At 44.1% G+C, this 70,634-nt stretch overlaps 8 protein-coding genes across 13 annotated transcripts in view; 1 reads left to right on the forward strand and 7 right to left on the reverse strand.

Annotated features, from left to right (window-relative positions):
* Positions 1-3,365: 3,365 nt before the first annotated feature.
* On the reverse strand, positions 3,366-5,798 carry slc10a3 (solute carrier family 10 member 3). Its single transcript, XM_079743866.1, has one exon. It carries the CDS (start codon positions 5,392-5,394, stop codon positions 3,979-3,981), a length of 1,416 nt encoding a protein of 471 aa, XP_079599992.1. The 5' UTR covers positions 5,395-5,798; the 3' UTR covers positions 3,366-3,978.
* Positions 5,799-6,828: 1,030 nt separating this feature from the next.
* On the reverse strand, positions 6,829-13,324 carry chmp1a (charged multivesicular body protein 1A; the record flags this gene model as incomplete). Of its 2 annotated transcripts, XM_079743366.1 has the most annotated exons (7): positions 6,829-8,628; positions 9,819-10,012; positions 10,412-10,540; positions 11,556-11,702; positions 12,607-12,684; positions 12,777-12,796; positions 13,206-13,324. In XM_079743366.1, the coding sequence occupies 7 exons, from the start codon at positions 13,210-13,212 to the stop codon at positions 8,607-8,609; spliced, it is 597 nt and encodes a 198-aa protein (XP_079599492.1). In that variant the 3' UTR covers positions 6,829-8,606. The 2 variants fall into 2 exon arrangements, with proteins under 2 accessions (XP_079599492.1, XP_079599493.1); XM_079743367.1 differs by lacking the exons at positions 12,777-12,796; positions 13,206-13,324 and having other exon boundaries at positions 12,607-12,711.
* A 1,822-nt stretch (positions 13,325-15,146) lies between these two features.
* cdk10 (cyclin dependent kinase 10) lies at positions 15,147-19,888 on the forward strand. Its single transcript, XM_079742894.1, has 13 exons — positions 15,147-15,327; positions 15,852-15,924; positions 16,163-16,234; positions 16,435-16,537; positions 16,762-16,843; positions 17,192-17,259; positions 17,395-17,447; positions 17,658-17,727; positions 18,036-18,095; positions 18,421-18,544; positions 18,647-18,786; positions 18,985-19,037; positions 19,117-19,888. Exons 1-13 carry the CDS (start codon positions 15,238-15,240, stop codon positions 19,209-19,211), a joined length of 1,083 nt encoding a protein of 360 aa, XP_079599020.1. The 5' UTR covers positions 15,147-15,237; the 3' UTR covers positions 19,212-19,888.
* A 69-nt stretch (positions 19,889-19,957) lies between these two features.
* On the reverse strand, positions 19,958-26,078 carry vps4a (vacuolar protein sorting 4 homolog A). Its single transcript, XM_079742720.1, has 11 exons — positions 25,941-26,078; positions 25,200-25,311; positions 24,874-25,018; positions 24,712-24,773; positions 24,391-24,510; positions 23,875-24,031; positions 23,522-23,670; positions 23,188-23,269; positions 22,789-23,008; positions 21,779-21,919; positions 19,958-21,421 (listed from the first exon to the last, which is right to left on the reverse strand). The coding sequence occupies exons 1-11, from the start codon at positions 25,959-25,961 to the stop codon at positions 21,320-21,322; spliced, it is 1,311 nt and encodes a 436-aa protein (XP_079598846.1). The 5' UTR covers positions 25,962-26,078; the 3' UTR covers positions 19,958-21,319.
* Positions 26,079-28,442: 2,364 nt separating this feature from the next.
* Positions 28,443-42,296, reverse strand: sntb2 (syntrophin, beta 2). The gene is made up of 7 exons (XM_079743126.1): positions 41,463-42,296; positions 33,712-33,931; positions 32,780-32,993; positions 31,655-31,797; positions 30,766-30,962; positions 28,990-29,180; positions 28,443-28,634 (listed from the first exon to the last, which is right to left on the reverse strand). The coding sequence occupies exons 1-7, from the start codon at positions 42,163-42,165 to the stop codon at positions 28,542-28,544; spliced, it is 1,761 nt and encodes a 586-aa protein (XP_079599252.1). The 5' UTR covers positions 42,166-42,296; the 3' UTR covers positions 28,443-28,541.
* A 1,451-nt stretch (positions 42,297-43,747) lies between these two features.
* spire2 (spire-type actin nucleation factor 2) lies at positions 43,748-57,569 on the reverse strand (the record flags this gene model as incomplete). Its single annotated transcript, XM_079744092.1, has 15 exons — positions 43,748-44,072; positions 45,691-45,788; positions 46,436-46,463; positions 46,617-46,684; positions 46,807-46,944; positions 47,117-47,235; positions 49,551-49,779; positions 50,876-51,042; positions 51,750-51,867; positions 52,234-52,320; positions 52,695-52,859; positions 53,347-53,427; positions 53,673-54,122; positions 54,762-54,805; positions 57,272-57,569. The coding sequence occupies 15 exons, from the start codon at positions 57,567-57,569 to the stop codon at positions 43,748-43,750; spliced, it is 2,415 nt and encodes an 804-aa protein (XP_079600218.1).
* Positions 57,570-64,110: 6,541 nt separating this feature from the next.
* chst6 (carbohydrate sulfotransferase 6) lies at positions 64,111-68,526 on the reverse strand. 5 transcript variants are annotated; one of them, XM_079742946.1, is made up of 2 exons: positions 68,385-68,526; positions 64,111-66,913 (listed from the first exon to the last, which is right to left on the reverse strand). In XM_079742946.1, the coding sequence occupies exon 2, from the start codon at positions 66,747-66,749 to the stop codon at positions 65,556-65,558; it is 1,194 nt and encodes a 397-aa protein (XP_079599072.1). In that variant the 5' UTR covers positions 66,750-66,913; positions 68,385-68,526; the 3' UTR covers positions 64,111-65,555. The 5 variants fall into 5 exon arrangements, with proteins under 5 accessions (XP_079599072.1, XP_079599071.1, XP_079599075.1 ...); XM_079742945.1 differs by having other exon boundaries at positions 64,111-66,916; XM_079742949.1 differs by having other exon boundaries at positions 64,111-66,694; positions 68,385-68,502.
* A 2,045-nt stretch (positions 68,527-70,571) lies between these two features.
* tmem231 (transmembrane protein 231) overlaps positions 70,572-70,634 on the reverse strand; it is a 31,822-nt gene continuing 31,759 nt past the window's right edge. The window contains exon 7 of the mRNA XM_079743089.1: positions 70,572-70,634. This exon is cut by the window's right edge and continues 260 nt beyond it. The gene's annotated coding sequence lies outside the window, so the exon portion shown is untranslated.

Below are 70,634 nucleotides of genomic sequence, written 5' to 3' on the forward strand. Positions count from 1 at the left end.
CAAACATGACAATACAACCCAGAAATTACAAGAATCTTGCAATTGTTAAAAAAAGCAGAGACATTCTTTTATTCATTTTATTTCAATTCAAATGTTTCCTTTATGAGCCAAGATGCAGTGAAAAAGATATGTTTTAGTCTGCAACAGAAGATGTTAGGGTTTCTGCTATCCTGATGTCAGTGGCAACAATAAGCCAACAATCAGGATTTTGTTGGGCAGCATCTGGGGACCACTCACAGCAAGCCGGTTGTAAGGACGGGCCTGAGCCAAACTGCACTACTGTAGGCAAGTACCAGTGACATGAATCGGATTCAAGCATCCAAAAGGTAGCCGGTGCAGAGTGCGTTGGCGCGGTGTTGCATGAGAACTTAGGTAGGTTGACAGGCCACATTGCTGCCTTCTGGATGCGCTACAGACGTTGAATGATACATGCTGACAGACCAGCCAGATGGGGGTTGCAGTAGTCTATTTGCAAAATGACATGATGACACACAAATGACAAACCTGCGTGGCCTTCTGATTGAGAAACGCATGTATCCTGCTGATGTTGTGGAGCATGCATATGCAGGAGTTCCTTCCCCTTTGAGCCGTAGACACCACAGAGTTCTCAACATTGATGGAGAGATTGTGGATGATTTATTCCATGGAAGGAAGAGCAGCACAGTCTTGTTCAGATTGTGCTTTGGTGGTGCATATAAGGAGACTGAAAAAGAGGAGAGGAGAGTGCACCGAATCTATCAACCACAGAGCTGGAAGAGGCAAGATAGAGGGGGACAGGGTGCAAAGGTTTGTGGTGGCTAGGCACAGTATGTGTAGAAGGAGGTGTGTCAGTTTGAAAGAGGGGAAGAGAGTAAGATAAGAAAGAGTGGTGAGGGACAGGAAGAAGTGTTACAGAAAGGTCGGTGGTGGAGCAGTTCTTGATGAATATAAGGTCGAGTTGGTTACCACCTTTGTGAGTGGGGGGGGGGGGGGAGTCAGCGAGGGATTGGGGGAGCCCTCTTCCGGGCTGTCCGAAAGGGGGATGTCCAATGCCTCCATAATCCTCCAAGAAGACCTGGTAGGCGGTACAGTACAGCAACGTTTAATTGTGACAGAGACAAGTTACAGACATAGTGTGAAATTTGAAAGAAAATGGAGGGAAGTTTGGAAGGGGGCAAAGGGTAAATTTTCATTTAGGGGTGATTCAGAAACCAGTGCCCCCCTGTTGCTCTATGCCCACAACTGCTATATGCTAAAATATCCCCAAGTTGAGGGCCTAGCAATATAAACCCGTTCTCACACATAGCTCAACAAACAAATAACAAATTTCCCACCTCAAGCAGGTAAAATGATCTCCTAAAGTAAGCGTACGTTCTTTAACTTTATCCTAGACTGTGTGTAAAAATACCCTACAATGGTTTTAAGATTAGTTCACCACAACCCTATGTGCAAGTAACCCTAGGTTGCACAACTGTAAGCCACAACAGAACATGTTGGAAGATAAGAAAAGGCTAACTCACTATTCCCTGAAACAGCCTGATTACTAATAATAATGGTTAAATCCTAGTGACCGAAGGATACTACACTAGATTACAGAGTATTAACATCACAAAAACAATACACAATTATATTAAGTCTACAAACACCACCACAACAATGTCCAATCAGATTATGTCTACTTAAACCACTGAAGCAGCACACTATAGACAAAAATGTATTAACATTGCACTGTCAAGTAAAAATGCCCGCAGCGCTACACATCCAACCTGTATGAATTTAAAGTGATACACAACGGATCGGTTATGTTACATCATGAGCAGACAAGCAATGGCTTGTTAACATATGCGTCTATGAAGTTTTATTGACGAAATGTTGATTTTCATTGGCTTAAATCAAAGGTTTCAAAAACGTATCTTCATGTTCTTGAAATAAGTGATCCTCCCTATGAAGTGATTATAACCTGTCTCAAACAATGAAAACATCTTCCCCCGACAAAGCTTTATGATCTAGGAAGCTACGTTTTGGCTCAGAGCTGCACCTCTACGCTTCTCTAACTCCAAAATGTGTGTGAATTTACTTTAATCCTTTCCAACACATTGATGCCTATCTCAATGAAATTGTTAGTGCAGCAGCTGACATCCAGTACCCGATGCATTTAGCATGAATAACACTACCCAAAAATAATTTCACATTCCTACAGTCTCACTGCAATTCAAATTTCTGGTGAGCAGAGGACAGGATGGTAGAACACTGTTGGCAATTGGACAATGACGCTTGTATAAGCTGCTTCAAACTGGGCCAAGCTTTGTTGCTCACAGGCAGCAAAAGTTAGTGTATGCACCCAGCACCCTGAACTGAACTGGGGCGAAGGTTATGTGTTGCGCTACAGCATGCAATACCAAAATCTACGAGAGGAAAACATTACTCACCAGCAGCTCCTTTCAACATTGTAATCAAGGTGAAACAGGAGTCTTAAAATAATCTGAATGACTGACTTCAAAGCACCAACAAAGGATAGCAAAGTAAAGGATTATTATTAAGCGTAAATTCTTACAATGAGTAATGTAATGGGATAGCTTTGTTGCTGTAACTAGGAATCTTGATGTTTAGATTACCAATTTGTCTACTTCCGATATTGTGTTTGTGTGTATTATGTCTCCCAACGATTATAGCCAACTCACAGACACACTGACATTGCATCAGCACTTCCAACCGACAGGGTGTTGAATCAGCAACCTGGTATACTGTACTATGTAAAACATAGGCCATTATGCTGTTTAGAATTAGATTCTTCTTTAGCAATCCATCACCAGGTCATCTTTAGAGGCATTGTTATCACCCACTGTAGGGATAAACTGTTGTGGCACCTTGATGAAAGCTATAAAAAGGTACCAAATTTCACTGCAAAACCAACAACCTTCAGTCAGGCAGGTTTTGGGTTCCGCCCCGCGCCAAAGGGGAAAACAACCCTGTTTGAACACTTTTCTTTTCCACTACAAAAGCTTAGTGTGAAGAATTAGTGCCAGTGCCCACCACTAAGGGAGAAAAAAAAAAGGTGAAAAGTAAATAAATGGTCCCTGTAAAGAAATATGCTCCCTGGTTAAGGCCTCTGGCCAGACAAAAGAATGTGTGTCCAGTCTTGTTAATTGTGTGCACACAATCTTACTAGTTCAGCTTTGGTATTTGTAAAAGTTGAAAGCATTCAGGGAATAGTGACAGAAAATGACTAACAAGAATGATGATTACCAACAAGGCTTTGTGAAGATCTTGGTGTGAAGCCGCCAACTAACCACGATAGCGAGGCGGAAAGAGTTTAGTTTGCATTAATTTCAATATCCCAGTGACATAGGCTACTGTAAACTGCTTTTCTCAATGCATTTATTTTTCATTTATTTTCTTGCAATATTCAAGTACAAGATTTCCTGTATCCAGAAAACACAATCAATAGCAGATACTTTGAAACATCCATTATATTTCCCCGTCCTTAAAAAACAACAACAGATTATCCTTTTTTCAAATTCGCATTCCTAAGACACTTGGACCACTTGTAAACATGATACAAATCAATGTTTTTTAGTTGTTTTTTAAACCTTTTTAAAATAAAAAAAAACATTTGTAGAAAAATATCTTCTTTATAAGTATTTTTCTTCACATGTGTATCAACACATCAAGTACCTCACAGTACAATCTTGTTTAAAAAGCACATACTGGAAAATAACACAAAACAGCTCGGAGGGTAAAAGGCCTTTGGTTTTACATGAAAACACTGAAAAAGAACCCTCCAAAATAAAGCCCAGCCGCCACTATGTGCAGAACGCTGACCGATGGAGAGTTGATTGTTAAATGAATGTCGCCTCGCGCAGCTGGACGGTCGCCCCAAACATGGGGCGCCCACATCCATACACAGGTTATCGGGGTTGGGAGGTGTCGGGGGAATAGGGGACAGAGGGGGAGAGGGGAGGGGGGGGGGGGGGGGGGGCAGCACCCACTAGGCTACAATCAGGTGACAGTCCTGGGGGTGGCCGTCCCGCAGAACCTCCGGTGCACAAAGTGTCCCAGGACGATGAGGAGCATCTCCGAGGTGCTGCTGAGCGCCACGATGAAGGGCGCCTGCGACGCAAAGTCCGCCTCGGCCCGCTGGAAGGACAGCTGCATGACGGCGAGGGCCAGCAGGCTGTTCTGGACGCCCACCTCGATGCTCACCGTCTTCCTCTGTGGCAACGCCAGCGCCGCCGTCCTCGCCAGGGCCGCCCCGACCAGCAGGCCGAACATGGGCACGGTCACCCCGGCCGCCACTATCTGGGGCCGGACGTTGGCCAGGATGGAGGCGCCCATCTGGTAGGCCATGAAGATGCCGCCCACGATGAGCACAAAGCTGAAGGGCCGGATGAGCGCCAGCAGGACTCTGGTGAGTCCCGGCAGCCGCAGCTTCACCAGCATGCCCAGCGAGATGGGGATGGCGATGAAGAGCAGGGTGCCCAGGATCTTGATGAAGGGCACGTGCAGGGCGGCGTGCACGCCCAGCAGCCAGCCGTACAGTGCCGACGACAGGGGCATGGCCGCCGCCGCCACCACCGTGGACACCAGCGTCATGGAGATGGCAAGGGTCACGTCGCCGCCTAGCAACAGGCTGTAGAGGTAACCCCCACCGCCCCCCGGGGCAGAGCAGGTGATCACCAGGCCTAGAGAGAGTGCCTTGGGCAGGGAGGCCAGTTCGGACAAGCAATATGCATACAAAGGCATCACCAGAAACTGTCCCACCACCCCAAGTAGCAACGGAGCAGGCCTCCTCAGGAGACCCTTGAGCACCTCCACCTCCACTTTGCACCCAAAGGCACACTTGTTGATGAAGATGAGGGGCAGCAAGGCAAACAGCACGGGGTTCTCTGAGAAGTGGGAAAAGCCCCCGGGCTGAATGAGCAGGGTGGCTGCATCCTCACTTCCTGGCGTTGACACCCTGATGGAGTAGTCTGTCCTCTCTTCAACCAGGACTGACATGGCGTCGTCCTGATCTAGGTCCAGGAGCTGGATCTGCAACTGTGCTGTGCCTGGCAAACCAGACCTTATTGTGATAATATAACTTTTAACTGGCCCCGCACGTCCACCGTCTGTCACATTCAGGATTGATAAAACCTCCGGGTCCAACGAGTGAACGCTCAGCGTCTGCTTCCAGCTCTCGCGCCCCTTCCTGCTCGCGTTGGTGCTCCGGTACTGACTGGAGATAACAATCACGCCGTTGGTGTTTTCGGGAAATTCAAATTCGTGCGATGATCCGTCGCCGATTCTAATATACCTTCTGTCGCTATCGGCCGTCACGTTCGTATTGTCGCTGTTGCTTGGGGACTTGCCCGTCGTCACCTGGTCCGCTCCTCCGGCAATCAGGAAGAGACAACAAAATGCAAATAGCGTCCTCATCGTATTGACGGACTGGGGGCAGAGGGGATCCGCATAGATCCGCTATTTCCAGTCGCCCCTCTAGATTGTCTTCTTAGACCGCAGTCCGGCTATAAAAAGCGGCTAAACTCCTCATTTCCTCGGGTACAAAATAACTGCGTTTGTAGCCGGTGCCACATTTCTCCGAATGACTATTTTCTATCTTGCTTTATACCGGAACCTAAACATCACCCCGCCCCATCCAATGGCAACCCCCGTTAGAACAAGACACATCCATGCCACACGATATGGAGGCTTTCTATTTATCTTCGGGAAACGAAATTGTGTCCGTCTTGGTAAGAGGGAGCATCACATTTTTGTATTTGTTGTATCCTACCTCGGTGACAGCTATAAGCATCCCACTATAGCCCTTTCCTCTTCGGCAGCTTGTTGTTTCTACCCTCCCTCTCTGACTGACTCAGTAAGACGCTTTCACAACCAATAGGAGCCGCCCAAAGTCCACGTCCATACGCGAATATGGAAAGATACGTCACACGAGAGAAACTCTAGGGGGAGGTTTCAGGGGGTCGTCCGTGGGAAACACCGCTTTACCAAGGAACTTGCTATCTATCTGTCAATCCATCTATCTTTCTGTGTGTCTCTCTGTACCAATCTACCTCTGTGTGTGCTTAGTTTGTATGCTTAGTGTGTGTTTGCTTAGTGCGTGTATGTGGATCTAACTACATCTGTATGTCTGTCTGCATGATGCCAAAAGGCCAAACTGTTGAATATGTTCATAATACAGCAACAATAACACACAACTAGGTAAACAGTTTGTTAACTTTAATTCAACTTTATATCCTTGTTTATCAAGGTGGTTTCCGATGGCTCACCTTAAACGACTGTGACTGGTCACTCAAGTCGCACCATGTCACAGTCAAAGTCACACTCCCTCAGGGTATCCAGTTCCACCGGGCTTCAGAGCATGCTAATGTTTTTTTTTGTAATACCACAAACACTACAGTGAAACCTGGCACCAGACTACTACTCCCAGAGGGCTTCCCGTTTTGTAGTAGGCAGCGATTTGCTTGGCTGGCTCAATGCGTTTGCAAACGTAGGGGTGCCTGATCCTATCATATATACAATCTACTATGCCTCCCACCGTATATTCAGACCCCTTCTAGCTGTCAGCATCTATGAGAGTTAAGAAGTGAGCAAATATTTACCTATGTGGTATAAAATTATATGTGTATATATATATAGATACACATATGCATATCTATATCTATATCTATATCTATATATACACACACACATACACACACAAATAAGTAAACTCCGCCCTTGAGTGAAAAGGGTGCTTATTAAAGTCAAGTGTGGATGGGGATGTGCAGTTATGGTTAAAACATGGTGCCACATATTCATCTTCATAGACACTTAAAAAACAGCAATGGAAGCAAAAACCGAAGACTTGCATCTGAGGGAAATTGATTTTATTTAGCAAGATAAATATATAAAACAAATGCACCGGGAGGTCTGTAATGGTGAGTATAAATAACCCTTCCTATATTCAAAGCAAAGGATATACGCCAAAGGTGATCTGTGTTCTCTGTTATGTCTCTCTGCCAGCGAGGTTAATGTCCCCAAACAGAGAACAAACCTGTGGAAAGGTCCTGGTCAAAATACAATCAACACTAACCCAGCTAAAATTGAATACACTCTGCATCTTGATTTCTGTTGTTTAGTGGTACACATTCAATGACATATATTCCTCAACATGTTTGGAATAGATGTGCCAACTGCTAAGATGAGATACAGCAAATATAATCAACAGAAAATAACATGTGGAGACTGGGGCTGGTTTCCAAGAAATAGCTTTGAGAGATGTTATTCAAGGATTCTAAGATCTTTAAGCAAAACCGATGTCCTCAGAACAAAAACAAAAAGATGTCCACGCAAAAGTCTCCTTTGGCCTGTGACACTTAGCCTATACCTTCGCTTGTACAGAGAATTTACTTTAAAATCAGAATTGGCCTTACATTTGTCCCAATGCATTTGAACCCTCTTGACAGCGACATGCGGCAGTGTGATAAACGGCAGTCAACAGCATTCAAGGCTTCAGCCAACTATTGGCAGCCTCCTTAAAGACTGCTCTTCAGGCACAGAAGGACAAAGGGCCGATGCAAACACCTGTACCCTGAGCAAGGCATGCCACGTGGACAGCAGGAAAAACATAGACGTATGAAAACAAAGGAGAAAATATACAGAGAGAAACCCACAACAAACCATGAAAATAAGACACAAAAGAAGAAGAAAGAAAAAAATACCACTAAGGTATTAGCTGTCCTTGTTATATTGGTTTGAGGCTTACACACCTAGAATTAATATTTGTATTATTTGTTTTATACGCACCTTATTTATTTTTAATTCCTCACCGGTCTTGTCAACACTTAAAGAACAGTTTGATAGACAGAATGAGAGTGGCCCTCTTCATACCCTCTCCCAATACAGGCAGACATCTGTCAAACCGCAGGTTGACAGAAGACCAAAACACATCAAGGGGGGCAAACATACATATTTAACTTCAAACCATATGCACCCAAGTATAGTATAGCCTGTAACCTCCCTATCTATATATATATATATACTACATCTACTCGCATTCTCATCCCGTATTGTAAGGAGGTTGTTAAGCAAACGCCCAAAAACATAGTTGTGATTGTTTGCAAGGGCGTGTGCTAGTCTTCTCTATGCATGTTTCGTGTGTGTGTGTACATTTCTGGGTGAATGTAGTGTGACTGGGAGGAGATGAGCGCCAGTAGAATTGAGGAAGACAAACAATAGAAGGCCTCTCTTTCAGCCAAAAGGTAAAAGGAGAGCAAAGGGGAAATTAGAAAAGGTGCCAAACAGAGAAGAGATGGATTGAATTGCAAATGGGCCCTCGTGAGAGACAGAGAGAGTGGGAAACTGCTGGGAGTTGTGCCTTCTCAGGTGTTATTCCTGGCCAGTGTGTGGAAGTGTATTTATAGACCAAGGGGAAGGTAATCAATAGGCTCATTAAGTACCAACAGTTATAACACCTCAACAAATTCACCCATGCACACAAACACACACGCACACACATTCACTCACGCACGCTCACTCACTCACTCACGCACACAAACACACAATGTATTTGTTCAGTGCTGCCTTTAATTTGGTCTGTCTCCCACGGTGACCATTTATAGCCCAACCGCTATTTCTGTTACATCTTCTCAGTTCCGAAGTGCAGCCAACCTAAAGATACAGATGAAACAGAGTGAGTAAAACATTTTAAATGTTTAAAACAAAATTGTGTGAAGCGCAAGGGAAAGACATGCACTGGAAGAGCACAATAGCCAAAACGTAAACTAAAGCTTTGTGAACCGAGAGGGGAATTAGAGCTCTGTCGACGCCTTGAGCAGGAATGACAATTACACTGCCTACTGGTTTTCTTTTCGGCAATGGGTACCATACATTTGGCGTTAGAATAAATAAATTGTTTGATTTCTTCTGCAAAGATCAACCAGGGGGCAAAATATATAGTTTGAAAGAAATGTTCAGATTAAATGTCCTGTATTCATGTTTCCTAATTCAATAATACATGGGACACATCTGAAAGTGACACGTTTAAGTGCCGAGTCATTCTTCTAGAACAGTGGTATTCACTATTTTTTTCAGGAGAGCCGCACTGACAGGACGACGTCAACAGGAGAGCCATTTTTACCGCAAAGTATCAAAAGCTATAAATCCAGTCATAAATAAGTATGCCTGCTTAATAATATGTCCTCCCTGAAGCAGTGTTTCCCACAGAATTTTGTGAAACTGTGGAGGGAACCCGGTCCTTAGCGGGGTCCGGGGGCATGCTCCCCCGGAAGAAAATTGGTACCTTTTAACCTGGAATGCATCAATCTGGTGCACTTTGAGAGGAAAATTAAGACTTGTGTGACTGTGTGCTATTTTCTGGAATAATGTGGAGACACTGGGTCACATAACATGGAAGCTATTGAAGAATAAGTTTATAAGAATAAGTCCATCCAAAGAGCACATTCTCTCTTGTTATGCAGGAAAACCGCCAATCTGGCAACCCCGCTGTCAGCGTAGAGCCGAGCAAGTTTAAAAATATTTTCTAGACAAGGCTATATTTCCACCTTTTAATGCCGCTGTTGATTTATTTTTTAAATAATTGTTTGTATTGTTTTTTTAAATATCTGTATTCACTGCATGATCATATCACTGTATATTTTTACCGCCATGCGAGCCGCAAATAGAGGCTTGGCGAGCCGCATGTGGCTTGCGAGCCGCGCAATGAGTAATACTGTTCTGGAACAACGTTCTCCACGGGAAGACGACGCCAACCACAATCTCGGCATCATTTCACTTTAGCCCACAGCCTTTACTACAACACCCCATTCAACACAATGCTCCCACCACAATGGGGTACGCACCGTCGGGAGAGCTGGTCCTCCTTGTCCTGTTTGCTCGAGGTCTCCCCACTCAGGGACGCTGCCCCGGCCGGCAGCTGGCTCAGCTGGTCCATGACCTCCAGGCCGCTCTCCTCCGCTATCTGGTGGATAAGGCTGTCCACCTGTTCCTGGGGCGTGGTCAGCGTGGTGGCCGAGCTCATGGCGTCGTCCATCACCTGGTGGGGTGCATGAGAGGAGCTCCCATTAAGAAAGGTGTGCAAACTCCAGATGAGCTGGGAGATGTCTTCCACTCAGGACATCCACAGACACCCATCGTGTTTGAAATGGAAATGTGGTTGTGAGCCTTTGGTTCGATTTGAGCGGTTTATCTTTATCAAACGACCCATGCTATTTAGACCTCAACAGTGGTGCGAAAGCATTATATGTACAATGACATTAAAGTTTAACTTACATTCAAGTTTTAAAATGGAGTGAGTGGTTTATTGAAAACAAGTATGCAGGAACACACACACACACACACACACACACACACACACACACACACACACACACACACACACACACACACACACACACACACACACACACACACACACACACACACACACACTGACCGAGGTGTGAACATCCAGGTTCTGGACTTGGGTTTCAAACTTATCCATGACAGCTGAAACCTTCTGCAAGTCCATGGAGCCCAGAGCTTTGTCCAGAGCTTTTGTAACCTGGGCCATGTTCTTAGTCACCTGATAGATAATACAAAGCAGGAGATTAGTCCACCTTATCAACAAGGTGCCCTTATATTGCCTTCATAGCAAGCATTCACTTGTGACTCTCTTTAGCTGTTAAGGATCGTGTTCCCTACTCCCTACCCTATCACCTATATGAAGACTTAACGTTAGGTATTCAGGTTCAATTGAATCAGCTAAAATATTACATATGATGAAACGGAAGTACTGGAACATTTATTCTCCTTTGTGACTCAAAGATCTTAGGGGGAGGGCTAATTTGGCAAGCATTTGAAAGAGTTATTAGGCATACAATACTCTGTCCAATAACGGTGCGGTGTGGTACAGTGTGCAGCATTAAGTCCACTGGTGATGTAACCAACTGAATACCCCCTGCCCTCTAACCCCTCCCTTTTCGACTGGGATCCAGTTGGAAAGTACCAGTTTCAAGTGATGAGATTCCTTGATACAAATAAAATGTATTTAGATATTAAGTCTGTAAAACTATAGGTCACAGGCTTACAACTTAAGTAAGACTGTAATTCTGCATCCCTTGCATAATGTTAATTATTACAAAGATTTTGAGCTGTTTGATTATCTGACCACTGCCACTGACTCTAATTGACACGAGAAGTGCGTTTAAAAGTGTTTCGCAGCATATCAATAAAATACCTGTGCGTTTTTCATAAGGCCACATAATGTAAATCATCTAATACAACATTGTACATTTGTTCTGAAGACTTTGTTTCATCGCAGCGATCCGGTACAGCATCAGAATGACCCTGTCACATAGTATGTTCTTACAGCGTGCAGGTGCTCTTATGTGACTAGTCTAGGCCTAGATGAACATACAATCGGGCCATGTTCTTCTATCTTGTATAGTGGCTATCATTTAGTCACATTCAAAACTTGGCCTATCTCAAAAAATAATGTTAACATATAAACTGCCCTGGTCCCAGTGCCCGAATCAATGTGAAGTGGCCTGTTCTTTATGAGGCATGCTTAGCAGACAAATGAAAACGGCAGAACTCACCCCCTTCATAGTGATTGCTGTTTGAACTTTAGAGGCAACAGCATCCACGCGGGAAGCCATACGCAGCCAATTAAGCCCCTCATTTTTCTTCCGTATGGCGTTCTCAGCATAGACTCTGGCACATTCCACATTCTTCTGTTGAAGAGCCTGGTGACAGCAGAAACATGCACACAGAGACACACACATAAACATGTGAAAATAATTGTAATGGGAAAATGAATCAATTGATTACACTACTGGCCACCTATCCCTCCATAAACAAATGTATAGTGCCCTCTTGTGGATTTCAGAATATATCTGAACTCCATGCAACAGGACCATTACAGATATTATTCATTTAACATTTATTTTGGTAAGAGTACTACTACATCCCACAGCCTTAAAAAAACTGCTTAGAAGATATTGATGCATACCTAATTTTTTATCATGAAATATAATGGCTTTTCGCAAAACTTACAATATCCCATATTGAGCTGAACCTTTGCAGAACCTACGCTGAGACTTTTGCATGAATACTGAAATCATCTGAGTGTTTATTATTTATTATTTAATGTTAAGTGAGATAATTGCCAATATTAACCCAAAGCGGCAAAGCATGGGCAAAGCTTTAACACTACTACCTTAAACCCATCTGACTGATAGCTGAGATGATTAACGGAAATGAGTTGGGGATGGGAGAACCAAATACATTTCTGCTGTCTTCTGAGGAAGTTACTGTATTCAGATATTTTTCATTGATAATCTTCAATTCTATGTCAAATTTCCACCATTTAATATCTGTCATGTTTAATGTTAACCATTAGGACCATTAAAGTCCATTGCATTGAGTGGAGTCCAAATTAAGAACAACCACATACACGAAATTCTCAGTTTTATGAATGTGAATGAATACTTGAGATTACTCGTAATAATGAATGGAAGACTATGTTCTTACATGAAAAAAAGTCGAATATCTTGACATTTTGAGTGTGAGCAAAAGAAAAGCCATGCTCTTAGAGCTCTATCCAACATGAGGATTAATTTGACTGGTAGACTATGTACATCTTCTTACCTTCTTGACCTTGGCTTGTTCCTTCTCCGAATCCTTTTCTGCCTTCTTGGCTAGTTTCTCGAGTTGTTTAGCTGTGAACTGTAAACCAAAAAGAAAGAAAAACATCATTAACATCATTTGTATATCTGTTATAGTCAACAGATTAAGACTTGTATTTTGTTGGTACATACCTTTAGTTGGAAGAGCGTGTCTGGGGAGAGGTGCGAAAATAGATATGACTAAGTTAAACGGCGTAAGTTTAGAGCGATTGGTGACACCTCAGCTGCTGTTTTTCAGGTTTACATTGCATTTCCGTTTAGGCCTTTTCGTACCATGGCGAACATGACCCATTAATTTCCATAAATGCTCGATTACTTAACCAATCTAAGACAGCACATTTTAACCAAACTATAACAGCGATCGTGGTAAATTATTTTTTAGCAATGTTGATTCATCAATCACCTAGAAACATGCATTGTTTCGCGATATTTGTGCGAGACAAATATAATTCACACTAAGAATGTTAGCGGTTACAATGCTATCAATCCGTCGTTGTCATGGTTGGTATCTCAAATAGCTCCAGGACAGATCCAGTGAGGGAGTTGTATAGCAATTCTTACCATCCATCTTAAATATGGTAACGATTCCAGACAATACAAGAAAAACAGGATTACTCTTTGGTTAGCCTTAGCTTGTGGATTTGTTTTGATTTTCCACCACTTCACTTCCTGGTTATGAGATATCACGTGGTATAAGGGCGGATGACAACAAAGCGCATGCCCGAACTGATCGGTCCATTTCTTACATTGAACAGATATCTGTGTGTGTGTGTGTGTGCGTGTGTGTGTGTGTGTGTGTGTGTGTGTGTGTGTGTGTGTGTGTGTGTGTGTGTGTGTGTGCGCGCGCGCGTATGTTTTTGCGTGTGTGTGCGTTCGTGCGTGTGTAGACGTGTAAACGCGCGATTGCGTGTGTCATTGTGCATGTTTCTTGTTACTCTCTTTTCAGGAGTTCAATTACAGGTGTATAGCCTCCATAATACAGACGTTAGTGTTGCATTTCTTTCTCTGTTTGTTGTGTGTTAAGGTAACGTTGTTTAATAATAAACTCGTGGACAATACCGTGAAAAAGTTTCAAATAAGACAAATTTGGCAGTGTAAAAACGCTTAGTAATAGAGCTTATTTAAAATAAGGGGTGGCGGGGCGGGGCCCTGATAACATCCATTACATAGGCAGCGCCGCAGATGCTTAATCACTGAGTCGAGCTGCCTACTTAACGCTGCTCAAGCTACGGAGAACCAATCCTTTATTTCGACTGCTTATTCTTATTATTAAAGGTCTATATACATGTTCAATGGGTTCTGGTTCAAGTCAATGCGAAGAAAAAGGTAACACATTTTACTTCGGTGTGTTTCTAAGTGTGGGTCAGCTATATCGTGGAGTCTATGCTTTTGGGCTGCGATAATGGTTTTCTCACCATGCATTTTATTATTTTTGTTATGGTCAGACCTATACTCCCAGACTATACAATGCCGTGATTGAATGCAGTATGTGTTGTTAAGAGCAACCCCTTAATTGTCTTGGAGCGGGGCGTCCTTGTATTGTACCTTTTTTTTTTTACTGAACCTATGTGTTTGAAATAAAGTAACATTTAATTTAATTGTACATCTGGAAAAGGAAAGAAAGAAAGAATAATAATGGATGACTATTTTTATTTTGACTTCTATCTAGCCTGGTTAAATCTGCTTGAAAACCTCTTAGCAAACGAACCTTATCATTGTTATACTCTTTTGTAACCACTATATTTGATCATGCAGCTCTCCACTCTATCATGCTACCAGCGTGTAACCCCAGGAGTTCAATAGATAGGGTATTGCACAAAACCACCATGTCTTCATAACATATTGTGTGTAGAAAACCATACAACCTTACCCTATTTCTGCAAAATGTACATTACAGATGTGTCATCACAGAACAACATTGAGACTTCAGGTTCTCCCCCTGTCATCGTTATCACGGCCCCTTCCCGAGAGGACCTCTACGCTTCGCCATCCACCATGACCATAGCCGATGCCATCAAAGAAAGGAGGCCGACTTCAACCCCGATTTTTGTTGGACGCAAACCAATAAATAGCAACAAAACGTGATTCTGATGGAACTGTATTATCTGCAAGATCACCAAGAACAGTAAAACCCTTCCATTTTTCTAAAGAAAATCCCACTCTGATGATGATGTACACGCAGCTTGTGGTCCTGCTGGTTGTGGATCCCAGATGACACACAGGTGACACAAGGATACACATGTTATATCAATATAGTGCCTCACTTATGAATTCATTATTTATGTTGGTATATCTTGTTTGCTTATTATGCAAATGATATGTGATACATGCTCCAAATACAATACAATAGTGTGACAAGCTACAATCTATGTATATAATGTATATGGTTATTGTTATACAGTTTATGAATAATGTTTTCGTTTCTTGGTGTCATGATTGCATAGATGACGCTGCTGAACTCCGGAAAAGCTCATGGTTGTTCAGTTTAAAAGCGATGCAAAACAATGGCGGCACACGCTCCCTAGTTGTTTGGGATTTGTAGATACATACTCATTCTACTTTTGCTTAACTGTATGCTGTTTCAATTGACAAGATGGATAATGTCGGAGATGATGAACCGGATCCCATTAGGCTCAAATCGATCAAGAACAATAAAACATTTACCGTGCCACAAAGTGATAGGGTAAGGAATAACCAACTAGCTATAGTTATACCAGTTATTGTGAAAGCAACATGTTATAGTCGGGTTACTACCGAACTTGACAATGTGAACGTGCGATTGGAGTTCATGCACACATTACATACTTGGCCCTACAACAGCCCTGTGCAGACCATGTTATTCGTGGCTAACTGTTTAGGTTAAAGCAATCAGGGACATTGTCAGCTTATCCTTTCCATTGATCCTTCCTTTCTAATTCAACTAAGGCCCTCACATATGACCTTTATGATGTAATTACAGTTGATTGCTGCACTCAAACATCAAGGGTCAGTTAGATATGACTGGCCCATGTCATTCAGGGACACGTTTCAGAAGCTGCTACATGGGCAGTAAGAGGTTAATGGGTTTCGTCCCTAACGTCAGAGATAATTGCTGGCAATCTTAGTAGGCTCTTCATTACCTTAAAGAGTACGGGTTTATCACTCATCCAAGACGATCTGTAATACTTTTTGCCTTCCCTCTCTTTATTCCCCCCCTTTCTTTACCAGTTTGGGACCTGCCGAAGTGTCAAAGAGTTTGAGAAATTCAACCGAATTGGGGAAGGGACCTATGGTATTGTGTGTAAGTATCCATACTAGGTATCCATGCAGAAGTGGACGGTTGGTACTCTATCTGGCTCTCGGTTGTTTTGGACATAAACTTGTGAAAACGCAAATGAAAACCCATCCCTTTCTTTGATTCTTCCTGGACTATGTGATTGCTTTCCCCCCCACTTAGCAGTTGCTCAAATAGGATGTTATTCCACTATGTCAGCATTGCTAAATCTATAAATGTCCACCCTTTATTTACCCCAATGTAGACCGAGCGCGAGACACCAGGTCTGATGAGATTGTGGCGTTGAAGAAGGTCCGCATGGACAAAGAGAAAGATGGTGAGTCTGTGTCGGACTATTGAAATGTACTCATACAGTTCCGCAGATTTGAATTAATAGCCCAGCGTGTATATCGATGAATGACTAAGATGGCCACCATTAGTAAAGTCCATTGACCGTTGTCAAAGCAGCTTTGACGCGTATGCTCTTGTTTCCATGTATTGCGTGTAATGTGTATATAACAGTATGGATTCACACAGGCATTCCCATCAGCAGCCTCCGTGAGATCACCTTACTGCTGAGACTGAGGCATGTCAACATCGTGGAGCTGAAGGAGGTGGTCGTGGGGAGTCAGTTGGAGAGGTACCAGGCTCACACGCATACACAGCAAACCAAGGGTTTAAACTGACGGGCACTTGAATGTCAACGTCAGGGTCAGATATACAAATATTCTTGTGTTAATTGTTGTTGAGTATTTGTTATTTTATGTTCTATAAGAAGTAAAGAATTACAATGAAGCCAGACCTGCATTTGGACTGCTTCCGTTTGCATTTACCTGCATTCAATCTGTAATATTTCCACTGCAGCCTGTTCCTGGTGATGAGTTACTGTGAGCAGGACCTGGCCAGTTTACTTGAGAACATGCAGACACCCTTCTCAGAGGCCCAGGTACCGCACAGACCCATCTCCCCTCACACCACCCCCCCCTTCTTTTCTGGCTGCCATCTGACTTAATTAGCTAATGTCTGCAGTCCTGAGCTGAACTAGAAGTTAAGTGATCTACCACATGAAGTGATCTTGTCTGAGAAGGCCTCTAGATTCAGTCTTAATATTTACAAACAGATTTATATATATATATATGTGCGTGTGTGTGTGTGTGTGTGTGTTTGTGTGTGTGTGTGTGTGTGTGTGTGTGTGTGTGTGTGAAACCAAATTGGAAGAAGCTGAACCACACACAAACCATATCCATTTTCTGTACTGTAGTTATGAAGGGATCTCACTCTCTCTCTCTCCTAGGTGAAGTGTATAGTGCTTCAGTTGCTACGAGGCCTGGAGTATCTTCACCATAACTTCATGTTGCACAGGTCGGTCCTGACCAACACAATGTTGCAATAGATATATAGTTAGCATCTCTGAATGTATTTATAAATGGCAAAATATTACATTTATTGTTCATGGAACTAATTTCCTATCTGGTGATGATCCTTTTGCACAACCAGGGACCTGAAGGTTTCTAATTTACTGATGACCGACAAGGGCTGCGTTAAGATAGGTAAATTGCCAATGTTACTATGCCTCCCCCCCACCCCCCTCCTATCATAATCCTATTGGAACTGTCCAAGAACACACACAGTAGCCAGGCACCTGGGGATTATTCTGTTAACTAATAGCATTACGTCCTAGCTACATCATTGATAGGATAAGTCTGCTGTGTTCTAAAAAATATTGCTCCAAATAAGAATTAAAAAAGAACTTTCTGCAGCTGATTTTGGTTTGGCCCGTGTGTACGGTATCCCTGTACAGCCGATGACCCCCAGAGTGGTGACACTATGGTGAGTAGTGTGTGCGTTTACTATGTCCTTGTGCTGGCACAATGGAAACTCATCCCTGTAATCCCTCCTTGCTAATCCCTTCTCCTTAGATCCACTCTGTCTTACCGCCTCTCTGACCTCTACCTCACCAACCTGCTTGCATGACTGGCAGTCTGTGTCTGTGTCTACCTAAGGATATTTCCCCAGTTGAAGGGTCTAGCGCATGTCATCGGTTTTATTTAATATATCTGATTTGCTTCACGGGTCGTTAAATTGTATACTTTTATTCTGCCCAACACTTGACCACCTCTCTGTCTCTGTCTCTGAAGGTATAGAGCCCCAGAGCTGCTTCTCGGGACAAAAACACAGACAACTGCACTAGATATGTGGTGGGTTTCAATTGTAACGTGATGACAATTTGCCTGGAAAGGTCAATGAAGCTGTTGAACTGTATGGGAATGTACTTGCCAAAGTATGCAATTATACCACGACACGCAATACATGGTGAACAGAACCACTAATATAAAATTGAGCGGGTCCAGTCAATTCCTGATGACAATTTTTCCCTTTTGACCTCATGCTTCTTAAACTGCATTAAGTATTTGAATGTTCAAACAATCATGAAAAAGCATGCTGCAGTAAGGTACATTGATGAAGTCTATAGCAACGACACAGGTGAAGTGAGCGTCACCTCATGTCGCGGTTTCTCTGCAGGGCAGTGGGCTGTATCGTTGCTGAGCTGCTGGCCCACAAGCCCCTGCTGCCTGGAGGCTCGGAGATCCAGCAGGTGGACCTCATCGTCCAGCTACTGGGAACGCCCAATGATAACATCTGGCCTGTAAGAACGTCCGACTCACCATGTACATGGCATGGAACAAACATGTTTTTTCTTGTTATTTTGGCCGCTTAAAGTTAACCCGCATGTCTGTGTCTGTGCCAGGGTTTCTCCCGGCTTCCTCTGGTTGGTCAGTACAGTCTGAGGAAGCAGCCCTACAACAACCTGAAAAACAAATTCACCTGGCTTTCGGAAGCCGGCCACAGACTGCTCAACCTGCTCTTCATGTACAATCCCCAGCGCAGGTACGGCCTGCACTCCCATATGATACACACATGCTGCATACATAAACCCCTAGGATCTACACACCGCATACTGTGTACATGTGCTACATAAATACATGCATGGGCCCATACATGTGCACACACACAGTAATGCACCCCTGATTATTAAAAGGTTAACCACTTGAAGTCAAAGACAATTTTCAAACATTTGAATTTCAGAGCAACTGCCAAAGATTGCCTGGATAGTTCCTATTTTAAGGAGAAACCTCTACGTGAGTATATCGGCCATATATATATAAAATTGCGTGTGTGTAATGTTTTTGTGCATTAATCGGTCTCACTGAACCCCAGCATGTGAACCCGAACTGATGCCAACATTCCCACACCACCGCAACAAGCGTGCGGCACCTCGTGTAGAGAGCCATCCCAAACGAAGCAAGGTGTGATGGGACGAAAGATGTGGACAAGACCCCCCCCCCCTCACAGCACAACGACAGCATCCAATTCCACACTAACAATGATCTGTCAAATATCAGAAGGCTCCTCTGTTCACCTCCAAACGTCTCTCCCTCTCCTCTGAATACAAGAAACCCTTCGCTTTTGCTGGCTACTCGTGTACATGTTGATCACATGCATGTTAAAAAAAATATGTAAGTACAGACCTTTCCAATAAGACATTTTTTTATGAAATGTTCTGCCTTTTGTAGGATTGGCATTTGCAGGTGGGCCTTTACAGATGACCACAGGTAGAGGATATTTAAGGTAGTTTCTTAAGGTTTCAGCACCATCGTGGAGAGGAGACTGAAGTAGTACGTACAAGTGGACTCAAAGTGCTGCTCCGAAATGAGTGAAAAATAGATCAAGCCCACACAACTTGTTGTATTCTACCATGATTCTACTATGACTGTATATGAACACAAACCATTGTGGACAACCAAACTTGATTTTTTTTGTCCTTTGATAATAAAAGAATCAGATATATTTTATCTGAAGTATACGATGACTGTGTAGTATAGAAAAATCAAACCTGTGATACATGCATCTGTATATCTTGATCCTTTTTTTATATATATGTTATCGACTTTTCGCTTTGCTGTAAATGCCGTCAATCTTGCTGGAACAAATAAACATTCATTTAAAAGTTGAAATGTAGACATTTTATTTCCTTCAGATTATTCAAGTAGTTATAACATTTTATGACTAGTAGTATGTTAGTTTATTATAAACTGACTTTGCAATTGAACCATATGGTGTACCTTCAAATACGCATAGATAGCAGCAATATTGCTCAGTCAAACATCTCTGAACAATTGATTTCTGAAGTATCATTGTAAGTATCATTGTTACGATTAGTTGTGGGGAGGGGAGGGTAGGAGGCCAACACTGAAATAACCGCACAACCTCCTGATGATAAAGTTACTGGGTACAATGATGCTAACAAACAGAATTGAAACATACATAGATCCGGCATCACAATTGAGAAAATACTGGGGAAAGATGTCAATATCTGTTGCGTACTAAACAGCATTCACACAGTTAAATGACTTAAATACTGAGCTGCATAAATTAAATACGTCTGAAAAAGTGCTTTAAAACAAGGTTTGCAAAGAAGCACCGGTAAACCAACCAAGAACATAACTGTAGTACTTCAAAAACCCTTGAGAAGACCTACAAGTCAGTGATTTTCCGATTTTCAAACATTTTGAAAAGTGAATCCTCGACACTTTTGCGATTTCTTTCATTGTGAGCAATACTCTACTTCCGCTATTATGAGTCCAACAATTTTTCAGCTGGCAGCAACAAGGAAATCTTGGTGCGAGTAAAGCAATGGTTTACGGAATCAGCCAGTGATGTATGTCAATCACTATTGGATTGACATACATCATCAAAAAAGAAAAAGTAAAAAAAAAACAGACAAAGCCAACCTTAAATGTGTAAAAACATTAACACAAATAAATTAACAATAACAAATGAAAAGACAGCAGATGCACACAAACATCCACGTGCCTGGCACAATTAACTACAAACTTATTTGTTGTTTGTTCCTTAAAGCTTACATCAAGCTAATATGCAGAACATTCGGTAAATCCTTTTAAAAGACTCTAGTCTAGGCGGTAGACTCTGAAAAGGGACGAACTAAACGGAATCCGTGTTCTGCGTCAGGTTACATGTAGAATAAAAAAGGTACTAGGTAGCGTCTAAGACCGGACAGGAAACACAGGCTGTTGTCCACTCTGTCTTTCAGACTATTTTTCTCTTTTCCTCATCCAAAGATTCAAAAACAGTGCATGGACCAGATTCGAGAAAACAAAAAGACAACTCTCGCCCCATCAGCTTTTTTTGTTATTTTTCAGGCACCATCTGTTTTTACGTAAAAATCCATGAAAGGCAGTGACTCACGTACATCCAATGAGAAAAGACGCAGGGGAGAGGGAGAGAGAGGGAGTGAGAATAAGTACAGTAGCTGGGCTTAACTTGAGGGGAACTTAGTACAAGGGAGCCAGTGAGAGGAGATGTAGCCTTCGGGGAGACGGGAAGGGGCTTTGTCTCACATTCAGCCCTCCATTCCAAAGTCCTCGGTGAACTTCGTGACCTTCAGCAGGTCCTCAGAGTTGACGGTGGGACGCGTGGTGGACAGAGAGCGCAACATGTCCGACTGGAAGAGACAAGAGGCTGTGTTCAATTTGGCTTGCTTTTTCCCTCATTCCCTATTCCATATATAGTGAACCCCAAATAGGATAGAGATAAGTATATGGGGAATTCTGAAACTAATTATGTGCCGGAAATCCATCACGACGTGACGTGTATTGGTCACACAAACAAGCTGACGTGCTAATTTGCGTACCATTTTTTGAAGTTTTCAAACTTCTTTGTCCCCATTTAAGCATACAGACTTCTATCCTGAGGAATGTGTTTGCCAAACCAAAGGGTTTGGCAAACACTGGCCATTTAAATGTGTTATTACACTGTGTGTGTGTGTGTGTGTGTGTGCTTGGGTGGCTGTGTGTCTCACCATGCATACTATGGGCTCCAGCAGCTTGTCACTAGGCACGTCCATCCAGGTCAACTCTATGGCATCAGGGTCCCCCGGGGAACAGGGGGTCAAGAGGTCATCTACCATAAGCTGAGTGTTGCTACGTGACGGACCATGCACCTGCAATGCAACAAGGTGACGCAGAGCCGAATCATATATTTAACACTAAATGAGTTTGAAAAATTCCTTAGCTTGTGGATAGGAAGAACTCGTTCTGGACAGCCGTTGGTTTTGATGATCGTGTCAGAGAGAGGGTTGGGCTTCTCAGTACAACAGTACGGTGTGTGGCCAGTTCATACGGAACATCGCTGATTACAACGCTCATACACAACAACGGGACTAAAGCAGTACCACAAGGTTGCCGTGGGTCATAACAGGCCCCCTCCTTCCTAAAACGCCATGCCCAAAACAATGATATAGGCCCAGCTGAAACAGTGGGGTCACTTATACTTTAACAACAGACCTGTGGACGAGCCCATTCACGACGAGTACTTATTTTTGTCAATTGGAGATTTCTGAAACTGTTTTTCAATTTGTTTTTAAAGTTGTATACATTGATTTTGTATAGTTATTTTTGCTGGCTGCAGTACTAGAGATTTCTGAAACGGTGTGTTTACTTCTTATATTTTATGTTCATATAATTATTTTGTTTATTGGCAACACTATTGAATAATTCTGAAACTTGAAACAGTGTTTTTTACTTTAATAGTAATTAAGCTATTATTATATATATATATATATATATATATATATATATATATATATATATATATATATATATATATATATATATATATATATATAGTATCAAATTAATATTTCATTAAATTTGGAGCTTAAGCCCAAGCGATCTTGCCTTTGCATTTGCAGGGCACCCCAAAAAATTCATCAAATCATATATGGGGCCAAGCACGCGACAGGACTCAATTTAAAAACAATATTTCGCACAATATCAGCAGACAAACCCTGAGACAGAAAGACCAGCCAACCTTTTTGAAGTGGGTGGCCGACTGGACCTTCCTGACGGGCTGCATGAGGGCGTCCCTCACGATGACGCTGATGTCCGCCCCGGAGTAGCCCTCCGTCTTGTGGGCCAGCTGCCGCAGGTCGGGCTCCGTCAGGCTGTGGGGCGTGTTGCCCAGGTGGAGGCGGAACATCTGGGACCGGGCCGGCTCCTCCGGCAGGGGGATATAGATGCGCTTCTCGAACCTGGGGGCCGGAGACGAAAAGCCGGCGCTCTATCAGACGACTGTATTAGCTGGGAAAAGACAAGGACGATGCAAAAAGGACACCGCGGGAAAGAAGCCTGGGGGGGGATTGTTCTAGTTGGCTCTGGTGGTCATCGGGGCGGGGACGCCAGCTCTGAGCCCTTCCAGGCGGCCACTGACCTTCTGCGGATGGCGGCGTCCAGCACCCAGGGTATGTTGGTGGCACCAAGCACCAGGATCCCATCGTTGTTGTTCCCAACCCCTGGGAACAAACACAACACCCCGCCCCTTTGGGTTGACGGGACCTCCACATGCACGCCTCCTTTCTCTGAGATGTGCCGTTAATTATCGTCTGCTGGTGGTTCTGTATGTGTGGTGTGGAGGGTGTGTGTGTGTGTGTGTGTGTGTGTGTGTGTGTGTGTGTGTGTGTGTGTGTGTGTGTGTGTGTGTGTGTGTGTGTGTGTGTGTGTGTGTGTGTGTGTGTGTGTAGGGTGGTGACTTGGAGTTCACCCACCTTGCATCTGAACCAGGAACTCTGTCTTGATTCGCCGGGCGGCTTCACTTTCATTCTCGTTCCTGGAGCCACACAGTGAGTCCACCTCGTCGATGAAGATGATGGATGGCTTGTGCGTGCGGGCCAGGTCAAACAGATTCTTCACCAGTCTGCAGAGGAGAGGAGAGAGGGAACAGGACTGAAGACCCCATGAATGAGAAACTTTTCGGTCCAATTGAGTTTCTTCAAGACCCCTCGAGGAGTCTTTCAGACCTTTTGATTAGCCTACATAATATCCCAAAATATCTCCTTAAAATAACTGTCTTTTTTGTATTTCTAAGATAAGCGAACACGACGGACAAAGCTGGCCCTACTTCTCGCTCTCTCCCAGCCACTTGGACATGAGGTCGGAGGAGGAGACGGAGAAGAAGGTTGAGTTGTTGGCCTCAGTGGCCACGGCCTTGGCCAGGTAGGACTTTCCCGTTCCTGGGGGCCCAAACAGCAGGATGCCCCTCCATGGGGTCCGCTTGCCTGACAGACATGAAGCCACACAAGCAGAATAGTAAACAGCATGACCACACAGAAATGTTCCAGCAAATTCGACACACATTCAATTCCCCTGGGGATGTAAGTTTTGGACTCTGCAGTTAAAATACATCAGACAACAACTCTCATCGGCCACAACAACCACAAGCAAAACACAGTGAAAAACTAAATCTAAAAAATATCCAGGATAAGTCATTTCACAGCCTCAGCATGATGGGGTGATATTGCCAAATTAACCCCAAGGAGAGTCAGGTCAGTCTCTGACCCTCTGGGTGTATTCATATGGCTGAGATCCAGTGATGAATGTTGGGAAGGAGAGAGTGCGGTTTAGGCCTCTGATTCACCTGTGAAGAGGTGAGGGAATTTGATGGGCAGGATGACGGCTTCCTTCAGTGCTTCCTTGGCGCACTCCAGGCCAGCGACGTCATTCCACCGGACGTTTGGCTTCTCCATGACGATGGCGCCTGTGCACAGGGATAGCTCGGTGTTCCACAGGTAGACACCCTCAGCACAAATATGAATGAAAGACTATTCATGATGTCAATAAAGATATTTTTTAACCGTGACATTAAATGTATATGCTACAACTGGTTTAATCCATACAAGTGAGTGAACAGATCATTTTATGGCAGACATCGGCTTGATGACATGACGCATAATCTCACCCATGAGCTGCTCCTGCAGTTTCTTCTTCTCAGGATTCTCCCCCTCACTGTCACTGTCACTCCTAGTGCACACGCACATACACAAACACAAATACATAATGAGAACTAAACTTCATACAGTCCAGTGTGGTGTGCAACTATGAATCTGGAGAGACTGCCTACTTGTCATTGCTTTGAGCCTCCTTGACCGGTTTCTTGCCCTGCTTGTCCTTGTTCTTCAGGTAGTCTTTGAGCTTCTCTGCGCGGTCCAGGTACTGCATGCATTTCCCTCGAATGCTCTCCTTGGCCTTGTCACTATGGGCCTCGTCTGAAGGAGAGGCAGAGCCCAACATAAAATCGGAACAGAGCAGACAGACCATTTATTTGTTTTGTTAGAGTCACACAATCTTTTTATGTAAAGGTAGTACTTGTCTGCTAAATTTGATATCAATAACACTGAATAAAAAGTATGAGTAAACATATTTAGGCTATAAGCTTACAGTACTCACATTTAATGGCATGCAAGAAGTACTCCACTGCATGCTGGTACAGGCGCAGGGCCTCTTCATAATTCTTTGCCTTGTCCTCTTCTGTGGCTTTGGTCACGAGGTCAATTGCTTTCTGCCATCAGCATTGAAATGGAAAATGCATTGGTTGACAAATAGTGTTTCAAAGTAGGATTATGGGACAGTGGTGGAGGGGGCATACACAATAGCTACATTAATTCATTATGTATCACTTTCCAAAAATGCATTCATTATTTTTATTATGGTCTATTGAAATAGTAGCTGACAATAAAAATGAGGGTAGTACCAGATATTGCAAGTTCTTGTAATAGTTATTGTAATATCGATTATTATCGATTATTTACCGAAAAGCAGTATACTAACAGATCTCAAGGACCAAATTATTTGTTTTATAGATAGTCCGGTCAACTTACTATTTTAGACTAGGAGGCAGCCAATACCTCCTGCCTTGTCGATGTATAAATACATCAATACAAGTGCTAGCATGATAACATTAAAAACATTGCTTTAAACACGCAAACCTCCCAAACCTATGTATGACCTGTTCATGTTGACATGTGCTGGATGAGGGTTCCACGATGGCTTATTTTAAAACCACGGTGAAGACAGGGAAAGACAGTAGTCTACACACTGCTAGCCTGACTCGTCAATGTAACGCTAGCCTGTCTTCTATAATCTATCGTTGTACCGTGCAGTCTCTATGCTAGCGTATTTGTGACGGACCTGTAGCGTTGACGTTGTCATTTCATCTCACTGTTCTTCTATCCAAGCGTGTATGCCCTCTGATTACACCTGAAATCCGCCTGTTAACTTGTCTGGATGCTAAAAGGGCAGTCGGCTCTTGACATGACAACAAGTGCACACAACGATGAAAGCCTCCCTTTGCTCAGCAGCAGCGGGTCGTCTGGGAAAGGCAACAACACTGCGTCGCTTTACGGTTTGGACATAGATATCAAACGGGTGCTGCCACCCAGCGGACACGTTATGTTTTCATATTAGATGAAACTTTTCTTAAATTCAAAATATAAATGTATACTATACATCTGGAATAAAAACAATCACTGATCTTTTTGTTATCGTTTTATTAGTATCTATGTATCTACATTTGAAGTTGTAACAATTATATCATACATTCCATACTGGTTGTCAGAAAAGATGGTACTTCTTTCAAAAATAAGTCTACGTTGCATAATAAAGAGATTTGCAGCAGCACACATTTAGCTTCTGGCGCTTACTGCAAGGTGATTGTGTTGCACGCAACAACTTTGGTTTGGATGCCATTATCTGAAGCATTGCTTTGCATTTAGAAAGGATCATTGGAAAATCATATATAGTCATCAGTTTAAATTAATTGATTGGCTTGGGTTTCAAATCAAACACAAGTGAAAGCCTTAGACTTACCAGGTGTTTTACCAGGTGCAGAGGAAGATGTTAATGTCCTGATTCTAATATAAATGTTATCTCTGAGTTAAGTACAAGTGACCTACAATCACTGCAGTGTAGAGTTCCGTGTACATTTCAGAAAAAAATATATAACATAATTGGTGGCAGTAATGTAGATCTAAGATGCCTTAAATATGTGAGATTATGTCGAGCATTTTAGAATTTACTTAAGATTATTGTATGTGATGGACTAGCCATGTATGGCCAGATAAAATTGGACATATTATTATTGTACCTTTGCATGAAATATGAAGGACACAGAATGCCTACAAAGAAGATAATGATGTTAGGACAATAGGAAACATTAACTGAGGGTCAATTTGGGAGCAATGGGTTGAGTTTATCTACATTCAAGCTGAGTTCCACTTCACAATTCAGGTCTTGTAACAGACAACAAAATAGGAGAATTCAAAGAAGGTACACGTTATCAAATAATATCAAAATGGAATAAAATAAATACAGTTATATGCCGTTCAGGGGCAAGGTATGCCTTTTCGAAACAAAGAGGAATGATAATTGCTTCTGAGAAATACTTCTCTTGGAGAAGTCTTATTTGCTTAATTATAATCTATAAATAGTTGTAGGGTGAGGCTGCGTTCTGCATTGGATTGTCATGCAATAGAAATAAATGTGTAAATTAGCATTGACAATAAATGTTTAACTGCAAATATCCTTAAGCATCTTTGTTTAGCATTTTCTACAGCCTAAGCAAGATTACCCTTGAAATGCGATTGACAAAATATATATTCTTTATGAAATACTGTGCTTAAGGTTTAAAGGAATTATAATCTCAGCAGAGTTCATTTTAAGTAAGATATCATGAAGTCATGCTTACATATGGCATACATTTGTACATATAAAAGAAACATACACAATTAAAACCAAGATACATATGTACATAGTGAGACTTATACGATTGCTGTGTTGCATGTCAAAAGCGTGTATAGTTGCGTCAAATTGATGGTAAAAACAAAGGAATTCTTAAAAATGATCAAAATTGACTTAATGGAAAAAGGCACTGTTGGCAATCCAAATTACACCAGTAGTTTAGGATAATGTGATAACACATTGAGTGTTTAACAACCCATGCACAGAAGTATTAAAATGCTTTCACGCAAGTAAAAGTGCCAATGTAAAAAACACTCACTCAAAATATCAGCAATCTGCATGCAAAATCTATAAAAGCAAACATACAATATACACAAACCTTTTTTTTCTCACTCTCTCTCTCTCATGGTACACATAGTCTAGCAGAGACAGAAACGGTGTACTGAGAAACTGCCCGCTATCAAAGGCTTTACTGGAATTCTAGGCATAAATGAAACATTAACAAACCATTCAAAACCGGTTCCATATCAAAATTATCTGACATAGTCCTTTTCCTGCATAATTTTGAGTGGTGCTGAACACATTTTTAAACTATGCTGTGCACATTTGTTTCCTAATATTACCTCAAAGGCTTTACGGAACATTTTCTGAACAGCTCTTTAGTTTCTACCACCATTTGGTTCCTACTCCCTACATAATGTCATCATAGGTGAAACAGATCTATAAAAACATGAACTTGTTCCTGTCTGGAGTGCCCAAGCAGCACTCAACCCTACAAGTATCACTTATGGTTCCCTGACCTTGCCAGCGACAGTTTACCAGCAGTTCAAAGCCAAGGGATGGAAGAGAAGGCACTTTTTTTTCTCTTTAGACAAACATTGACTCATAGATCGGCAATTCACACAAACTTAGCGTCACCAATGCCTCTTCCGATGCCTCTGTACACTATGTAGGTTTAAAAAAATATTTATATATAATATTTCATTTGTTTTGGGGCGGGGAGGGGGGGTCACTACCCCACGATGGTTGTCGGCTGACCTGGTCGGGGCTAGCTTACGTCAGCAGGCCCATGCGCGTCAGCTTGGCCGATAGGAATGAGTGGAGGACAAACACGACTGGCTTCGGCCCGGAGTGGAGGTCAAACACCTGAAGGGTGAAACAGAAGGAAGAGGGGGTGGGATTCAATGGGTTGCAAGATGGAAAGACAAGGATGAACAGGGTACGGGGTTATGTGGGGTATTGGTAATGTCAACATCATACAGACTGCAACACTATGGGACTTTATCAACAACTTCAAGTTGTAAATGTTATATAATGTTGCTGCCGAGTCTTTTGTTTTTTTAAAGCCATGTTCTCCTTGCTTGTTGTCATCCTCCATGGATTTCACCTTGTGTTCTAATGTTTTATTTACCAAGTTCAATAAAAAAATGCAAGCTGTTGGGGAAGCAGAGCATTCCCCTATAGCAGTGAAAAGATAAGCCTGGTTCCGAGTTAGACGTACCATTTCTCCCTCCGGACCCCCAAAGTCCAGGTAAAGGTTGCGGACCCCGTCGTCAGCCGACATCCTGAGCTTCTCAAAGGGGTACCTGTACAGCACCGCACCCCCGCCAGGGTCCGATGGCTCCCGCATCACCGTGAACCCCTTCTCGTAGTGCAGGGTCAGACGCACGTCTTGGCTGCTCAGGGTGCAACCTGAGTGGGGAACGAGACAGAAGAGTTTTAAAATAGTGTACGGCGGCAGCTGGTAAAAAAAAAAAAAGAAGGTTGGTGTGCTTATGGTTTGGCTTAAAAGAAAGAGAAAGAGAAAGACAGAGAGAAACCAGTCACAAAAAAACAACTGTGATTGCAGAACAGGCTGACTGCATTTACAGTAAGTCTGAATTCTCCTCTCCTCCCACTGTGTTTAGAGGTAATGAGAGGGAAGTGGTTAAAAAACAAGAAAGAGAACCAAATCTTTTGGACTATTGTTTTCTCTGCAGTACAACCATTGTGTAGGAAGATTATCTGGCCCCGGGGCGCTTCTTATTGTTGCCAATTATATTTCAGCACTTTTCTGAGTCATGACAAAACAACCCATGGGGAGAGTTTGCAGCAGTACACATGACTGATATTAACCAGTTCAAACCAAAAAAATAAACCTAATAGACCAAAATATGAAGTTATGGATTCTTTCCAAATATAACATACAAATTTCTTGTGAGAGCATAATGTAGTTTCCCTTAAGTTAAAAACAGACTATTAAAGCCTTTCTTATCTATGATTCAATATGATTTGCAAACATGACACAACAAGAGTTTAGTTTCCATCTGTTTAGTTTCCAAGAGTTTAGTTTCCATCGGTTTAGTTTCCAAGAGTTTAGTTTCCATCTGCTATGAAGCCCTTATTGATGTAGAAAGCTAGCACAGCAATGTAGTTCAACTCCCATTGAACAGCTTATGTTTATTGCAAATATGATCTAAATCAGAGATCTCCTATTAATAATCTAAGCAGTATGTATCTAGCTCAGTGCAAACACAAACAGTGGAGATAACCCTGTGAGTGTGCACACATACGGTTCCACCAATCTACAACTTTTTCAACAACACATTTTAAATCTGTATACATATATAACCCTCCGTACACACAAACAACCCCATTTCCTATCCTCTGCATACAAGCACAGAGATATAACAGTACTTAGCCACTAAAATAATGCGCACACACACACACACACACACACACACACACACACACACACACACACAAACAGCAAATGAGGGGACACACATGCAGAAGCACAGCTGCAGCCAGGAGGCCTTAGTGACAGAAAAGGGATATTTTCCACTAACAAAACATTAACCACCCAACCAAACGTAGCACTGGTTATTCAGCTAGCACAATGCAGTCATATTTGTAATTTTTTTTGTTGAGTTTTGAGTGTCCCATGTTATGTGGTTTAATTTAAAACATCCTATGTTAGGCAGTCCTCTTTGTTTCTATTGATAATGGATTTTGACCCGGATGCATTAACAGACCACATTACAGTGTCAGCACATGCACCCCCCCCCCCCCCCCCCAGAGGAAAGCATAGGCAATGAGATGGACTAGAGGCTTCATCAGAAGGCATAAAAGCCAGAGGATGCTGTTCACTTCATGAAAGGTGGGTGTGGACTGGAACATAACAGCTTCTATTTTTATACACACACACACACACACACACACACACACACACACACACGTAGCCTATTGCATAGCACCACGACACAAACATGCAAATGCACACACAGGTTGTGCTCACCAATGGACACTTCCTTGATGAGCTCAGCAGCGGCGTGGCCCCCCTGCACCAGGGCCCGTGTCCATGACGAAAGGTCCCAGTGGGTCTCCACCCGGAAGAGGTGGGACTCGATGCCCCGGCCGGTGCCTGTCCGCGTGGCAAACACCAGGTCAGCCCCCTGGGCGGGGGAGCTCCGGGCACTGCCTGAATGGACCAGCCTGAAGAGAGAGGGGGGAGAGAGAGAGAGAAAAGAGACAAGAGAGATAAAGAGCAGAGACGAGAGAGAGAGAGATATAGGGAGAGAGAGATACAGAGAGAGAGAGAGAGAGATATAGAGAGAGAGAGAGATATATAGAGAGAGATATAGAGAGAGAGATAAAGAGCAGACGAGACAGACAGACAGACAGACAGACAGACAGACAGACAGACAGACAGACAGACAGACAGACAGACAGACAGACAGACAGACAGACAGACAGACAGACAGACAGACAGACAGACAGACAGACAGACAGACAGACAGACAGACAGACAGACAGACAGACAGACAGACAGACAGACAGACAGACAGACAGACAGACAGACAGACAGACAGAGATAAAGAGCAGGGACCAAAGAGGGAGTGAGTGAGTGAGAGAGGAAGAGGGATATTTGTTTTTCAGATTCCACTGTGAAGGGCAGGAAAGTGAGGCCAGGGAAATATAACACGAGGGGGCAGGAACAGAGAAACACTCAAATGATTTTGAGCATTTCTCTGCTGCTATCCTAAATAGATATTCCATTATTAATGTCAATTCATGATCAATCTATTGTCACATAACAACAATAACAGTCTCGTGATTTCTTCATCCAGAATCGGTTGGTTTACGTCTCGTCCATTCATAAGTCAGCGGGCAGCGAGGGTCTTCACCTCGTGGCCAGCAGTGGGTGGGTGAGAAGCGGCATGGACCAGGACTCTCGGCTCCAAGGCACCGACTCAAACAGCAAGATGTCCTTCTCTGTCAGCGCCATGACGATTGGCCTGAACTGCTGCCGCCCACCCTCCAGCGGGACCTTCAGGAGCCGGGCACACACACACGAGAGGTGGCCATCAGAAACCATCTGTTTGCTTACCGTGAGTCATCCACCGTGGCCTCTTTATGCAGAGTCAGAACTCTTCAGCGCGTGTCCATGCGCGTGCCTGCATGCTTTCGTGTGTGTGTCCAAAGGTGTGTGTGATGAAGAACATGAGGGAGGTACCATATGTACGTGTGTGTGTGTGTGTGTGTGTGTGTGTGTGTGTGTGTATGTGTGTGTGTGTGTGCACGCGCAACTACATCCTAGGAGTGTGTTGGTAAGGCTGACAGCTTAAGTAGGTGGGCTAAGAGGAAGTATTTGATGGAATGTAAACTCCTCCAGGTCCTTTTTGGAGTGCTTCCTGTTTAAAACCAAGCGCAGCACCTCACCTAGGTAAATACAAACCCACACAACTCCACACGGCCCACATCGCACTCAACCAACACAGCAGCCCCGTTGGCATGACTTGTATTCCCCATACCGGATTCCCATTTATGGACCGAAAGCTACCACTGGTTATTTTCCAAATGGTTCATAAGTTTATCCTGGCAAATGCTGCACGTGCAACGTTTATGTCTTTTGGGCTTGCCTATGACAGGTTTGGAATATGCTTTTTCCCCGAAGAAATACAAAGTCATGCGCTATCACAGTCCTGCCAATGCTGCTTCACCCGATGAATTCCGTTATGTCATGGGAATGCCAGCTGTCTCCAGGATTTGAAACGATAAATGTCGAAGGAAGATAGACATTTAAATGATACATAGTTATGAATGGCCTGGAATCATTAGTGAATATTTTAATTACTGACTATTTCAATGTTTTTTGTTATCAATATTTCTCTGCAGGAGCTGCAATATACCCTACCCTTTGTTTTTCTGTGTTTATTTTGGTACCAAGAAGGAAACCAAGTAAAAGGAACGGCTGGAGGAGGAGGAGGAGGAGGAGGAGGAGGAGGAGGAGGAGGAGGAGTAGGGGTTACCTGTTCGGCCATCCAGCCGATGTGCTTGAGGTGGGGGTGAGAGGCGGAGGAGACGACCGTGGCCCCCAGGTAGGCGTTGATGTGGGCCAACACGTGCGGGAGCAGCGCGGCGATGTTGGTGTGGATGGCGGTGAACCAGGAGTTGGCGGTGGGCGCGTCCTTGCAGCGCAGCACCACCGTGTGCTGCCCGTCGGGGGAGTGCAGCTCCAGCAGCCTGCGGCGCAGAGGAGAGCGGTGAGATCCTGGACACATTACGCTAAACCTGCACTGGGTCCGTTCTTCCATCATGGGCTGGAGTTGCAGCTACAGGTAAAGATTCCCTGGACGGATGGACACGTTTTAGTGTTGGGAGACTTTGTAGTTCAGACATTATTTTAGGGAGTATATAACTGCAGTGGAAAAGTTTATACTGCAGGTTTAAGTTATTCATTTTCAATAAATGTAACATAAATGTGATGAATGAAAGAAACGCATCTACGAAATATACTAAATACCAAATCGAAAACATTTAAAGCGATCTAAGGTAAGGTATTTCTCCTGACCAATCATGTTGCTGGAGGCAGAGATCTGTAAAAGTGTATATGGAAAACACAACCTCGGCCAGCAGCATTAACTATAGAGAAGGGTCTTTAAAGGTTCCAAATCAACACTGCGTAGTCTGGCCTCTGTAGAAGTACCCTTATTCAAATCCCTTTCTGTTAGCTTCATCCACTAGCGCAATATACTGTTCTTACTAGAGTCGTTATAGCTCCTCCGAGAGGCTCTGCTACAACAAAGTACAATTGCTGTGTCCGAGATCACTGTTGATACAAATGCCTGCATCCTGCCACACCTACACGCCCACATATGCAGGCATTTGCAGCACACACACACACACACACCCACACACACACACACACACACACACACACACACACGGTAGGATCTCAGACCTGTTCTCCAGGTCGGGCATGGTGAGGTTCCTGCTGATGAAGCACATCTTCAGGCCGATCACCTTCCTGTCCCGGGGGCCGGAGGAGCTGCTGTGCTTGGGCGAGCCGGAGTCCTCGCTGCCGCTACAGTTTGGCGACTGCGGACGGACGCCGTCCCAAGGCAGGTCGGCCACCAGGGACGGCTTCTTGAACAGCGGCGACACCTCGCGGATGTACTTCACTGTTGGCAGGGGGGACAGAGGGACACACAGTGAGATACAACTGGCAAGGGGCACTTTTTTATGTGGGAGCAGATGGAGATGATGGCTGTCCCCAGTTTGAAACATTTTTTGCTGATTTCATATGAATACCTGTGCTGGTATATGATTGAATATACATAATAAGTGTAATCAACAAAGCCAGAAATATAATGAAACAATAAATTAGAAAATAAAATATTAAATAATTAGAAATGAAAGAAAATTGGATTGTCCTTAATTTCCCCCTGCTGCGACTTTAGGCCTGCATCATACGTGTTTTTTGCTCTGGTCATTGAAAGATTGGCTTAAAATGACCTCAGTATTTGGAAAATCTTAATATGATTTTAATGATTGTGCAAAAGGGGATCAACAATGGAATTTGCGCCCTTTCGTAACCGCAACAGTTCTAGGACGATTTTTTTTTAACATCATTAGCAAGCTTTAGAAAATGCCGTCCTTTAAAACAAAATGGTCCTCAGAAGGACAGAATAAGCCTGCTGGCCCGGAACTCACTATTATGTTCTAAAAAGATAAACTGATCCTCTGTGGGGAGTGTACATGGAAAAACAACTTGGCGCTACAGCTGCAGAAGACTTGGCCCATCCTCAGTTATGCAGAAGAATGGACCCTGCTTCGATATAATACATCTAAGTTTCCAAACTTGGTTTCCCGTGGTCCGTTCAACCAATCCAACATCCGCTCTGACAAACCACGGCCGCCACACATGCTCTCGTTCACGCACACACACACCGAGTCCTTTCTAACACTTTCTCCCTCTCTAAACCCTGTGTGTGTCGGTGTGCACGTGCACCGTGCGTGCGTGTGAGGGAGAGTAAGAGAGAAAGTCTTGGCCCGCTGGGTTAGTCTACTCTGTCTGAAATCCGAGACCCGGCTATGAGACGGTGAGGTCATTCTTGAATGCAGACTGTGAAGGTTTGTGGACTTAAATGGTTCTAGTTGATGGTTCTAGTTCTAGTCTTAAGGCAACCAATTTAAGGGGTGCTTATGTGTGTGTGTGAGTAAGGCAGAAATTTGAAAAAGGACAGTAAAAGTGCATGTGTGCACTTGTGACAGAGGCTGTGCATTTGCTTTATCAGTTATCAGTAGCATTGCGAGAGAGAAAAGAAACAGCTAGAGACATGAGCGCTATATATAAACCTGTGTACTGTGTCTTTGCATGCTGCTTAACGATGTTATATTAAGTGCATGACGCACAGCTTAAAACACTGCTGGAAGTATCATGTGGCCACGGGCCAATAATCAAAACGTCATTCCCTGACCTCCCTTACCACATTGGTCATACACACACACACACACACACACACACACATACCATCACTGCTGCATATGCAAGCGGTTTTACTTAAAGGAAACAGCGTTCACACAAACACACGTGTGTGTGTGTGTGTGTGTGTGTGTGTGTGTGTGTGTGTGTGTGTGTGTGTGTGTGTGTGTGTGTGTGTGTGTGTGTGTGTGTGTGTGTGTGTAGAAATGACAGCTATTTAGTCCATGGCCACAAGCATGTGTCTCTGCCAATTAATTAACAGATTTCCTTAGGAAGATGTTCAACTAATGTGTTTTCAAGCCACCACATCATATTTGTATGCTGAATATCGGTCGTTGTCACGCTGACAGAGTAGCTGCTACAACTAGTGAGTAGCAGAGCCATAGCCCTGACTCCTAGTTTCACTGCTAGGATGATGACCACTGCCGTTACTATGGAAATTTGGCATAATAAGTCTGCGACTATTCTAACGAACTACTAGTTACAACTTCTAAAGTCAATGCTACTCCTAGGATAACTAAGTTTGCAACAATGTAGTCACACTTCCTCATTGTAGAGAGTAAATTCAATAATGAGGTCTCCTCATCTGCGACTAAACCACAATAATTATTATTTTTGAAGTTGTTACACTTCAGAATCTCGTTTGTTACGAGACAGACGGGAAAAGAAAAGGATGGCCATGCTCTCACCCCTGGATCCACCAGCACTGGGGAATGTCCCTGCATCGCTTGTTTTTTTTGTAGATCGCCAAGACTTGGTAAACCTGACCTGTGCCAAACATTCACTAACGTTGGCTTTATTCAATGTCATCCCAACAAGTAAACACAGCTGGATAATTATTAACAACTCAATGACTGGAACATTATTTAATATGCCACGAAGGCCACAGGGTTGATATGGGTCTTTTTCTTCTATCTGCCTTTTTGCGTGTTTTCCAGGCACACATCTTTCACATCTGGAAATAATCAAAGTCCATTTTTCTTCAAAGTCGTTATTTTTCTTCCCAGTCATTTCGGTGTTGGTGAAGATCCTCAGGCCCCACTGTGCCGTCAGTCTGTCTGTCCGGCCCCCCTGTGCACCTCCCTCAACTATTTGGACGCTACCGCCATTACCACTGGGGGATTTCCATTAATTTGAGTTTGCGTGTAGTTTCCTGTCTGTCCATCTATTCCTCGTGTCTGTCCGTCAATGTCAGCACAAAGGCTGTGTTCCCTGTCTTGTGCGTTTGTGTGCGTCCCCTCAATTGCAGTTTAAAGATACCATTAGGTCCAGCAGACCTTCCATTTTGGTTCCATTTCTGAAGCTAAGTAGGTCTGCACACAGAGGACTATCAACACCGCGCTAGCGTGTGCGTGTGTGTGTGCGTGTGCAGCTCCCCTCATACTTCAACTACCACAGCAAGGAAAAACCAAAGAGTAAAACAACAAATGATTCAAAACCCATACAAAATGTACTAAGTAAAGAAAGAGGAAGGGAGGATATGCTAGAAGGCAGCTACATGGTGGAATGGGCCTCAACATTCATTTATGTGTTGTTGGTTGTGGTGACCGGCCACGTTCAGCTTTCTCGTTCGTCCTTCACCACACACACGCACATAAACCCACACACACATAACAATAAACCAAATAGAATAATGTTACAGTATGGTTTAAAAAGAAATGCTTACAGGGCAGTATGTCAGTCAATCAGGCCATCCATTTCCCCTGGTGGTTTGGCCAACACCTCCAGCTCCCACCCTCCCCCCTTTCCCAGGCTTGGATCCTCTCTCCTCTTTCTGTTCTCTGAGCCTTTCTTATGTCCGCAGAATTCTGCTAACCCCTCCACCCCTTATAGTCCTTCTCTCTTCCCATACCTGCCCCCACCCGTGCGGCTGCCAGACCCCTAATGAGAACAATGTGTTGGAGCGCTGGGATTGTGCATACTGTGTGCGTGCATGCATGTGCGTGCATGCCTTCATGTGCGTGCATGCGTGTTGGAGGGAGGAGATTCCAGGGGTCAAGTTGGGAGTTTACGCATGTGTGCACACTTGGCCCAAAGCCGCTTCACGTACACAAGGTCCGCCAGGTTCCCTCTTCCAGTTTATTTACACAGGCCTTCAACCCAATTAAAGGCCAAGTAAAAGGCCCCATAGAACCACAGCGAGCTGGATTGGAACTCTATCCCCGTACCCGCACATGGGCAAGGAAGATCTCTAGCAAAAGACAGAGAAAAAGAAGAAAAGCTTGAGGAAGGTAACAGATCTGTTCTCTTCCTACAGGCAAGGCTCAAACTCAACCATGTGTTTGAGCCTTGCCTATATCATCCTTTAGGCAAGGCTCAAATACAGCCATTTGGACTGCGGGCACCAAGATAAAATGTGAAATTCAACAGGAGTTATACAATAAATAATGATGGCTGGATGACTCCAACAGCTACCTTGATCCCGAGTGTAGATTATTCCAGAAGGAGCAGATGGTCATAATGACGAGCAAAGGGCAGGCATCTGTCAGTAGGTGCAAGTACGGCGCTGATTCAGCCATGCAGCTTTATATTAAAACACATGCAACCTCTTGCGTGCACACGCACACACACACACACACACACACACAAAATGGGCTTCAAAGCTCACAGACAAATCACACATACCGCTAAAACAAGCCTAATAAAATAACCTTTTCAAGTTCAAAAGTCCCGTTCTGCAGCTGGCATCAATAGTGCATTCTACTGCCCCACCATACCCCAGCAGTATGTGGGCTTTCCTGAAGCATATATCCACAGCCCATTATAAAATCTGTCTTAATGCAGGTCCACACACACACACATCTGCACTCTCATATCGCAGGGATGTGGATGTGATTACGCCCTAGAATCTCATGATGTAGTCCTGCCGTCAGTCGCTAATGCTCGGGCCGAGATGGGAGAGAGAGAAAGCTTTTAGTCCCTCTGCTCCTTCAGCTGTGGAATAGTCTCTGAGAAAGACTTTCAACGCACAAGGATTTTCCTGAGATCATTGATTTCAACCTAGCTAAATGACACCATAGCTATCATTTATATGTCTTGCAACGATGTTTTGCATCATCGTTGATCTGATGAACCTTTTTAATCAAGGTTTACTGACATCAAAAACACGGGATAGCAACACAATAGGTTGAGGGGAGAGAGTGAAAAGTGAAAAAAAAAAAGATGACAGATGGATCTCGTACAAATCATGGATCCTGAATGTAGATTATTCCAGATGGAGCAGCAAGTCATAATGATGGGCAAAGGGCGGGCATCGGTCATTTGGTTTATGTGTTTATTATAAATCCTTCTCGCTTAAACACATGCAATATATTGCAGCTACACACATACATACATGAATAACAGGCGGTAGAGCCTAAACGTAACACACAATATCTACTTAGACAAAAACACAAAAAGAGGAGTAGGTAATTTAAGAGGAAACAAATGTTTTTTTTTGTCTTCAATTTTGTCTCGTACTATAAACAACCAATCAGGGTAACGACGCATGGCTATGTGCACCAGAACCCAAGTGTTAACGAGTTTTATGAGCCGGAGAGAGTTCAGTGGATATATGCGGCCGTGTTTACTGGGCTGTAACCAGGGGACTCTTTGTGCTGATACGGGTTAAGAGTGAGTCCCGACTGATATACACTCCCGAGCTATTTGCAGCTTTATGCAGACTCATGAACTTCAACTCTGCGAAGCGGAGTGAATGGAGACGAGACAAGGGGATAGAAAAAGCAACATGCTCAGCAAAGCCTTGGCCTTTCCAAAAACAAAAGCAACACGGCACCGTTTTCCCAATCCAGGACTGTCCCCGTTTCAGTCAATGACTTCTTTGTCTGCGTTTGTGTCCCCCCCACCCTCCCCCCCACCATCCCCCCTCTCATTTTCTCTTCTTGTGCCTCCAATTACTGTCACAACGGGCTGGTTCCTGTGTCTCCATTTACCCCTGACCATCAGGTTTGCTTGCCCATTAGGACAACACAGGGACAGAATGCTGTTGCTTTACCCAATCGTTTGAACACATTGGCCATTATGGACGGCTTCTCTGTCTGTCTGCCGCAGGACGGGAGGCAAGTCAGTAGCAGTTTTATTCTATGCATGCGTTTGTTTTTCAGGGGAAGAATGACACAAGCCGCAGCCAACTCCTCCTACTCTCTAGGAGGTTCTGCAAAAAAATAACTGTTTATAACTCCCTCCCTCCAACGTTGCTGTGAACTACAACGTATTCATCTTGACCAGGACTCCCTGGAAGAAGAGATATTGTATCTCAATGGGACCTCCCTGGTAAACAAAAGGATAAATAAATGAAGCCTGTCCTAGAACACAATCCTTCCAAATGAAAGGTCCACTCTACACTCTTCCTCCCTGAAGGAGGTTCCACATTGAACACATAGATGATGCCATTTTGGCTGATGGTGGCGTTTTGTTCCTCTTTTCTTCCGGTTCCGGCCTCTCATCCAATACAGATGTGATTAGTGACTGAATCGGTCACATGAGCAAAACAAAACAAAACTTACTAAGCGAAACTAACCCAACAATCTGAAACCTAATTCTTGCAAAATAAATGCCTCATGCTAAAGCAATAGATTCTAAATACTCCGGTATGACATTCTTCTGCGTAGAAGGCCATTATTGCATTTTTTTCATTGGGCAATATAAAAAGCCCAAACGACTTCCTGATTTGACACACCAGCTTACTAATACCATCCAACCTGCATCCTTCTTCTCTCTGAGGTAGAACATTTCTAATATAGGACAGTGGATCGGTTACAGGGTTCCATGTTCACCGTTTCACTCCCTTACATGTCAGCAGACACCATTCATCAAGAAGACCGTCACCCATGACCAGCTCCTAAATGATCTGTATCTGAATTCACCTCATTCAAGTAGCTTTGGATAATGGTATCGGCCTAATTACTTGTCGTGGGATGTCTTCGAAACTCTTGTGTTTATGACAGTTACCCCAGAATATGAATCGGACCTAACACAAGTGTTGTCCCAGATGTGGGACTCCCAGGTAGGAGATGTCAACTGTTGACCTTTCTCCCTTTTTTGAGGAACTTTGAGGTCACAAGGTCAGGAATGTGGAACACATCAGCTAATTGTCAGACTATCCGGGGTATTTGAGTGTTGTGTGTACCCGTCAATGAGGTCTAGAAAGAAAAACAACCACTTCGTTTTGTCCAGCCGCGGTCATTGGTTCAAATGAGTGCGTCTGTAGGAGACACAGGGAAAAGCTAATGGGAGAGAGTTGGAGAGTGAGTTATTTAACAATGACAGGCACTTGGCAAATTCCTCCAATCCGAGTCGAGTGCTTGGATCCCTGTCCAATACAGCGGGAAACTGAAATAAGTAAATAGTTCACTTCTGATAGACTATCATTGCATAAATCATCCTTGCAGCATATGTAGTTTAATCAATGACACCTCTACTGCTTGGTAGACACGTCAAATAACAAAAAGTAACATTAGGCTACTATCCAGATAGACCTATATCGGGTTCAGCAAAAAATAGTAATAGGATACAAAAATGATGTAGGCTACACTGGTAAAATACACTTTAGGTCCCCAATGAATTGAGATGTACCATTTTGTCCGTTTGAAAGTCGGTTGTTTGTTTACACTTTGGTGCTTGCATCTTAGTAAATGTTTGCTTGCCCTATGATGATCAGACTCAACCACTGCCTTTATCTCCTCCTGGAGTCCCTCTCTGGTCCCCTCCTTTAGATACAATCAGTGAAACTGCAAGGACTTGTCAAAATGTTAATATTTTTAACTCATCCAATGCAGTTGACACAATTAAGCCCCACCCACTGTTTTTTGCAAAATAACGTCAACAGTTGTGGACTGGATGCTTGTTTACGTTTAAGAGTTCGCTGTCATGCATTGATCCAAACTATTACCCGCAACAACACAAAACACTGCAGCTATACTCAATTCCTGTCGGTGAGCGATTCTAGAAGAACCCACTCATGTTTTGAAATGTTCTCCAGTCAGTGGGCGTCTCAAACAAGTTCACCGTGCCCTCGTGAGGGCAATGTGCGTTACGTTATACTGGCTATATTGGGCCTAATGGCTCCATACATGCACCACTCATTTGGTAGGCTACATTAGAATTGTGTTGGCGAGTTATTCTCACGTTAACCCATAACGTAACATACATAAATGGCACCGAAACGGAGGGAGAGAGAGTATAATCTCGGCCTTCGCAAATCCCCGCTGTAGCGTGGGTCAACTTACCCTCGAGCGTCACCTCTTTTCCTGCCTTTTTAAGCGCCTGAACCGCTAAGTCATGCGTAGCTTCACGGAGGTCATTGCCGTTCACGGAGAGGATCGCATCGCCCACCCGGAGAGCCCGACTCTGGTCCGCTGCAAGTCCGGGAAAGATCTTGGAAATGAGAATGGGCATTCTGTTCTCCCTGCCGCCCTTGATGCTGATACCCAACCCGCCAGACTCTTGTTTGACAACTCGAACTTTACGCACCGCTTCGGTCGAACCGTCCAAACTAATAGGAATTTCGCCTTGCCGTGAACTAAAACTGGACCCAGGACTACCATAACTGGACCCAGGGCTTCCAAAGTCAGAGTTTGCGCCGTTATTTGGGTACTGCTTTGGGCTGTTTACACCATAGGGGCTGCCGTATTGTCCGCGGGTGTTAGCTCCGTGCCCCGGACTGTCGTGGTTCTGGTACGGCTCTTGGCGCGAGTTGGGACCTCGGTTTGGGTTTCCAGAAGCCAAGTTCGAATCGTTTCCGTTTGACATTCCATTCCGTTGGCCTGTAGGGGAGTTGTATTCCAGATGATTGGACCCATGTGCGGTTATCTCCGCTTCGGCCGTTAGAGTAAATGTTTCACGGGTCAGTTCGGCGGCCACTCGGATCCAACGGTCCCGGAGCAAAAGATCCAGTTGGCCGTTTTTGTCCGCTCTGGTCCAAATAGCCATTCTGGGACGGCTAGCCTACTCAGAGGCGGGCGGGTTTCAGACTAAACTCACCATGAACTTTTTCCTCTTTTCTGAGTGCGCATAAGCAGCACCAACCAGGCTACACTGGCCGATCGACACACCCACTTACGTACAGCTTGCAGGAAACAGAAGAGAGAGGGAAAAAACAGTCCCCGAAAATGAGCAAAGGAGAGTCTTCGATGGGGAGGGTTTGTTGAATTAAAGCATTGAGGTCGGTATGTAGAGTAAATCGGAGCCAGATGACAGATGGAATCAACCAATCGACCTTTAGATGTGTAGATTACTTATTCATGAGGATAGAGGCGGGGCCATATGTGTCATTAAAGATTCAATGTTGCTCAAGTGAAGTTTCCAATCGTTTTTTTTTATTGTTGTCCAAAACTGCAGATGTGTTTATCGTAATGTATAGGGTTGCTACCATTCAATCAAAAGAAACTGATGGTTTAAAACTTTCAAAGCTAAAGTAACTTGTAATGTTGATAGACAAGCAAATCAGCTCAAACCAACAGTGATATATTCTGGCGGGAAAACAGATTGTCCTTTAAAGTAGAACTATTAAGGATGTATGACGTAGGAGACTAAATAGTGCCACGTGCCGGGCTCCAAGTCCAAGCCTGTTAAAGACCAACAATAAGGAGCACCTTGGCTCTGGCTTAGATAGAGGGTCCATTGTCATCAATGGAACATGTCTCCCCGGTATTTGATCACGACCAACCAGAAGAGCAGAGCACATCCACGGGTGCTCTCCCGTGGACGTGTGGACTGTGTAGAAATGGGGCTTCTTGGACCCATGGTTGCGAGGTCAGTGCTTCTATGACGGGCTCCCAAAGAATGACACAAGCGAGGGTGGCGTTTGTTGATAAGATCTTTTATTTATTGCAGTCGAGGTTGACTCCGTGTTTACAAAACCCTTGAGCAGATTGCAGACATCCGCCGGGTAGTGAGGCGACGAAGGGGGGTGGGAGGAGCGCGGGGCGTGTTTCGCCTCAGCTTTATTTACATCAGTGATCCAATAAAATGTCCCATACATTCAGGAGGTCACCGCCACTCCCCACTCCCATCCATCCACCCACACCTTGTGGGGCCAATCCCCACCCACTACTGACCCGCAAAGTAGGCCACCTTCCAAGCGAGAAAGGCTATGTCCCCAATGAGCTTGCACTGATTGTGCCTCTGGCCATGCTAAAGGGTATAATACATTCACAACATAATCAAGGCAACATGTCACGGCCGGCGTCCGGCCGTGTGTGTGTGTGTGTGTGTGTGTGTGTGTGTGTGTGTGTGTGTGTGTGTGTGTGTGTGTGTGTGTGTGTGTGTGTGTGTGTGTGTGTGTGTGTGTGTGTGCGTTTGGCCATGTGTGCTTGTGTGTATATGTGTGCGTTTGGCGGTGTGTGTGTGTGTGTGTGTGTGTGTGTGTCCAGAGGAGGGGTTGGTTGGGGGCTCCAACACTGGTGCTGGATTCGAGTATCGAGAGAAGGGGTTCGTGGGGGCGCGTGGTGGCAGCAGAGGGGGTTAGGGGCTAGCTCATTCAATCAAAACAGTGTAGCGGCACGCTCTCGGATCACTTTCCCGCCCTGTTGGGGAGGGCGGCGTCGGGCTGGGCTAGCTGCTGCCTCCGTGGGGCACCGGGGCGAGGCTGCGACGGGGCGCCCCACGGACATGGCGCCGACAGCGGGCGAGGCGAGGGAGCGGCCTGGGGCGGGCGGGCGGCGGGCCGGCTCTCCCGCTTGGGCGTGTTGAGGAGGTCCAGGCTCCGGCGGCTGGACGAGATGACGTCCGCCACGAACTTGGTGCACTCGGCGCACACGTCGCGTAGCGTGCAGCCGTGCGCGTACAGGTGGGGGAACTCCTCCTCGACCGAGCGGCGCGTCAGGCTGCGTAGGGACCTGGGGTCGGGGAGGTCGGGTCAGGAAGGATCTAGGCACTTTCTGCGGTCTTTGTGGCACACTGCAGCTGTGGGATGGTGCTGGGATGATGGCTGGTTTAAGCAGCCGCACCTGGCCCGACTCAGACTGACTGGACTGGGGTCTGGGTGAGGCTGCATACCTGTGCCACATTGAGCAAATCAATGTGGCACAGGTTAAACCAGCCATCACCACCGTTCTCCAACATGGCAACATGTAGCACAAGGCCATTGATCACTATCAGCAAAACTTACAATGAACTTGTTCATTGTAAGCTACCCACGCATACCCATGCATTCACTTGAAAATTACATATGGAAAAAAACAATGCATCCTTGGTTTCACCCCTCCAAAAACTGATAAAGAGAAACATAATGATCTTAATATGTTGCGGTTTGATCATCGAAAACCCCTGTAACCTGGTCTGGTTGTAACATGCAATTAGTTAGAATAAAAAATCCAACATCAACTTCTCTACTTTCAAAGCACAATTAAATTGCAAGCTCATTGTCACACTAAATCAATCAAAACAAACAGAAGCAGTGAGATGAGGTTTAAACCATAGTGATTAACAAAAAAATATGATTGTCAGATTGACTAATTAAAAAATATTCATGAACATTTCTGATCCCATAGGGATGCCAAGTGTTTCTGTTTCTCGCTCCCTCTCCCTCACCGCCACCTCTTCTGTGAAAGCCACACAGAATGAGGGAGGATATTAACGATGGTGGGATAATTATCGCATAATGGCTACTTAGAGGTCTCGGAAGAGAGGCTGCTCTTTCATAATCATCCGAGAGAGAGACAGAACGATGGAGAAAATACAACAGCCGTTGGCTTGATTATGTGATCTCCCATTGGATGAAGTAGGCAGAGGCTGGTATATTTAGAGTTTAAGCAGGTTGTAAGAAACAAGGCAAGAAAGAGAGTAGGAAGGAAATTGATTTATCTTGCGGCCTTACCCTGCCTATGTGCACACACTTTTTGGATAAAGAACACACTGGATAGGGTAAAGATATGCGTTGGGGGAGGAGAAAGCTAGCTAAATGGAGCCAATCTAAGCCCCGCCCCCTTCTAGTCTATCAATCACTAATGATAGTCACCACCTCTGTCTGGATTCACACACGTCTGGGGAGACTGTTGTAGCCTGGTCCTACCAGACTCTCGTACTTCATTTCATTTGCACAGAGAGTCTGGCCTCTCTCCATTGACAAACGTTAACTCACTTGAAGGAGAGTGTCTGTTGAAGTTTAAAACTATTGGATCTGCCCAGTGCCACTCTGGATCTGCCATAACCAATCGCTAACGTTTGGTCGTGACGTATGTCATGCGCCTGGACCGGCCGGGAATCACGTTGTGCGCTGGCTATAAACAAACCAAATACCATGCGTGAAGATGTCCGTCAACGAGAGATGACTTTAACGTCATTGTTCCCTCTGTTTGCTGATTGGACGCACAAAATTTGGACGGAGAAAACCCGCGAATATACCACAAACCCAGACGTAGTACTGAAGGGAAATGAAAATTGAATGGAAGTACTTAGGCGGGCGGAGTCAGGCTAAGACTGTTGGCCTGTTGAAGGACAACATCATCGACTTACTTGTATACTTGGCTTTTGTGGCCATGGCTCTTTGGGCTGCTGTAGAAGCCCAAGGTATAGACAGGGATGTGTGCCATCTTCTTAGATGGGATCTTCATCTGTTACGGAGAGAAGAGATCAGAGGGTCAGGGACATGTCAAGAGACATACAACTCCACAGAGGTTAAGGGAATAGAGAGCAATGAATGACAAGCACTGGAGAAAGGGCAACATGTATAACTAGTTTGACGCATGGAGCAGTTCATTGGCATGACTGTAACAAAATCAACATCCATTAACCAACAGGTTTATGAGCAGGCAAAAATGTCAGGCATCACAAATTAATCCATTCTCAGAGGTATGTTCATTCCAATCACAACACTAACACGCACAAAACAACATACAAGGTTCAAAAAGTTATAAATAGGTAATACGGTAAGGAGATCAACTGGTCAGTTCATTGCAACACACACACACACACACACAAAAAAAAAAATCACAGCAAACACAATTGGGAACCACACAAGTCAAGTCCCAAAATCTCAAACCTACATAGCACAGAACCACACATCCACACGGCCTGGGGGTAGGGCAACAAATCAAAAGCATTAGCCACCATTAAACCACAAGCTTAATATGAACAATAAATGCACAATGGGCCCAGGTTAATATTGGTTTCGACTGAGTCCTATTGGATGCGTCCGGAAGCCAGGCCAAAAGGCCTACAGGTAACAGGGGGCCAATGTGGATCAAGTGATTCCAGTTACCTTTGCACTGCAGGAGGCACAGACCGATCTACAGGGAAAGACAGCATTAATATGATACATGAACTGGTACGTTAAAAAAAGAAATATATTGAATATTACAGACCACTTTATTCAGGTGTATAAAGTGACACACATTGACAATTCAATTCAATTATGAACATGTAGAATGTATGGGCAAAACCTTTTACAGAGTAAGCAATTGGACGGCCACGAGAAGAGAGGAAACTTCACTTTACAGCAGCAGCAAACCTGGGACACACACACACACACACACACACACACACACACACACACACACACACACTTAAAGTGGTCCATCTCAATCCATATTGAAGGGTATAAGCATTACCCGAACGCTGCTATCCCAGTACCTTGCCCTTCTTCAGGTTGTTGTAGAGCTCTTTGGTCTGATAGAACTTCTCCATTTCTGCCTTCACTAGAACCCGGCGCACATTGATCACCTCCTCCACTGTCAAGGCAAGACTCTCCACTGGGTGGCAGAACTCCTCCTAGATGGGGAAGGACATGGACCCCAAGGGGGAAAGAGTAAATCCCAGGTTATGTGGTTATTACCATACATAGCCCCACACGTTTATACTCTAAATCCCAATAGTTGCTGATTGTGTTGCTGCAAATGTCATAGCAACAATAGGTCTTATTGTTATTTTTATAATTATTTACCATCCACTGTCTCTTCTTGTCAACTGTGGGCGGGGCTTCTGAGGTTTCTGTGACCTCGTCCACCGAGCTGAGGGACAGGCGGGCGGGGGAGGTGGGGGTCCAGGAGGCTTGGTAGGACGCTGGAGGCACAGAGAGATGGTCAATGGATTGCATTTATATAGCAATTTTATAACCAGGGAACACTCAAAGCTCTTTACAATATTGCCTAACATTCACCCATTCACACACCAAGGGCGGTATCAACCACGCAGGGCAACAGCCCGCTCGTCGGGAGCAGTCAGGGTTAGGCATCTCGCTCAGGGACACCTCGACCCTCAGCTAGGAGGAGCCGGGGATCGAACTAGCAACCTTCCGGGTACCAGTCTACCTCCTCGGCCACATGCCGCCCAGATGGAGTTAGACGGATGGACAGATAGAGGGACAGAGAGGAGAGATGGGTGTGAACGGTGTGAGTGAGGGGGTGCAGGAGGAGAACAAGGTACCAGGGGAGGTAGAGGAGATAGAGAACATGAAATGGATTTTTTTCGAAAAAGGATGCAAGGGATAAATACATACTTTAAAAATGAAAAAAACATTAACAAAATCAGTCTGAGATGAAGGACCAACAGAGGAAGACCGGTCCATGCATAAGACATGAGTTGTCTTTCATGCAAAGCCCCCCCCCCCTCGCTACTGGAGAGCACAGCTATAATGTCCCCATCTGTTATCCAATTGATTGCGGTGACGTGCCTCAGACATCGGTACCTTAGAACATCACAGCTAGAGGTCTAGGCACGCTAATGGGCCCTTGTTTCAAAAGGGCTTCTTGGTTGGAGGTCATGATAAATTAAGCAGGCAACGCGACTGGAGGCGTGTGTGTGGGTGGTGGAAAGTCTGCCTGAGCTTCTAAATTATGCAACTGTAAAAAAGTGCACGCACAGGAGCCGAGATTGAGATGGCCTCTTTGGTCACGCAAGCCAAAAGTGTGATATTCAAGAGTTTCAGCACTTCAACGAAATGATAAAAAGATCTTCTGCAGCTGGTGAACGCTCCCCATAGCCACTTTTGGTCAATACACATCATGACCTGACCATAAGCAGAATACATCGAAATAACAGCAAAATTGGTTAGGAAGAGGTCCAACTCTTTCTGGGATAAATAAAGTAGACCACCATCTTATCTTATCTTTTTGACTACAATAGGCCTACAGATGTTGTAAAAGGCCACATACATGGAAAAAACTGGCTTTTCGATAAATTGTTACTATAGAGTTAATCGAATGCATTAGCATCCATCGGTGTAACGTAGTGGCTCACTGTTCGTCTATCAGCACATCTTTTCAAGTTGATTACAAGCCATGGAAACACTGCAGATTGAATTACGCAGCACATGTTATCCCCCTCACCCCCCTCGCGAACATGATGTGTTGTAGGAAGTTCCCCGGTAATGGACTGACATACTGTATTCATGTCATCAAACCATGGACTCCTCACTCACCACTCACCAAGCTAGATAACGGTTATCAAATTTCCGTTAATGCTGGATTTGAGGTTGGCCTCGGGATCAGGGAGGATATACAGAAGAGGACGTCTGCATGGAGTTCTTATTGAATAAGGAGGAGTGATGGAATACAATACTGTGCACATTATAGTCAATTTAACCTTTACAATTAAGAGATCAACCTTCATCAAGGTTGAGGGTTGACAAACACGCGGCTACACAGTGCCTATGTACCGCCCACCTCCTGCGTCACGGAAATGGAACAAGATGCATGGGAGTAAACAGAGCTAAATAAAGAAAATAATGATTTCAGGAAACATATTGGTTTAAAAATGTCATGGGTTCAACTGTATGTACAGGAAATCAAACAGACTGAAACAGACTATTGGGCAGATACTCATACATAATGAATACACAGAGTTGATCAAACACTGTCATCAAAGTTACTGCCACTTCTTTTTGCTCCCTCATAAAGTCACACTATAAACCATTTATCTGGCATTCCCTCATTTAGTCACACTATAAACCAGTTATCTGGCATTACTATCTTGTATCAAATTACACATTAGCTGATTTCGAAAATTATATTTTAATTAGGCAAACCCTACCAGCAATTATTAAAATTGAAACTATGTCACTGTGGGTCCGTTGACTGACGACATACACAAGACATTTTTAAGACTTGACGCATGAGGTGGGCGTGACTTAGCAACGAAAAGCTTGAAGGCAGTCGCCATCTAGTGACAGAAGTGGTAAATGCACCATAACGTTTATTTTTTTGATAAAATAAAAAAAGATTTTTAGCAAGATTGTTTGTGGCGCAATATACACAAGTGCAAATAGAGAATCCTTTTTACAACTGAAATATATAGCTACAAGTAATCAGTAATAATAATAATAATAATAATAATAATAACAATAATAATAATAATAATCCAACTTGTCCCATACTGACCTCGGTATACTGGTGGTGGGAAGGCCCCCGTCATGGTCTGGGACCGGGGTCTTTCTCCCCTCAGCCTGACCGCCGCCTTGCCTCCCAGCCGCGGGGAGCCGGCGAGGGGGGGCAGCATGTCGCCCCGCAGCTCCGCCAGGTCGTGCTCTGAGAAGGAGCGGTCTCGCTTCAGAGGTAAGGGGAAGCTCTCGGCCCTCCGCATCTCCCCTCCCTCCGGGGAGTCCTCCTCCTCCAGACCAAGAGAAGAGGAGAGGAGGGGTGAGGGCAGGTAGATGGGGGTTAGGGGGTAGGGGGAGAGGGGAGTAGGAAGGAAAGCAGCGTGTTGTGAGGAGAGGAGAAAAGGAGAGTACGGTCGGGTTTGGAGAGGAGAGGAAAGAAAAGGAGTGGAGAGAAAGGGAGACAAGAGTATGGGGAGAAGAGGAGGTTCAGCGAAAAGGAGAGAAGGGTAGGTTGAGGAGGGTTGGGTAAGGAGAGGAGAGCAAGGAGAGGAGAGGAGAGCAGAAGGAGAGGGGTGTAGGGTGAGGTGAGCAGAGTAGAACAAAGCGGATGTGAACATGGGTAGGGGGGGTCAGAAGGGAGAGAAGAGGAAGTCAAAGAATTGAAGGATACAGGTGAGAATCAAAAGGAGGGGAGAAAGCAAGAGGGAAACAAGCCTAGGTCAACCTAGTAGCTTGTGTAGACCACCTTTTGCCTTCCATACTAGTCTTTCTCGCACAACTTTGAACAATAGTGATTAAGTCAGTCAGTGAATAACTTTCCTTCTGCTAAGCTTAGTTACATTGCATGAGAAGTTGTTATGAGGCATTGTGACCCCTAGTGTCCTATTCATGACATAGATGTGTTGAATTAATCTGTTGAATGTGAATTACATAAAGTGTGTGGATATACAGGAAAGGAATTCTTAAAACACAGCAGCTAAAATGTAAAAAGACAGTGTTCCTTTGTATACGCTTGTTTGAAACATTAAAAAAAGTGCATCAATAATGTGATGTAGATAAAAGTTTTTAGATATTGATCCGTATCCATACTATATTTGGCAGTTGACTATCAATCAAAGTCTGCCGCACGATTGTTCATTTCCTCTATTGCTCGGAAAGAAAACACAGAGTTGATAATACAAACAAGCCCAAAAATATATTATCATGCATAACTTGTCTGCTGGGGGAGAAAATTAATGATGCTGCATCACGGATTGGAAATATTGGAAGGATGGTACTGAATGTGGGCTGATCTTAGTACTCTCTAAGAGGACAGTGCCTCTCAGTATCTGCCAAAAATCCCTCCGATTGGGACTGCTTTATTATCTCTCCGCGCCCTGGCCTCACCTCCCAGACATTCATCTCCTCCATCTCCGCCAGCGTGGGGGCCTTGAGTCGAACCCGCGGCCTAGGTGGGGCGCGGGGCTCGCCGTCCGACGCAGACAGGTCAATACAGGACGTCGACTTCATGTTGCAAGGACAAGGCAGGGTAAGGCAGGGCATGGAGCCAAATGCTGAGGGAGGGAAGGAGGGGAAACCACAACGATTGCCATGTGAATAATCAGAAAGGTTTGGACATTGATAACCAACTATTAGTTGTTTTTAGTTAGTGTTTGTTGTGTTCCTCAAACAGTGATTGAGAGAACGAAAGGGCCTTCCAGGAATTTCATTGGGAAAATAGCTGTTTGTGTGAACTCATCGAATCTCTACTTTAGAAGGACAGACATATATAAACACACACACACACACACACACACACACACACACACACACACACACACACACACACACACACACACACACACACACACACACAGTATTGCCCTTGGTCTGTAAATAACTAATCAATTGTATGAAATACAACACCAGCTTTCCAGGCACACTAAAACAAAAACATGACTAATGCACTTTAGCGGCAGGTCATTCATGGACAGTAAAACCTTTGTATAAACTGCACCCATAAACTATAGATCCTGATGAGATTAGGAATAGGAGTGGGTTATTTACACACACACACACACACACACACATACACACACACACACACACACAGACACACACACACACACTAAAAATAAATGACAAAAACCTTGCCATCCCTTTAGTTAGACCATTACATATTAGAGCATTACATATGCTTTGCGAGGGTTTCCACTTCAACGTTTCATTCATTTTCCGTCAGTCAGTCAGTGTGTGTGTGTGTGTGTGTGTGTGTCCTTACATCTGGAGGGCGGGGAGGCCACGGGCCGGAGCTTCCTCTCCTGCTTGATCCCTGCCAGGAGCCGCTGGTGGAGCGACTCAGGCTCCTGGGGGGCAGGGGGGAGGCTGCGCTCTGACACCTGAAGGGCCCCACCCAGAGGTGGTGCCACCACCAGCAGATACAGACATCAACAAAGACAGCAGGACCAGAGGAGGGGGGGGAACCAGGCAGTAAAGACAGAGATTTCGCTTCAATAAATCAAACAGAACCTAAACTAAAAGATGACCGCTAACAATATTAGCACGAAAGGAGAGGGAACCATGCACCTTGACTGTACAACTTAAATAGTATTCTCAAAATAAAATAAATCTTGAATGATTTGAGGTCATTACGTGTCACATTAGCATCGACGCTCTTATGCTCATTTGACACAGAGTTAGATGAAGATAAATCCCCTTTAAGAAATGAACGGGCCGTACTCCGTGCGCCTTGTATGTGGACTTACCGGTTTGAGGGGAGGTCTGGACCTGATAAAGTCCAGGATCATTTCGTGCGCATTCCTCTTCACTCTGGTGGGGATATCTCCATCCACCTGGGAATGGGTTTAGGACGGGATGATGAATGCAGTTTGGACACACCATAAATGCTCTGTGCTTTGAGACAGTGCATGCAAAATTTGCAGCAAAGGCCTGAAAGCCCTTGCCACACAGTATATTAAAAGCACATTATTGTTGGTTGTCAGGCAAAGCACACTAGATGTTGCTGCATACAGTATTCAATCATTTGACATTCCTTTAATTTGCAGATTTCTTTATTGTTTTACCATTAACCTGAACAACCGACACAAAGTCGTGTTTCGGCTGATGGTTGGTTGTTTTTGCCTGGAGCTGCAGTGAGCTCCAAAGGGCCCCTAACGAGGTGGGCCGGTTCAATTGTTGTTCAGTGATTGGCGCTGGCCTCCCTCACCATGACTTTGCGTAGCTGGATCTTCCTCGACCGTATGTCCTGCATGAGCATCTCGAAGGGGGTGAGGCTGAACTCGGTGGGGAGGGGGTTGAAGGGCTGCTCCCCCACCTTCTTCAGCTTCACACCCTGCCTCAGGTCCTTCATCAGCTGCACCCACAGGCGGGCCTGCGCGCACACACACACACACACACACACACACACACACACACACACACACACACCAAATGGGACCATTAAAGGAAAGCCTGATAAATACAAAGCAGTACACTAACTTTACCTTACAGGTTTAAAAGGTGACCTGGGCACACTGTATCGACATGAGTTTTGAAAGGTGTTGGATACCAGGCATGCCTGGCCACCAAGCCTATCAAATAGATGGAAAGACTATTATATGGAAAAAGGGTCCAAACCTAAAAGAATACAACAATATATGATAGGAACAACTGAGCTTTTGTTAAAAGATAACTGAAAGTGTTTCTCTTCAGCTCCAACATCGAACTGCCTGCATTCTTGCACCAAGACCCAATTTATTTCACATTGGCAGGATGGCTAAGGGTGAACAACATACCTCTAACGAGGTGATTGGCCGAACACGACAGAAAATATATGTGCACACACGCACACACACACGAACACACACACACACACACACCCAGTCTGTGTGCTTCAAAGCACCGAGTTCAGCGGTGGACGAGTCTTCTGGAATTTCATCTTTTCGGATTTTCTTCAGCATCTGCAGAAGGGAACACAAACCAAAATGTAATTTCCCCTTTTCCCCCCTGAGCTCTGCAGCATCAGCAACAGCTGCCCTCAAAGCCCTTCAATACCACAGAAAACTGTTATTCATTAGGCCCGGGGCTTTCTCATAAAAGCGTTGCTATGCTAACCAGACTTTACGGGATAGCAGACGGCCGAGTGGCTGCGGCCCCGTAACCTTTGGAGACACAGACAACACTGGCAGCAGAGGCTACAGCCCACCTCCTTGGCGTCTTGTATCTTGGTGAGGAACGTCTGCAGCTCCAGCGTCTCCACAAACAGGGCCCTGCAGACCGCCGGGTAGTGCTCGGCAGCCAGAGCGGGGTTGGCCAGCCGAGACGCGCATAGCGCCTTCACCTTCGTCAACGTGTACACCGGCCTCCTTCTCCTCAGGACCCCCTCCTCAACGCCCTCCTCCTCCTCCTCCTCCTCCTCCTCTTGCTCCTCGTCCTCCTGCCCGCTGTAGCCCTCGTCGGCGGTGGCGTTGACGCAGCCGTCGCGGTCCGCACCGCCTCCGCCGCCGCCGCCGTCAGCGAGGGAGTCAGCCTCCCCGTCGTCGCACGCCATGCGCTCCAGGAGACTCTCCAGCTGCGGGCTGAGCTCCTGCTCCTCGCTGTCATCCAGGCCCCAGTCCAGAGCCTGGTAGATGGCCACGCCCATGGACCGCACCAGCTGGTGGGGATGCCGTGAGGGAGAGAGAGGGGGGGTTTGATAAGGCAAGTTTTGGTTCCGATTTAGGCATGGTTATTATCCCTTTAAAGTTTGAAGACGGGATGCGGTGTGTTTGACAAGCACATCTGATTGGCCATAAACGCTGAGGAAGACACTAGAGAGCTATAAAGATAGGAGTTGTGTCCACCAAGATAATAATGAATTATAGTGCCTGTTGCAAAATAATGAAGGAGTCACAGGTGGTTTCATAAGATGCATCGTGAATTCTGTTTACAATTTATAAAACACACTTTTATTAAATGTTTAAATGTCAAAAGGATTAGCTATTAGAGGCTTTATATCATAAAACGTATTCCATGTTATATTTGCTACAAAGTATATTAGTATATACTTTGCTACACCTATTGCTACAAAACAGTCATCAAAAGAAAGGACAATGTAAATCTTAAGGACTGTCCCAATGAAATGTTTGATTTGACTGGGACAGTCAAATCAAACAGATTTTTAAGATTTCTTTATACTTCCACTCCCCCCCCATTACACTTTAAACCATTTAATCTCTTCTGAGTGGCAGTGATAGTTTCTACACCCCGAATATAAATGAGTGTGATGATGACCTTGGATTGTCCCTAAACTCACCTGTCGCTCGGCAACCACTGGAGGAGAAGGTCTGGCCGTGTCATCTGCACACACACAGCAGAGGAGACAGTCAGTGAGGGATTCACCTAAAACCATTGATCACATGAAAGGACCCGACACTGAGTCATCATGATGAGTGGGTCAGAACTGAGGATAAGAAAGCCTGGTGTTTCATGAGCCATCTGGCACTGTTTAATGACCACGTCAGGACCAGGATGCAGCCAGTGTTACCACCACCCTTAAACCCAGCGCTGTGTGTGTGTGTGTGTGTGTGTGTGTGTGTGTGTGTGTGTGTGTGTGTGTGTGTGTGTGTGTGTGTGTGTGTGTGTGTGTGTGTGTGTGTGTGTTAAATACAGAAAGTTAAAACTCTCTCTGAGATCAGATGTCGGGACCCACACCCCTGGGACCTGAAACTCCTCATTCAGCAGCTCTCGCTGCAGGGAAACAAGAGACGAACACGGCCGGACAGAGCCTGGCTGGAAGAAACAACAACATAGAGGAGGTGGAGGGGTTAGAGAGAAAGGGAATGAAATCTGAGCATAAAAAAAGGAAAAAAAAGTGAAACATAAGTGTTTTTTCTGTTGGGATTCAAAGGAACATGCAGAGCATGGAGGGCCAATTGGGGAAGGGTTAGTTGTCGTGAAAAGCTGGAACCTAGAAAATGACATTCTGGGAATTTCTAATTTATATTTAATTATTTGTTCACATACAAATACGTGTGTTGCCAGAATATAAATAGTTTTCACAAGACAAAAGGATAACGGGAAAAAGAAAAGGAAACGGCCCATAAGAATGGAAGACCAAAGCGGGGCACAGAGATGTGTCTGTAGAAGCATCCGACCAGGTCCAAAGAGTGATGAGAGCAGTGCTAACTGCAGAACGCACACACAGGCCTTTGTTGTACATGAGAGGCAGGTCTCCTATACAACAAAGCCGCCAACTGACACACACACACACACACACACACACACACACACACACACACACACACACACACACACACACACACACACACACACACACACACACCACCCCCACCCCCCAGAGCAGGAGCAAAATGACAGACACCAAGAGCATCATTCATTCCTAGAACTGTCCGCAGGTCAGCCGAAATTGCCTCACTGGTACTGTATCCAAATGAAAGCAGTTATAGTTGCCACGGTTACTGGACAGTGAAGAACACACAAAGGGAGACGGTGTGTGCCTGCAGCCAGCCATGAGGTCTTCTCAAGATGATCAGAGCTATCTGTTATGAATACTAATTCACGCACACATCACTTTTTAGGCACTTGAGTCACATTCTGTGTCCACAAGGGAGCTAAAATGGTGCCCAAAACTGAATAAATAGAAGGAAATAAGGGTAAATATTCCTGTGTTGCAGCATAACCTTCACAGTGCCCAAATTCTAGATAGTCCCACCTTGACAATGGTAAAGTCACACACACACACACACACACACAATAACAATTACATCATACTTAACCCCATGTCCCACAAAAGCTTATCAATGGCAGTTAAGTGTTATCAACTAAAGATACCAAAGAAAGTTTATCTCCTTAACTCCTTAACAAAAACTTGTTCAAAGTACAATTGAATGAAGTTATTTGGTACAAATTAGAGCAAACTTTCATAGCCAGAATGAGCACATGTATCTTGTGATGTGATACTGGCGCGGAAGAGTATGCAGGTTTTACTGTACATTTATGGCACTATTGGATATCCATTTGCTTCACTGTGATTTGCTTAGTCATGCATCTATTCATGAGCTTCAGAAACACTGTGCATCCTCAAGCAACTTCATGGTTCTCCAACTATTCAGGAAATACTATTTAGAGACATGCAACTTGAGGGTGAAGGCAGGCTCCAACAAAACGTTCTGTTTAAGACAATACTTAACATCTTAAAATTGTTGTATCCGGATGCATTCACAAGTTGACTTTCTCACTAGCCATGTAAAGCAACATTTAATGTAATACTGACCGTTGTATTTGTATAATAATAACTAATTATGTCCTGCTTTCCTGCAATCCGTCGTCAGTTTTGGCTGCATAAATCCATGTAGACAGATGCAGAAAGCCTCCCAGATTTGAAACTTTGGGTCAAAATTTTCCATTACATTGTCAATAAAACGACCCAGTTGTTTAAATTTTACCCTGTTGCAATTTTTGTGCACAACATGGAGAACTGCATGTGAATTTCGATATAGCTTCAGCGGAATGGCTATTCAATATCAGTGAGTCAGACTAAAAATGAAGAAGAAGATATGCTCTTCTATGAATAATGAATCTTAGTACGATCCTAAACAGTAACAGGGAATAACAATGAAAACAGTGGACATCACGTGAATGGATGTTAGGCCGTTTGTTTACATCCAACTCTACAATCAACTTGATGACACGATGAGCGGCGGTATGTTTTAGACACTGGAACTAAGTGAGGAATGGATACAGGCCTCAATAACATTCAAAGTGCCGACAGAGGTAGCCTAAATTAAAGACAGCTCTCCCTACCACTGCTGCAGGGCTGCTGCTGGAGCGACACTGTCCCGTCTCTGTGGAGGAGAATAGAGGACGGGTCTTTCACTTGGTAAAGTGGACCAGTCGCCGGGTGCGGCGCCCTCGCTCCTCCGCAGCACTGGTAGCACACAGCCCAGGCCTGCTCCTCGTTGATCGGCTGCTCGTAGGACTTCAGCACCTCCTCGAGAGACAGTTCCCGGAGGTCGGTGAGGTCTCGCGCCTCTCCGCTTCCCGTGGACACGGACCCCCGCGGATCGCCATCCGTGATGCCTCTGTTTGTTGATCTTGCCATGGCTGCGACACTCATTAACCCATTCCTCACGCGTAAGGTTACTTTGCAGCCATATAGGCTCAATCACCCCAGCCCATGCAGATGTATCTACTAGCGCTCGTCAGTTATCGAGGCGGTGTCGAGTGGCAAGCACCGCAGCTGCCCGCCGGTTATGCTATCACAACGAAGAGAAGGTGAGTTTGCTGCAGCGGTGCCAATCAGCGTCAGATGAGTTGGGAAGGAGGCGGGGGGTAGTTCAATCTCCTTCCACGGTGGCGCAATCCACCTTCTGGTAGACATACGCAATACAGAGCGGGATGGGGGAGCCAAACTTGTTGAAAAGCGATTCAGTCAATTCGTCATTATGATCACGGTGACAAGATATGTTTTTTCAATGAGCTACCGGTTTGGAATCAACGTACCAATATTTTACCCCTTCCCTTCTCTGCAGCACATCCGCCCTGCGACCACTCACACAGTACCACCCGGTAACAACAAATAGGCCAATAAGATAGCCATCTTTATCTCGCCCTTACTGCATTTGTCATATGGCACCACGTGTTGAGTCAATTCACTGAAAACTTAATTACACACAAATATTGGTGTTGTTATTAGCCTATTTATTTATATTTTATTTTATGAAGAGCTATAATATTAATAAATTATACCTATATATTTTTTAAATGTATATAAATACTTAACCGCAACCAGTAGATGGCAATATCGCCTACTTTATTTCCCGGTAGCCAAGGTCTCGTCTTGCTGGGCTCCAGCCCACAGCCCGGCAATCCCCGCCCACTTAAAAAAATATTGAATGTTCTTATTGATCACAAATTTAAAAATAATTAATTATTATTAAATATTAATTAATGATGATTATCAGGCTTCACACGTGTTGGGTCACTTATTAATTAATGTAGCCTACAAATAGGCCTACATCAGTGGCCATTTCAAGTTTGAAACAGGGTCAGAATGATATTAACAGTCTAAAATATAAATGTACAAGAAAACATATTTTTTGTAGAAAATCACTTTTCCGGAGTTGTCTGCAATAAGGATATTAATAGCGCAACTGCATAGTGTTTTTAAGGGCTTGTCGCGTTGGCCTGCTTACTACAGTGAGGGTTTCGTATAATTTAATTAATTAATTAAGACGACACATTAGCGCCCTAGGCAATCGCCTAGGTCCTTCTTTTTTCTTCCTCCATGGGCCCCTGACGCCGTCTGGGCTCCGGTGCAGTGCACCGGTTGCACCGTCGATATTTACGCCACTGTGTAAGATGATGGAAACGTCTTGGGTCCAAGGTGAGAACGAACTTCACGCTGGAGCAGTGATGGGGAGAAGCCGGAAGTGTCTCTTTGAACAAGTGCTGTCGTCTCAACGGAGTCTGCAGTGTGGAAGAAAGGTAAAACTGGTGATGGCGCTTTGCAAGAAACGGTCAGAATCGGTTGGTCTCATCCAGGGGCGTAGCCACATGGGGCCACGGCCCCCCTTGGTCAGAGGTTGGCTACCCCGCTGGCCCCCCCAGTCTGAAAAAATAAATTCAAAAAATCCTGAACGGAAATGGTCTAAAGAAAGCTGAAATATATTATTATATTATATATCATATTTTGACATTATGAATAAATATTGCACTTAAAGCTAGGGTGGGTATTTTTTTTACTGTAATATTTGGCAAAACTGTCATAATAGCCAGTCAGCTATATGTAGGTGAAGTGCTCTGAGAATATCTGCTCATCACTTTGCTCTCCCCTGCCTCTGTGTGTCGCCCCCAAAAATTGCCACCGCTCATGTACACTTTGACCAATCAGAGCGAGGCTCTGATTCTCCGTTCTTATTGGCTGTGGGACTGTCCGTTCACCTTGGCAACGACGTTGGCGCGTCCCTGCGTGAGCGTTCACGAGCCTAGCAGTCTGACAGTTTTGCACTACTCAGCAGACAACAAATGAATAGCAATGTCTTCATCAACAGCCCCTAAATTTCCCATTCCCAGGGTACCAACAACTAACACCGCTAAGACAGCGAAAAAAAGAGGAAAGACACTTGTTGAAAGGACTGCTACTAAATACTAATACATATATTTATATTGTTCCACCTAATAGAAGACCACAGTTGGTAGAAGTATAATACTTAATGGACAACAACATTACGTCAACGTAAATGTTAAAGTAAACCTGACAAAACGTACAGATCTTGTACTGACTCCCGTAACTTAATAGCGTTACGAAGTTCGATGTGTTTCCTTTGCCACGTATGAGTTGTATAGATCAGGGGTGGTTCAGCCAAGTACGCTGGTAAATTTGACCTCTTGAATGGGTACTTGGTGGTACCACTAATGCCTAGAGCACTGGTAGTAAAATCGCAAAGTCATGGCCACAGGCTGATAACATCCAAATGCCCACCCAACATTAGTTATCAGCCTGTGGCCATGACGTGGCGATGGTAATGTTAGACACAGACACCTAGTTTCACAATCTATTGGGCACGTTTTCTAAGGTCACGCCAACTCTGTGAGTGCAACAAGAAGTGTGTGTGTGGGACATCTTCACATTATAGGGAACTTACACATTGGGGGTAGAAACAACAAAGGAAACAAAGGTGAGGGAGTGACCATCGCGGAAAGTTTAGGAGTTTAGGATTGGCCATGGCTGAAGTCAGCCATGGCGGTAGAGACCAGGTTAATTTGCAATACACTATGGGTGAAGTGGATATGTCTGCAAGTCTGCAACCAAGGCTGCTAGAAGGTTAAAGGAATCTACACAACAAGGAAGTCGATTGTCATGGCCTCAGTGTCAGACTTCCTGGCAAGTGCAAACTACCACCTTTCAATTATAGAGGAGACGAAGTGCTTGGACGATATCTTGAGGAAAACCAGCACGCTTACACTCACCCAAGAGTCTGCTCAAGAACGGACGTCTCAGAACATGCTTTGGAGAAGAATACAGGGGAGCGTATCTATGTTCCCTGGGTCCTATGTTCCCCGCTTTGTATGTGACCGGGGAACATAGGACCCTGTGAGCAAATCTTTTTTTCGTAAGATGGCAGGGACAAGTACTGCGTTTTTCGCCTCTGATTCGCCTGTGATCGGTTAGAATGTCTCTCCTCCTTGATTGGGTATGGTTAGGGTTAGGTTTAGGTTTAACCCTCACCCTAACCCTAACCCTAACCCAAACCATAACCCTCAACCTGACCCTAACCCTTTGCACCCGGGGAACATAGGACCTGGGGAACATAGGGACGACCCTGAATACAGCACATTGTTAAACCTCCTTTAAGATTATCAGTATATATCAGAGAATAAAGAAAATCAACAGACCAGGAAATGAAAACGTTACAAATGCTGATTAGGAAATAAAAACTGCATTGCCTCATTGTACCTATTAAGTGTAATGATATAATCTGATCTGTACTTATTTATTTAATAGTTCTATTAGTAAACTAAACTTATATTATTTCTATTAGTAAACTAATAGAGATAACATGACTCATGTAGCAGTTCCACAGCAATTTCTTGGTAATCAAAGATAAATCGTCTCTCAACGAGCTTTTGAGGTAACATAATAAACATTGGTTTTCCTGAAACTGCTTATAACACTTATAACACAACAAATATATTTCAATTCAAATACTTTTATCATTTCTGACCACAAAGATTTCATTTGTAAGTCTATTGCCCTAATTTATAGGTTTGCCTTAAAGTTTCCTTGAAATAAATCCATAATATAATCGTGTTAAAGGTTATAGGATGGTGTTTTAATTTCATTAAAATAAATGTTGTACAGTGCAAAACACAACAGCAAATCAGAAAACATATTAGCAAATCGCAAAGTGGCCATGAAGTAAAAAACCTTGGAGCAAATCAGAAAACACAACAGAAAATCACAAAACACTACAGCAAATCACAAAACACAACAGCATTAGAGAGACTCAAACAGGAAAGGTAGATGAGGAGGAACTATCATTAGAAGATAGGTACATTAACTCTATGTACTTTGAGTACTTTTTTATTGTACATATTGGACAATTCAATTCTGCCCCACATTTTGCTGTGAAATCTGTCAATTTGAGTAAAAATGCTAATGATGAACCCTTTTAATCTTACACCTTTTACAGGTGCTGAGGTTCACAAAGCCTTAAGACAATTGAACCCTAGAAAACTGTCTGGTCCGGATCTCTTGGAACCAAGGTTTTTAAATTAGCAGCAGACTAATTAGCTGAACCATTGACACATCTTTTTAATCTCTCATTGGCTTCAAACAAAATACCTAAGATCTGGAAGGCTGCTTATGTTCGACCCCTACTAAAAGGAGGGGAGCCAACAATTTAAAATAATAACAGATCACTCTCAAACCTCTCAGTGTTATCAAAAGTGCTGGAATCCCTGGTCAGTGAGCAGGTTAAAGATTATGTCCATACTGATCAAATGTTAAATGTACATCATCCAGGGTTCCGAAAAAATCATAGGACCACTACTGCTGCCATGAAAGTTTTAAATGACGTCATAGGAGCACTGGATAAAAAAGAGCATTGTGTATCGCTCTTTATTGATCTATCTAAAGCGTTTGATACTGTGGACCATCATATTCTAATACAGCAACTTATTAACATTGTTTTTTCTGATCATACTGTGGGATGGTTTGTCAACTTCCTCACTGACAGAACTCAGGTTACTCAGTTTGATGGTTTCATTTCTGGCATTCTTACAGTGCATAATGGAGACAGAGAGGAGGAACAGAGGAGAGACAGAGAGGAGGAACAGAGGAGAGACAGAGAGGAGGAACAGAGGAGAGACAGAGGAGGAACAGAGGAGACAGAGAGGAGGAACAGAGAGAAGAGACAGAGAGGAGGAACAGAGGAGAGACAGAGAGGAGGAACAGAGGAGAGACAGAGAGGAGGAACAGAGAGAAGAGACAGAGAGGAGGAACAGAGGAGAGACAGAGAGGAGGAACACCGCTCCCCCCCAACTGCTCACAATTTGTAAACTGCTGCTCCTCCTACTGTTTTTATACTATAGACATGTTACATCAAAATGTTCAGCCTATTCTCCTGTCTCTCGCATGTAAACATGTAAACAATGTGATCTATATTCTAACCTTACCAGATCTTTGTGAGACATGCTTCCCATACACATACATTGTGGAATGTTCAGAATTCCACTCTAGGTGCAGTTTGTAATTTCACATTTTGTACTACTGGTCGTTTTTACTAGATTCTCCAAATAAATAAACAATTCTATTCTGTTGTTGATTTTCACCGGTATTTCGTGGTCCACCCTACCATAATTCAAAGTTTACCCCCTTGTCTTGCGGAGATATTTTTCTTAAATGAGCAGCTAGCCCAGTTAAAACCGTCCTAATACTACTTTGTACCTCAAGAGGTCACCATCACTGTCCAGTCTGCCCTCAGTACAACATCAGGAATTGAGTAGAGTGTGTGTGTGTGTGTGTGTGTGTGTGTGTGTGTGTGTGTGCGTGTGCGTGTGTGTGTGTGTGTGTGTGTGTGTGTGTGTGTGTGTGTGTGTGCGTGTGTGCGTGTGATTTATCGTCATGAAAGGATATCTGATGACTTCCAGAGGGTAGCGATTCTCAGCGCTGAGCTGGAAAAGGGAGCCGGTCACCCTCCGACGGATATAGAAGAAATAAAAGTTCTGAAGCCAGCCATCAGGTCTCCTCAATAATCTCAGTGCTTTCTGTTCTGAATGATAATGCGCACGCCAGCGCACACACACACACAAGAAACACACGCACACACACACACACACACACACACACACACACACACACACACACACACACACACACACCGTTTTTAAATGACTTGAGTCATTCTGTGTACACAAGGAAGGTATTATAGTGCCACAAAAATAAAAGTTTGAAGGAAAAAAGAGACCAACTCAACAAGTATGGCAATGGATATTTCAACAAATATTGTTGGTTTTGCAAGGAACCCTGTTTACTTATTGATTTTATTTGCTATTACATTGATTTGATATGTGTTTAATTTTTTTATTTTGTTCAGACTATAAAATTAAATATATTTTTGCAGATTGGCTAGTAATTGGGTGTCCCTAAATCCTAACAAACCAAAGACATAGAAAAGTGTTTAGGGAACCAGTAGATGGGGCCTGTAGCTAAGATATCATCTTCAGTGCCACCAAAGAGGGTAGGAAAAACCTCTTCTTGCAGGGATCCAGCCCCTGAGTCTCTTCCAAACATTGGTAAAGTTTCTTATGGCTGTCATCGCAATTTAAAGGAATCTGAAGGGGAAAAAATATATGGCGATGATAATCAAGCTAGAGTTTCACACTGGTTAGTTAGGCTAATTTGTACTTGCATTTGGTACTTATTTGCCTATTTTAAAATAAATGATCGACAATCATAAAAATCGGATCTAGTTCATTTAGTGAAGCTGGGGTGAAGTTCTCTTGGCCACTGATAATTAACCGGATATCAATATTCATGGCCTGTCTTATCTGCCTATCCTACTGGGTGCATTAAAAGGAAATAAGAATTATGCAGCAAAAAGTTATTATTTATTGTTATATTCAACCATAAGTCAAGTACAGTAAAGCATAAATAGCCTCAATAATTAATTTCTATATAAAACCTAAATGGGAAGTTGGAAATATAGCCAATGTGGCACTATCAGTGTCCATTGACCCAAATTTTAGTAGGCACACACGTGAACTAATTATGATCCATAAGAATGAGAAATGGGAAATAAGGAAACATTGCAGTATAGATGTAGAAAGTTGAGATGTAATTGAGGTGTAGAAAGTACCCAGCCACATTATCATCTGTTGCTGTGAACACACAATAGTGTGTACCCAGCTAGTATCCAACAAGGATACTTGTGTAACACTAGTATCCTTGTTGGATACTAGTGTTTCCTTGTTGACAAGGATACACTAATATCCTTGTATCCACTAGTATCCTTGTCAACACTAGGATACTAGTGTTAGGATACTAGTGTTGTATTTCATATCTAGTATATCAACCAATCCATCCTGTCACAGAAGTTTGACATGCAACGTTATCCACAGAAAAAATATTTATTTTAATATCAAGGCCACAAAGTTAGACCTCACAGAGAAGAATTGGCAACTTTGGCAACATTGTGTGTTGAATTCCAAGGTAATATTGAAGTTAAAATTTCCCTGTTCAATTTGAAAGTAACCATGCGATTCATATTCAAAGAAACTTAACTATTGTCCAAAATGTCTAAGACCAAAGACTGAATGATGGATAAACATATTCAGCAATACATGAAACCTCCCAGAGCTTGAATTTATTTGACAAATACAAATGGCTAAATAAAACCCCAACGGAGCCCAACTTATTTGGTTTGGCCCAATGCATATCACGTGAGATGACCTTTGGAAGCATGTGTGATCCCCCTTTCCATCTAGCAAAAGCATTATGAACAATGAAGTCATTATTCAAATGATAGATTGTAATAAACAATATGCTAAATACATTCACACAGTGTATTCTATTACTAGGATGTTGTTTCTGACGGTTGGCAAACAATGTGGTCGCCATCATTTGTATCTGTCTGTTACTCTATTTTATAGGTTTTCTCTTACATTTTCTTTCAAATAAATATATATTATAATCTCTGTTCAAGGTCTTGTAAAACATATTAAGCGAGAGAGCTTTGATTAAAAACGTATTAAGTCGATTCTACATAATATGTACATATTCAAATTAGGAGCATTTTTTTAATTCAGATGTCTGTGTTGTGCAAACCTCTGGAATGTTTTAGCATGAGCCAACAACGTTGATATAGTTATTGCTCAACATAAGCACTAAGGAATACTAGCATAGCGCACCTATATGAACTGGCCCCACTCTTTGACAGGTCACAGTTAATTCCACCCAAAACATTGCATCAACCCTTGTGTATCTCGTCATTCAAGTCGTGTTTACCAAAGCATTTTCCAATAGTCGGGACCTAAAAGGTGTGTACTCTCTACAGACCAGTGGGTCTCCAAGCGGCTAATCTTTTCAGTTACCTTTGTCGGTCTCTGTTTTGGCAGGGAGCCAGCTAAACTCGTACCCTTCCTTCGGGATGACAGTGTCCACACTGACGCCTTTCTGCTCTTGAACACTATTAACTATCCTGTACCCTAGCAACGACATGGCACCTTTGCACAACTCCTGGATGCGTACGACCTTGCTGTGTTCCAGCGTGGCGCGCCACGCCTGGGAGAGGTATGTGGCGTTCTGTGAGACGATCTGGAAGATGCCCCCTCTGTAGTCTTTCCCATGGGTGACTTTGTAGATCCATTCTCCGACCCGCGTGGTCATCTCCAGCCCTACAAACTGGTACAGGTCGTTGACCTCGTCCAGGGTGTTCCGCGCTATGTCCTCATAACGCACCATCTTGTAGCGGCCCCTCAGGAAGTCCGGGGGCCTCTGGGTGGCCTGCTCGTGGATGCGCACGTGGCTGCGACACACCTCTTGTATGACCTCCAGCTGCATCTGCTGGTCGGGGACTTTGGCGTGGTCCAGCACGATGCCGTTGTCCCGGTAGAAGGCTCCGGCCGTCTTCTCCCTGGAGAACATCACGGCCCGCGGGTCCCGCACCAGGTGGACGATCCGCAGGTCCAGGCTGGGGTCCCGCAGGAGCGGGTACAGGGACTCCAGCTCGAAGAAGCGCACCTCCTTCAGCACCACGTGGCTGTAGCTGCGGCAGGCCGCCTCGGCGCCCCGCAGGCCCCTGGCGTCACACTGCTTCTTGCATTCGTTCGGGTCGCTGAGGCGGTCGCGGGCGGCCAGCGCACACGCAGGCGGGGAGCAGAGCGCCCGGCTCTGGCTCCACATGAACAGCGAGGACACGTTGTGCTGCTCGGGCAGGTAGGCCTCCACCGCCGACAGGTCGCACTGGAACACGCTGCGGACCAGGTCCCTCACTGCCATCTTCAGCTTGCGGCTGCCGTAGTCCGACAGCTGGGTCCAGACGTGCCAGGCGGGCTCCATCAGGTAGAAGACGGAGGGATGCTGGCTGAAGACTTGTCCCAGGAAGGAGGAGCCGGAGCGCCAGGACGAGACCAGCAGCACGTGGACCTTGCCCTGGGCCGGCGGGGGCCGCCGGCAGAGGCTGCCCTGGGAGTACCAGCTGAGCAGCACCACCACCGCAGTGCCTTGGAGGAGCAACAGGAAAGCCAATGACACAGGGCCCAGCCTCCAGCGACTCATGGTGCCGGCCTGGGGTCCCAGGCAGTCCCTGTCTCCTTCAGTGGCTCGGGAGGAACCGTGTCAGAGAAGCTGTGGGAGATCCCTCCCTCTCTGCTGTGGTCCAGTTATTGTTCTGTAGGACTCCCCCCTTCTCTCTCCGGGCTAATGGCACTTTGCAGCCGCTGCTGCTGTACAAATGATATTGGAGTGGGATAAAGGGCGAGACAGAATGGAATACAACAGGTTGAGTTGGATAAGTTGGACAAGCAATAAAGGAATGCAACAAGTTGAGGTTGAAGTTTGACAAACCATATTTAGGACAAAGCTAGAAAAAGAGGAGGAAAGAGGACAGAGAGCAAGAGAGAGAGAGAGAGAGAGAGAGAGAGAGAGAGAGAGAGAGGGAGACAGAGAGAATAGGAGAGTAGGAGGAGCACATTGTTCAAATGAAAAGATGCCTTCCAGAACAGATGATAAAAAGCAGATGCTAGGTGGGGAATTCGTGAAGCTCCACTAAAGGGACTCAAATTTAAAGATGACAGCTGGTAGGCAGGACAGAAACAGCCCAATGGTAAAATCCCCTCGTTGGACATTGCCCCATTTCATGTCCTCGGATATTTGGTTCGCGCAAATACACTAATTGTAGCATGCTTTAATGATGAGCCTGCTGTAAATATGCCAGAAGAGCCTAACACTCTTGACTAGAAGAGTGACTCTGCTGTGGTCATCAATCCATGTATGCCAAACACAATCAGTCTCGCTCTAAGTACGTATATATATATATATATATATATATATATATATATATATATATATATATATATATATATATATATATATATATATATATGAGTGTGTATATAAGTGTGTTTGCAAAAAATAGCTGTAATAAAGTAACTGTTTCCTCGATAATAATGACGTACACTGCCTGGCTGCTTATTGAGCAAGCCCTAACAAGCTCGGCTTAAGGCAACGCTCATGAACAATATGTCCCAGCAACCCCTCTCTTTCTTTCTAAGTTCTCTCCCCCTTACGTCTGTCCCTAAATCCTTGCTCAAGAGAAAAAAAGGTCCTCTATTATTGGGGTATACATTGGTTACATTATTAAACCATCACAAGACCGATATCTTTATATGTACGCCTACTCTTATAACTTGGACATCTGCAAACAGTGCCAAAATGCGATTCAAAGTATTTCCCTTTCAATTAAGATAAGAATATCTGCCTTGAATTATTTGGGAGAAAGTTGACAATGTGGGATCCAAACTTGCTTTTGTCCGCAAGAAGTTTGCATTTGTAAGACAGTGGTCGCCTATACCGCTATCCCGATATTTTACCTCTGACGGTCGACAGGACTTCGATTGCTTGGATGTGAATGAATAAAACATCTCCCCGTGCAAAGTTGTAGATTAACAGCCTAAAATATAGAAAGAAACACGGGGAGAATTCCTTGCAATTCCGAGACTATTCCGATATTTTACCTCTGACGGTCGACAGGACTTCGATTGCTTGAATGTGAATGAATAAAACATCTCCCCGTGCAAAATTGTAGATTAACAGCCTAAAATATAGAAAGAAACACGGGGAGAATTCCTTGCAATTCCGAGACTTTGTCGATACAACCAAAAAGTTTCCACTTCAGTAAAGTAGCCTACTAACCGTGTCAGAAGTGTATGCCTGTGGTGTGGACTCAACGAACGGTATCTCCAACTACTTCAACCCCGATACCTCTGCCTCCGCAGGCTCCATTTATGTAGTCGGTAGAGTAGGGACGTGGCCATTGAGCCAGGGCTATGGGAGTGGTGTGGGACGAGGACTGTCCATTTCATTTAGAGGGGTTGGCGTTCTGCAGGCGGGACCCCCAGGGCTGCCAATAGGGGGGAGTTTTGAGTAATTCTCTCCCCGATGCAAAAGTCCCCAAAGAGGGGGTTGGGGGGTGGTAGAGAGTTTATGTGTTTAGTAATCACTCACTCACAGACAACGGACACCATGCATAGTCCGGACCTGCATCTCCGATATCCTTATCTATTACGAGCACGCTTAAGCTCTCAGCTCATCGGTGACTAGCCCGCTCACTGTTCCCAGAGTTTGAACCAAGCAGGCTCGAGCATCTTTAAAGAGTTTATGCGCCACAAATCGGACAAAACGTCCAGTAGCTCGTTTTCACTTTATTCGTTGTCACATTATCCTTGGGATATTTGCTTAGCGCTTAACGCAATTTTTTTATCCATCATTTTTTTAAAGCAGAAAGGTCGTTCCTTATTTTTATTTTGTATTTAAGTTATTAATTCATTTAACAATCAGTATTATAATTATTTACATATTGTATAGGCTTCAAGTGTGTCAGTGTTATTAACATCACGTAATCCAGTTTATATTTTGATCTCGATCAACATTTTGGTAGGATTGGGACCACTTTCACCCAAAATATCTGGTTTATCCTGATCCTGTATCCTGAAGGGTGGATTCAGGGTAGATTACGGAGCAAAATGTGATATACAATTGTAAAGTTGCCTAAATAATGCATTTGTATGCGGAGTGTATATACATTTATTTATATGTTGCCCTTGATTTGTTTGGTTTCACTAATACATTTGATAAAGTAGACTTTAGACCAGGGGCGATTCTAGGGTCAGAGCTTTAGAGGTGCTGAGCACTCAATGAGCCCCACTGCCACACCACCCACCCTTTTTTCACACAAAAACAAAAAATATTTCTATTGAAAAATAACTTCATAATTTTAACATTGGTTCAACTAACTCAAAAGATTTTTTTCTTTTTTTGGAGCCCTTTCCAGAAGTATGTAAGTATGTTTTGGACATTATTTAACATTTTCAAAGACGAACAAATATAATTTTTAGAAAAACATTTTTTACTCCCAAGTTTTAGGGGTGCTGAGCCCCTTTTTAGGGGTGCTTCAGAACCCCTAAAAATGGGCTAGCCTCGCCCCTGCTTTAGACTAAGGCTTTCAGTAAATTAAATCAAATAAAAGATTTTGTCCAGTTGGTCCCTCATTCATATGTGTTGTTGGTCAGATGAGTCTGGGTCTGACTGTTTAAAGAAATGGAAAATGAAAGGGGACGTTTATTAATTTGAATTCTGCTGTTTTCTGTTTTAAATAAAACACTTACAGTGAACCCATGTTGGCTATTCTACCTGTTAGAAGCTCGTAGCCTACATTTTTTTATGAAGTCCCATTTAGAGTATTGGTTATCCAAACTTGGTGATATAAAAAGTTAGTGCCCAGATCAGGGGGATCCAATCCGTTGTTGTTTTTTAAAAAAACGGCACAAAATGAGGAGGGATTACCTGTTCCTGGACATCAAACATGGGATTAAAAAAAAAGAACAATCTGATCCGGATTCAACTTTCTCAACTGGCCCCTGGTTCAAAAGGTTAAGCCCAGTCAAGCCACCAGTGGCGTGGGGTAGAAAACACTGCTACATGTATTTTTCTACCATTTGCGACCCATCACTTTCAAGAGAAAATGCTAATACCTGCATAGAGTGAAAAATGTCTCTTTCATGCCTTTCTTGTTAAATTTGAAAACCTTGGTGAAGAAGTGGACCAGAATACATTTATTTCTAGAAAAAAGATCACTGGATGGATTGACTCATGGATCGGTGTGTTTGTCCTTGAGAAACTTTGTAGTTCAGATATCCTTTCATGTAGTAAAGGCTGCAATAGAAAGGTTTTGTGCAAGTCTAATGCAGCATTACATTTGGTTTATATAATTGCTCGTAACTGTCACATAAAATGAACAATCCCAATGTACAAATATAAGAAATTGTATTTATTACGTTGAAATCCATGTTGAAAAACAAACATATACAGTTTTGGTCTAGATGTCACAGTCAACCAAGTGACTCATTATGTATAGCTGTCTGCTTGTTTGCCTGCGTACATGTG

Source organism: Pollachius pollachius (genome assembly GCF_949987615.1).
Source record: "Pollachius pollachius genome assembly, chromosome: 9".
NCBI classification, from domain to species: domain Eukaryota; kingdom Metazoa; phylum Chordata; class Actinopteri; order Gadiformes; family Gadidae; genus Pollachius; species Pollachius pollachius.

Bases quoted from the DNA above. Each gene is read 5' to 3' on its own strand.
- sntb2 (XM_079743126.1), bottom strand. From the start codon at position 42,165: ATGGCTATTTGGACCAGAGCGGACAAAAACGGCCAACTGGATCTTTTG. The intron at 32,994-33,711 runs GTCTGAGATCCT...TCTGCGCCGCAG, and splicing joins ATGCCCGACCTGGAGAACAG to GCTGCTGGAGCTGCACTCCC. The intron at 29,181-30,765 runs GTGAGCACAACC...TTCCCCACTCAG, and splicing joins CATCAAGGAAGTGTCCATTG to GTTGCACCCTGAGCAGCCAA.
- vps4a (XM_079742720.1), bottom strand. From the start codon at position 25,961: ATGACAACGTCAACGCTACAG. The intron at 24,774-24,873 runs GTAGGCAGTCTC...CGTGTGCACTAG, and splicing joins GAGGCTCAAAGCAATGACAA to GAGTGACAGTGACAGTGAGG. The intron at 24,032-24,390 runs GTGAATCAGAGG...CATGTCTGTCAG, and splicing joins ATTCCCTCACCTCTTCACAG to GCAAGCGGACCCCATGGAGG.
- cdk10 (XM_079742894.1), top strand. From the start codon at position 15,238: ATGGATAATGTCGGAGATGATGAACCGGATCCCATTAGGCTCAAATCG. The intron at 15,328-15,851 runs GTAAGGAATAAC...TTTCTTTACCAG, and splicing joins CCGTGCCACAAAGTGATAGG to TTTGGGACCTGCCGAAGTGT. The intron at 15,925-16,162 runs GTAAGTATCCAT...ACCCCAATGTAG, and splicing joins AGGGACCTATGGTATTGTGT to ACCGAGCGCGAGACACCAGG.
- chst6 (XM_079742946.1), bottom strand. From the start codon at position 66,749: ATGAGTCGCTGGAGGCTGGGCCCTGTGTCATTGGCTTTCCTGTTGCTC.
- slc10a3 (XM_079743866.1), bottom strand. From the start codon at position 5,394: ATGAGGACGCTATTTGCATTTTGTTGTCTCTTCCTGATTGCCGGAGGA.